The sequence below is a fragment of the Melanaphis sacchari genome, unplaced genomic scaffold, assembly GCF_002803265.2.
Source record: "Melanaphis sacchari strain LSU unplaced genomic scaffold, SCAv2.0 Contig4_pilon_pilon, whole genome shotgun sequence".
In the NCBI taxonomy this organism is placed as follows: domain Eukaryota; kingdom Metazoa; phylum Arthropoda; class Insecta; order Hemiptera; family Aphididae; genus Melanaphis; species Melanaphis sacchari.
This window is the reverse complement of record NW_020271335.1, coordinates 7,990,248-8,053,489: the sequence shown is the minus strand read 5'-3', so window position 1 is coordinate 8,053,489 and position 63,242 is coordinate 7,990,248. Positions and strand designations below refer to the sequence as shown.

Here is a 63,242-nt window from a genome sequence, read left to right as displayed (position 1 = left end):
ACGGTATGCTTCGTTCAGTTACGTATTGCTGTGGGTATAATACCTGATGTCAAAAGTGGTATATCATCATTACAATGATTCATTTATGAATTCATTGTGTATTGTACATAACGCTGTTCTCTGGATGTTTCTTTGTCACCTTGATAATGAAACCAATCGTTTTCATTATGCTGCTAAATCTAGTAAGTAATTTTTATTTTTAATTGGTTATCTTAATTATTTTATCTACAATTTATTAACAATGAAAATAGTTATTATATTAAATATATTTACTGAGATATCATCATGTATATTTGTAGGTGATTTAGACATTGATGGTTTTAAATGTCATCCAAAGAACCTATTGCCAATACAACTAAAATGTATTCTATTTTCTTATTTTTGAACACAGTAAACTTATTTTGTTGAGTTTAACATATATCTACATCAATAAATATGACATTTACTTATATTTAATAATGCTATATAACAAGGTGAGCAACTGGCAGCCCATGATCTTTTTATTTGGTCCTACTACATTTTAAATCACATTATACAATTTTAAGTTAAAATTCACATTATAAATAAATGCTAATTAAAATCCTATTTGAATGACTTTTTGCTTACTATGCTCTGACCTGCTAGACTTTTAATTTTTAATGGCCTCAGTAAAGATTTTGAGTCACTTATTCCTGCTGTATAATAACTATAAATTTTAATAATTTAATTTAAAAAATGTTTGTAACTCTGAAATTAAAATATATTTATATTTTAAATTAATATTGATATGTAGATTTAAATTATTATATATACATATAGTTGTTTTAAATACTAATATAGTTTTATTTTACAGGTTAGATGTATTGTGACAGCGATGGATACTCATGGATGAAAGAATAGATATTAACAGAAATCATAAAGGAGCAGAGTTTATGCCTAGATGGTGGTGGAATTAGAGGATTGGTGTTGATATTATTTTACTTCATATAGAAATGCCACTAAGGTTCCTATTATTCATTGTTTTGATTGTTAGCTGGCAAGTACTTGGTGAAATTTAGCTTTGGGACTTGCATGTGATAATTTGCATTGTAAAATTATTTTAGTTTATAAACTATTTTGTTTTGTTGATTGTGTAAAGTTAAAATATGATGCACAAAAATTTAATTATAGCATAAAATGAGGGAAAAACAATAATGCAATTACTAAAACCTTATGAATAAGAATTTTGTTTTTATCACATAAAAATATTTTACTTTTTTGCTTCAAAATATTACCTTTTATTATTAAACAATAAAATAATATGTATACTTTTATTCAGGATGAATAGAATAAACCACTTGTTATTATTTCTGTTAAATTTAAAGGAATACTCAATGTTCACTATATAATAATACTAATGTCATTATACATTATATTTTAGGTAAATCGTTGTACGAGTGTTTGTGCTTGTATTTTAGACTTAAGTGGCTTGTATTTCAAGACAGTAAACCTTATCAAAGTGAGGTATTGGAAAATATGTTACAAGAAACATTAGGTGCAAATACCTATTATATGAGTGATATAAAATATCCAAAGTAAGTGGTTTTTGTTGATTAAAAAGTTATTTAATGTTTTTAATATTAAAAACACCTGGTTCAAATTTTTTTAGATAAAAAAATTTGATTTAGCTAACATAAATAATTTAAACTGTTTTACTAATTCATACGTATATTGTTGTATATTCATTTTTTAATACCTCTTTGAATCTTATAGAACTTATATATGCTTAATATATACCTTTGCACAGTTTTAATATTTAAAGGCCGATCGTTTAATTATTGCAAGAAAAGTATAACACAATTTTTATGAACCGAAATATTTTTATCACGTCTGAAAAAAACATAATTTAATATTATTTTACTGAGGTCAATGTGATAGCTGTTTGGTTTTCCATGTTAAGTGGTCGTAGACGCACGCACACACTTACTGAAACTACAAAAGCAGCGGGACTCTTCTCTTTTGCGTTAGTGGTGTTAAATAACACAAAATTATGTCACTTACCCATAATTTCGCTTCCCGGATATTATGTATGTTTGTAAATTATATACTAAAATGTGTATTATATGTACATATATTATAATATTGTGTCCCTATGCTACATAAATACATAATTATTATATTTTAATGTCAATGAATACGATAGTGCTCACATTACATAATTCATAGGGTAGTTTCTCCGTTAATGCAAATTACTAGCCATGAGCTGTCTTTTTTATGTAAGTTCGATATGTGGAATCTCCTGAAATACATTTAACGCAGTCTATATTCTAGTAAAAGGCTCAAGTTCTGCTCAATATATTATTTTGAAATGTTAGGTGCAAACGCTTTTCCACTTAGTCTTTTATGATAGCTTGAAATAAAGCTGACTTTGTATAAGCATTAGACATTACAAAATCATATGCATTAAATGAAGAATAATATATATATCAAATTAAATTCTTTATCATCGATTGAAGAAACCAATTTATAATGCCTATTTCTAATAAGCAATTCACTTATTTTATTTAAGTACATGATACTTTTTCCCTTAAAGTATCTAAACTAAGTATTTCGATACCTTTATTTAGTTGCTTTAGTGTATTGTGTTCATCTATGATCTAAAGTTACTGAAATTGTAATATTATTATCTCCCTTTATTGAAAGATAATGGTTTTTAACTTCTAGTAATCTTATGATATTTTTTAATTTGGCATGATCATAACCTAATATTAGGATTAGAATCTTTTAAATACTATTAATTATCAAAGTTATTTCATATAGGATTTTTACAATTTTCACCTACTTTAGTTGTACTTTAATCTCTATCATTGCAGTTACTATTATCACTACCTATTTGATTGAGTAAACATAAATTAATAATTAATAACTAAAATTAAAAAAAAACAATTAACGATAATAATGATAATAAAATATCAAGTTCAGAATTTTGTCGGCATCGGTAGGTAAAATACACTTGGTAATTTTCAGACGTTTGAATTATTAATAATATAATTGTAATAAATACTCCTATTTATATATTATGATACTCACAGACCACAGTATTGATTATTAATATTACTATTAACTTGCCTATTGATTGGTTTCTTTGATTGATTATCTGAAAACCTTGTTCAATTTTTCTCACATTTCTAGGTGTTGTTCCCACGAAGTATTTGATTTTTTTTTTTGAAATTCTATGCTTTGAAACTACAATAGTGTGTTTTGTAGACTTATGAATGTGACTAATTAAAATTTTTCACTAATAAATTTATGTAAACAAGGTATAGTGAAGTATAATATTTAATAAATATGCGAACTGTAATAAAACAATATAAGCCTATATTGTATATTTATTATGAACGATAGAGGCGATTCCGTACATTTTTTTTGCATTTCATTTGTATGAAATATATTATATAAAATAAATAGTATCTCGTTTGGCTGTGTATATAGACGAATATGACGAAAATATCGGAAACTGCATTAATAATCGCACTAGAATATGACAAAAGTGTCTAGATTAAGACAGGATCATTTAAAATGTTCACTTTTATATGATTAATAATTCAAGTATATCAATCATTAAATATATTTTATTTTAAAACGGAAGGAAATGAAATGGACATTGCTGTCACTATAATGTTATGAATATATACGTTAATGGACCGAGATGTTCCTTTGTATGGGTATTTTATGTTGTGTCTAGTTGTTTCTATGAGATAACAAATCGTTAAAACGTTTTCTTATGTAATTAATTGTCATGTAAGGTTTCGTAGTTTAATTTATTTACTATAAAATAAATACAGCACATTTTAAGATTAAATTAATAATATACTTATTATTAAATGTGTAAGTTGTAAACTTTTTTTCGCTTCCTTCGTATATATCATTTACAGCCCTTAATATAACTATTAGATCAGAACTGTACGAGTACTTATAGTACTTCAATCTTGTTAATTTCAATAATAATTATTGAACGATATTTTTTGTTATTTATTGGACTATTATTGGATTTATTGGTTATAATTAGTGATTTAGATACCAGATAAGAGAAAATGACTGTTAAGCGTTACAGTTGTCGCACTAACATCAACGAAGTATTCGTTAGTTTATATATATTATATAGCATATAGTATTCGTCATATTATAACGAAAAATAACGAAATTAGAATTATACTTTCGAAGCGAAGCATTATCCAGCAATACATGTTGTTACTAAAATTGTAATTGAAACTCAATCAGAAACGAAATTAAAAATAGTTACAGTAGAACAAGGTAAAAGAAAAATGCCAATAAAAAAAAAAAAAAATAAAACTTCTCAACATTTATCATAAATGTAAGTGGAATGTGGAAAATTAAATTTCAAGTAATTTATCAAAATTTTGGCCTACGCTATCTCGTTATTACTAATATACAAGTAATTCATTAGTCATTAAGTCATATTTTGATATTAAGACATTTTTTTAAGAATATTAATTGCATTAAACATTTTCTTTATGTGTACATTACTAAATCCTTCACTAGTTAAATGAATTATATGGGAATTTTACTATTCTATTTTAATCGTATTGGTTTATTGGGTCAGTGGTAAGTTTTTTTGTTAATTTTAAGTGTTTCAATCATTCTGCCAAAAAGGTTTAACGTTCATTATCGTTTCATGCCATCTTACCGTTTATTAACACCGAAAAAAATTAATGACTTTAATAGCAATATAAATACATCTTAAAATATACACTTGAACCATGCTGTACTCAATAGCGGCAACCTACTTTCCCTTTTTATATTTTAAATTCTTAAATATTTTTGTCATTATAAGTAATATAAATATTACTATAACTAGGCAGATACCGATTGTAAATGCCTACTCGCCGCAAGTATTTTTTACAGTGAAACCTGTATATAACGGACAGTCACTGGACCAAAATAATTGTCCATTATAGACAGGTGTTCGTTGTAGACAGGTTTCAATGTTTTAAAAATAAAATTAATCTACAAGCATGATCCATACATTTTTTTATATTGTTTTATATATTATAATATGTATTAGGTATAATCTTCATTAATATTATATATTATACACATAATTATAAATTTAATTTTAATTATTATTTTTATATTATATACATACAATGACACATTATAAATTTATTATACATATTATATTAAGTTTACGAATAGACCAACCATCATTTGAGTATCTAAAAGAAATAATGTTCTTTTTTTGTTTTAAATTTAAAGTATTACGCGTCGTGGGAGGTGACGTTGCTAAGGAAATGATGTACAACAACTCTGACTGCAAACCGATAGAAACTGAATAAAAACTAAAAACGTTTGATACTCATAGTTATCATTTATACGTATTGTAATTTATATCTGGATATATTTCTGTTAAATTGTATTAACCTAAATTGTTGTACAAATTTCAACTTTATGAATTCAATAGGTACTCGCAATTAGCATTATCGTAATCGGCGATAATGTAATTGGTCGTAATGCGTATTTTCACTGAATGACCTAATTGCGTTCCTTATTGACGCTGTTTTGTAGTATGTATATTTGTCCGTTATGACTAAAGACTGGATTTTTATGCAGCTAAAATCTAAAAAATGTGCAATTAAAATGTTAAAAATTAAAACGTGCAAAAACATAATTTTAATTATAGATACTTCAATTATTAATTTTAATAAGTAATAAATAATAACTGACTTTAGAATATTCGATTAAAATTTATAATCATGTACATTTCCAAGTTTTTTTCTTTAAAGTTATGTCTTCTGTCACTTAATATATGTTTTGGGCATTGTTTGTAGCAGCTTAAATAGCAGGATCTTCTTTTAAATCCACATAATTTCCATTTATTGAATTGTTGTACAGTTTTAAAATTTTGTATCCGGGATTTTTATCAAATACTGATTTGAATTTTTCATATAGTATTTGTCCCTTTTCATTTTCAATTGTCTTAAGTCCATCCCTTACTGTTTCAACTACATTTATTTGATAATTTAAAATTGAATTTAATTCGTATTATATCGTTATATATATATATAATTATATTGTTAGATATAAAAGTCCAATAATTTGTAAAACAACATAATATAATAAAAATAATACAAAAATATAAAAATATTTGTACAAAAGTACATTTTTGTAAAAAAAACCTGTAACGTGCAATTTTGTGCAACATAAAACTTTCTTTAAATTAATCTACATCTCTTGATTTGGATTTGTAGCTTGTATCTATTGAATTTAGAACACGCCATAAAAAGATGCGATTGCACGGGAATCCGGTCTTTAGTTATGACATTTTCGGGTTAAATATTAGTGTCTGTGTCCGTAATAAAACGAGTCCATTATAGACAGGTCAAAATACATTGGAATGCCTATCTTTTTGCCAAGACCTGGACATTTTGTCCGTTAAGAAAGGTGTCCGTTAAGTCAGGTTTAACTGTACTATGTTTTAAAATTAAAATAAAAAAAAATTCAATGAAAATATAATACTATTATTTTTGAATATGCACACTAACATGATATTAAATACTATTGATGAAATATTTATTAAATAATATAATTTTGAGATATTAAAACTCTTTTTATATCATAATATAATTAGTATAATTATGTATTATATTATAATATAATTGTAATATTATCACAATTGATATTTCAGAAAGAAAACAATGTGGACTCGGATATGGATATCCACAATCCTAAAAATAAATATTTATCATATTTTTGATAATTAATATATGTATAGTACCGCTTAAAATATGTTTACCATAGTAGGGTCACCATCACGAAAAATATAGTTTTGATTTTGGCAATGAACTTAACATAGTTATTATAAAAATAAATAAAGTGTATTCGTTTTATTCTGTACCTATTTAAAACACGTGTCATCACAAAATGAGTGTAAGACACGCTGACATTGTTTCATCGTTTGCAAAATTATTCACTGAACTTTTTATATCTTTTAAGTAAACAAACATAATTTCCTTCATATAGGTAGCGAATTCGTATAGTTTAATAACATTTTATTTTAGAATAGAAACTATACAAACAGTTAACCAATGGTATTTCAACATAATCACTCAAAACAATTGAAGAATTTAAAACGGCATTGAAAACTAGTTTTAACTAAACAAATTATCATGATATACTAAAAATAGCAAATATAGACGTATAATTGGATTTAAAGTCTCATACCGTATAGTATAATTATAATTTTAAATAATAGGAAATCGAAATTGTATCTATAATATGATGTACAAAGTTATGATGCAAAACTTTTCCGTATTATTAAAAATAACGACATTATAGGTGATCATTAAGAATATAAATACATAGTTAATATTGTGTACCACTCCCCGTCAAATGTGTAATGACTGGCGAAACTTGACCGTGGACAGCCGCAATTCGCGTTCAGAGCTGTTTGGACACACACGCTCTTGCATAATATACGTACGGTAGTAACTTATGGTGGTGATACTTATAATTTAATTTTTATCCTTAAAAAAAACAAGGAAATATCGTGAGCATACTCGTACGTGTAGCTAAAACGGATTGTATACAACTGCTTTCCTAAAACCTACACAAACAAGAAGAACTTCAATGGCGCTGATACAAATGTCGACTGCGGTCTCGTTAACGTTGCTTTTGTGGTTATCAGTTGACCTGCGGACGATTCCGGTCTCGGAGGCTTCTCGGATATTAGCAATTGAAACGATAGCGGGAAAGAGTCACTGGAACTTCATGAGCTCGGTGCTCAGGTCACTGGTGGACGCCGGACACACCGTGACCGTTTTTACGCCATTTCCGGACGGCGACCGAGAAAACTACACGGAGGTGGATACTTCTAGCGATTTTCCGATGAAGCTCAACCTGGACGCGATGCAGGCAATCGAGGACTATGGCGACCCGTTCACGTTAGTCAAAGTTTTATCCGTCCTGACTAGGTTCTATTGCGATGTGATACACGGTAACCGGAAATTGGCCGATTTGTTAGCTTCCAGTATCCGCGACCGGTTCGATTTGCTTTTAATCGAACCACTGAGTTTCGACTGCTTTTCGTACATAGCCGATGCGCTTGGTCTGCCCGTAATTTACGTGATCCCGTCACCTATGATTACATTTACCGAACGGCTGTATACAGGTCATTTGTCTAATCCCTCTTATGTATCTAACACTTTTGCTAACTATGCCGTTCCTAGTACATTTATCCAGAGGTTTACAAACACGGCTTTGCTGACGTATGGCATGGTCAGAAACACGTACGACCGGCTAGTGTTCAGATTAATGGATGCTAGACCGTATGATCTGGTTCCAACCGTCAACCCGTCCATCATCTTTCAGAATAGTCATTATGTCACCGAGTCCCCGAGACCAGTCACTTCAAATGTTGTTTACATAGGCGGCATACACCTGAAATCCGCTAAAATCATACCGAAAGTAAGTGATTGTTAAATTGTTGTATTACTTGTATTATATTTGATATGGGTACTTAATATATTACATGTGTATGAGTGTTTGTGTGTATAATGATGTTAGATTTCGTAATTTTAATTCTTGAAACATTTTTAAGATGAAATTATTACCAATGATATCCAAATCCAATCGTATTAAAATTTTAAACACACCTAATCAAATAAATTAATATAGTTTTTTTTCCAAAACAGAATTTACACAAATTTTTCAAATTTAAAAATATATAGTGTTTCAGAATGGCATACTTTAGTATATATTTTATGGTCTGTGTCTTTTTTTTTAAAAAAACAAATATTGTTTCCTCACATCACTATTGTATACCGATAGTTACTATGATAACATTGTTTAATATTTTATACGATAAGTACCTATACACAAATCATGATCATACATTAAAAACCGTTAATTACGTTGATAATGGTATGCATATTAAATTGTGTAAATTGTGTATGTATCCATAAAAATTGTAATAATTTAAGAATTTTAACTTAGCATAGAGTTATATCATATAGATTTTAAAATTTACTTATGAAATCTGATATCCGAAAAAAAGTATTTGTGAATAAGACAAAATTTGTAAACGATATACTACACACTTCTGAAACTATAATTATAGTTTTTAATGGTTTATATTATGAATTGTGATACCAAGTTAAATAGTTGTTCGTCATAAAATTATAGTATTTAGAAAATCCTGTTTTTTTTTTTTTTTTTGAAATATTATTGTGATAGCATTTTGAATGTATATTAATGTTGTCATATTCAGCATTCAATCGCTTCCCTTATTTACTCTAAAGAACTGTACATAATTTAAAATATAATATTAAATTACACACCTGTTAAATACAAGCAAAATACTACAATTTTTATGTTTTCTTCACTTAATTAAAAATTGTGTGTGTTTAAGTTATGAGAAACATTTTATTTTTATAAATTATATCGGATACACAAAATGATAGAAAACAGAAAATGTACAATGAATAATTTAATTTACTAATAAATTAAGTTTCATTAATATTTTTGTTAAAGGACATATTAGACTTTATCGAAGACTCGCCTCACGGAGTGATTTTCTTCACATTCGGTTCCACGATTAAAGTATCATCGTTACCTGAACATATTGAAAACGCATTTAAAGAAGCGTTGGCCAACGTTCCTCAGAGAGTCTTGTGGAAATACGAAGGTGAAATGAAGGACAAACCGAAAAACGTAATGACGAAAAAATGGTTTCCTCAACGAGAAATATTATGTAAGTACTATTTTTGATACATTACCGTGTTTGTGTTCTTGGGAAAAAGTAATATATAGTTACAATATCACTTTTTACAGTGCATCCCAAAGTGAAACTGTTTATTAGTCATGGAGGTATGTCCGGAGTATACGAAGCATTGGACGGCGGAGTTCCCGTACTGGGAATACCATTGTTTTACGATCAGCCGAGAAATGTCGAACATTTGGTCCTCGCCGGAATGGCGATATCCATGGATTTTTTATCGACGACAAAAGAAAAATTGACTAATGCCATTTCAAAACTTATCAACGACGAAACGTAAGTCTCCGATGACATGCGTCACGAATAATACATCATAATATGATATCTACTATACTAGTTTTCAACGGTATTTGTCATATATTTATATATTGTGTATATTGTTTTTATAGATACTCAAAAAATGCTAAAATTGCTTCTATCCGATTCAAAGACCGACCGATGACGCCTCAAGAGTCGGTCGTTTATTGGACGGAATATGTAATTCGTCACAAAGGCGCTCCACATTTGAAATCTCACGCTCTAAATTTGACGTGGTATCAATATCTACTGTTGGACGTGTTTGTTGTAGTGTTAATTTTTGTTTTCTTAGTTACATTTTTAGTGTATAAGGTTTTTAAACGTATTCGTAAATACACTTTTAAAAACGACAAGGTTAAAACTAAGTGATAATTAATAATGATTATTATTATAACTGGAGTTTGCACTTAAATACAAATCGTGTTAAATTTATTAGATCTATACAGTGATTGACGTTTTTAATTATTATTATAATTAATTTAACTATTTTTTTTTTTTAGTTTTAATAATATAAGACGTTCCTAGCCTTGGTTATCTAAATTTTTACTTGTAATATTCATTATTTTATAAATTGTTATTACTACAAAGTTTATTATAATTATTATTTGGATTAAATAGCTTTTGTGTATTTGACGTATCATTAAGATAAATAAATATGCGTCAGAATAGAATACATTTTTTGTACTATTAAAGTGATCACGCATAGTAGAAATCGTTTTTAAAGAATATTCACTGGGCCATAAAAAACACTTTTGTTATCAAAACTTGAAACACTATACTCGTATGCTAATAATTTATATTAAATGATTGATTTATTATACATTTCATAATTAAATCATTTTATAACCTTGGTTATTTATTATATCATATTATTAATAATCTTTACACATTAGAATATTATAAAATATAGGTCCTTGGGCTGGGACCTTTAATTTTAAATCATTAAATCTGGTATATTATTACAACCGGCGTTGTTTTAACAGTGTTTATTGTATTAGTATAACCTAATACGAATCAGAAATCTTCAAAAAATGTTTTTATTCAATGTGTACGTGTCTTATTAATAACCATTAACCGTAACAATCTCAATAAATTATTTTTTAAATTAATAATTTATGTGCATATTCATATATATAATGAGGAATAATGGTACTGTCATAATATATTATATGTGTACCTATGCATTCATTTAGTAACGACCTTTCTAGTCTCCGGACCATGCCACGACATTTAATAATTTTTCATTGCGTGTCGTATGTCGTATTTAAAAATGCATATTATATTTACAGGTTATAAATTGTAAATACATTCTTTTATACTCATATTATATATATTATATTAAAGGAGTATATCGACATCAGAGGAACTCGAATCGGAATTTTTTGCACGGCATCTGCATAAACAATACAAATATATATATATATATATATATTTATAGGTAGGCAGTTATAGGCACCTATTAAATATTATACAATCGTGACACGGTTTTTTTAACATATTAGTGGATTTAATAATGCGTGAGTAAACCAGAGAATAATAATACGTAATATAAGGCGTCGAAATCTTTATGTATCAAGCCACCGCCGCTATCGTCGAAACAATCTTCGGAACTATACGAACTTTACTGATAAGTCAAACTGGCGGCGAAACCGATAAACAAATCTTTTGGCTAACCTAAGATTAAAATTAAAATTTAGAGTCACAAAAGATCTTATCAAAGAACAACTGTAAAACCTTTTCCAATGTAAATATTATCATTATTTCATTCTAATAGATGATATAACAGACACATATAAACTTCTTTAACGTTTTTGTAAATTCCTATAAAGTCATTTTGCCACCGTATTACACTTACGTTAATTCTCTGAGCTGGGCAAGTTAATGAGAATAATTAACTCAAGTTAAATTAAGAGTATCGATAAGTTAGAAGTTAACAGTTAACAAATCATAAATTTAACTCTTAATAAGTTAGAAGTTAATACGGAGAAAATATTATCTCAATTCAGTTTAAAAAAGTTAATCTACTTTTTAACAAAAAAAAACATATATTTTTGGAGAATAACTAGAACTGCCCCCACGTGGTATTCTCTGAGTTTCGATAAATGGTTCTAATATTGTTTGTAAAATGTTTTTGGAGAATTTCCGTAAATGTAATGTAGTAGTAGCGAAATGCTTTTTGGGGAATTTATTGTTTCATTTTTCAGGGGAGTTTGCATTTGCACATATAATATTGCTGTATTCGTTAAAATCGTCTTAGGTTCGGTGCGTACGGGTAAATAGGTATTTACTTTCAATAGTTTTAAATTTACAGAGTGAACATTTCCAGTTGCAATGACGATAAGGTGGAAACGATATAATTTATTTTATTTAATAAAACTTAGGTTCAGTCTTCACGTCCGTTCAAGTTATAAAATACATTTTAAATTGAATTTAATACGCTTAATAATAATGACTTTTTGTTTGTAATTATCATAAAACATTTTATCTGGCTAGTATTATTTAAATTAAAATATGTTTTTAAAAAGTTATTACAGTGATTGACCCTTTTAATTATTATTTATGGAGAAAGGAAGTATCTTACGAGCGAATACAATTGTTTTTAAATATAATTTAAAATTATTGATACAAAGCTTTACACTCAACAACTTAATTTTTTTGATTAAAAAGTTTAATTTGAATTTTTTTTTTTATAATTGTATGTATAAATAAAAAATATACAAGGCTCCCTCACTAGAAAACAATTCGCTCATCTTGTATGAATACGCCACTAATTACTATACTAAAGTAAATATTCACTTACGTTACTCGAGTGTAAATGATGTAACTGTCAATATGAACTGAGTGCATTTCAATATTTTAAGTCAAAAGACATTAAGTGTTTGCTTATTATGTAACTTTAATTTTAAATCAATATAACAAGTATTATAATTCCTAGTAAATAATATTTATATACATTATATTATATTGATATAGTATACTTGATTTATCGTCATAAATAAAAGTATTTTAAATGTAAAACTGAAGTTTCTCTAATTAAGAACTGAGTTTGAATTAGTAAATTATTTTGTGAGCTACCGTATATCAGCAACAATATCAATAATCGAGCAAAGTTTAAAATTGTGTTTTTTCCTTTAATAAATACATAATTGATTTTGTATTACTAAATTATGTTGTTTTAATGTTCATTACTGTGTTATATGTATTTAGCGTAATTAATTGCATTTTGTATGAAAAAAAAAATGATTTATGTTTTTTTTTTTTTTTAAATCAGCATAAAATTATCTAATAAGTCTTATAAAAAAACCTATCCTAATATTTAATTTTTAAATAAAATTATGTTTTAAATGTTTAATTTGTTAGGTTATGATATATAGTAGCAATATCATCTTTTTTCTAATATGGACAATTAAATTTGCTCACATAATTTGCTAAAATTAAGAACAAAAGTTAAGCAAATAGAGGTAGTTAATACTTCAATGACCTATTTCTCGCGCCTAAAAGTTTGAAAATATACATAACTTTTTTGTGAAAGAATAAAATTGAACTTGTCAAATCCTTTTTAATAAAACGGGCTCCAAACGTAAAAACCTATAAAGTGGTCAATATCGTTTTGAAAAAAACGTGCTTAATTAATATACTCTGGTACGGAAAATTATTGTTTAATATTATGTTAATCAAACTACGTAAGTACGACGAATTAAAGTTGGCATTTATAAGTTACCTACCTATTATAATGTAATTCAATATTCATTTAATAAAAAATTAAAATTAAATTAAAAACACCGGAACAACATTGTAATATACGAGTTGTAATGAATAAGCTTATAAATCTAATAAATATGTAAAATATATAACTATATGTACCAATTTATATCATATATATATATTTTTTTTTTATTTTTTATTTTATTTAAAACATACGATCTGTAATTATTTATTTAGAATGATTATTTGGGAGGGTATACCAAAAAAAAAAAAAAATTATAGTTTAATATTATTATATGATTATTTTTTATTAATAATAATATATACCTAAAATATACATGTTTATAAAAAAATTAATTCATAGGATATTATCATTACAGATTGTTATCTATTCGGTAGATACCAAAACATTCAATGATATAAACAACAAATAACTAAGATAATTTTTATTTGACGTGTCACTATTGCAGTTTATGTGTATCTTAATAATACGGTGAATACAAGTATCTTCCTTTTAAATTCTTTTATCGTAATACCTAGTTCTTATTAAAAAGTTACACACATTATATATTTTATCGTCAATTAACGTATATTTTAGTGTATATAAATATTATATATTTATTTTATTTTTATTTTACATGGCATCGTTAAACGACAAAAACATAACATAATTCTGTGCATTCGATTGTAAAAAAAATGTAATGCTACTGTTAGATATAATATCGATTGATTTGATTGGCGATTTTATTTCAATATTGCATTTGACACAAAACTCCGATCGGGCGTAACTTATGGTTGCGTGTTTGTGTTTCGTGTTCCCTCTAGGCTGGAATACCCAATTATTGAAGTACAGCTGTATTTATTATATGAAAAAAAAAAACCACGAAACTTCGTTGACGACCGTGAGCTATTCGTACCGTATTACGTAATTACAGTAATATCATTATATGACTTTGTAAAATATGACTAACATATTATTATTATTACATTTACATTATAATATAATATTATTCCATTATGATATCTTTGCGGTGGTATAATCATATATATTATTTACATCATAAAAATACGACTACTGAACATCTAAGGTCGTATGTATAGATTGATACCTATATATACTTAAAAGGTCATTAGTGTGGGGAGTGTGATGAGAGTGTGGAGAAGTTGACGAATTTACAGGTTGAATAATATTAGCATTAATAAATGGATAAAGAATGTCGAAATAGTGTATGAACATTGTCTTGAATATCAAAAATAACGTGTAAAAATTTCAAGCCTTAATATTAAAGGATTTATTTTATTTTTATTTTTTTATTTACTTATAAATTCTGCGAAAATAATTCTGAATTTGTCATCTAACCTTATATATGGGCTTAACTGGTGTCTATTATAATATACAATAGATAAATCAATGAAATATAGAATAAATATTAAGTTTATTTTCTATATAGATAGATCATTTTAATAATATTAAACATATTTTAATAAACCATTCAAAATAAATGAATAAATTTTATTTTTAATTAAAATATTTTTGAGAAATTAATTCATTACCTAAATGAATTTTACTAAAAAGTTAACACAATGAAAGTTAAACAATCACAAAATAATAAATACTATTTGCTAATTAGGCTAATTTTTTAAAGGGAAAATGTGTCCTTAAATTTACCACGACCTATGTACAGGATATTCATATTTAATATTCATACATTGAAATTTACGATTACTGGGTATTATAAATAAATAATTTATTTATATTTAAATTTAAAGGCTGTGCATTTAAACAGGTAACAAAAAATACTTAAAATACACATTAATAATACTATTAAATTATTAGAATGTACTCTATAATATTCTATAATGTGAGTGTTTTTAATTATTTATACAATTTAAAATATTACCAAAATATTTATGTTTAGGTAAGATAATCAAATAATAAAAGTAAATAGTATTTAATACTTAAATATTTATCATACTATGTTTTGAATAAATTTAACAACATGTAAATTCATGAATAACATAGCTTAAGAGTTTAAATGTACGAAAAAGTTTTTTTACACTGCTTAGATACCTCTTTATTTTTAATGAACCGCCGAGAAGTAGCTTCTGAAATGTTGGAAATGTTGAACTGTTTTTCATCAGCATTACATGATGATTTCCTAATTTTATAAATATCTATTACTTTATTTATTGAGTTATATGATCACGAATTTCTTGTTTTTCTTCTCTACATTCTCATAATTTTAATATTAATAAGTTAATTGTTGTAAAAAATTTATATTTTTATATGATAATTAATGAAACATCTGTGATGTAAGTCGAAGATGTCGTCAACTTATCCATGTCATCTATTGCTTCACACAATTGTTTACAATCTATTGAGTAATTATACTTAAGGTATTCGTAATTTTTTACAGTAAATGTGTAACATAAATTTTATCGAAACTTGAATTATATAAAAAACTTTGATACGATATTTAATTCTTATTATAATAAGCTCGATATTGAAAAATAAGATGTTCTTGCATCATTTATATAATTGGTAATAATATCGATTGATATTGTAATTTGTTTAAAATATAATCAATTCATCATCTTACTCGATCCGTGAATTTACTATATACTCTTTACGATATATAACATAACATAACATAACATAACATAACATAACATAACATAACATAACATAACATAACATAACATAAATTATTAATTAATATAGTAGTGCAATAACATGTAACATAATAATTATTAGCATTATACAATATACATGATACATTAATGTTATATTAGATTTATTTATTCTCAGCATTATAAGGTATTTAATTTATTAATTTTCTATGTTTAAATACATTAATATATTTGTAGGATCGCAACAAAAAAAAAAAAAAAAAAAAAAGAAAAAAAAAAGATAATATGTACAAATAATTTAAAAAAATAAATATTAAATTATATTATCCTTATTAAATATTAGTTTATTAAAAAAAAAACTTGTTATTCTGGATAGGCCGGAAAATACAGAAATTAATGTATTTTAAGATCAATAAAAAAAAACTTGTTACATTAAAAAATAGTGTAATCTACATAAAAATATAATCATCAATTACTTACAAAAGATTGTTTTTATGTCATTTAGAAAATCTTTGAATATTGAATCATTTGATTGTTACATAGATCTTTATCATTATTTCTTGTAACTGTTTTTCAAACAAAGGGGAAGTGGTATTGACTCATATACAACATTTTTGTTTTATTATACATTCAATGTACTGGGTAAGGTCTCTAGGCCTCAGTTTGTAGGTCTATACAATTTACACTTTTTTATTGACAAATCTAAGTTGATTCAAGGTCGTGTAGATTTTTGGTTTATAACTGTGGATGGTGGTCCACAGTTCTACTACTTGTACTCTCATAGCTGCAAGCGAAATGGTTTACTTATTAATTTATTATACGTATTCACGTGATTATACGATAATCCACTGTAGATTGTCAAAAATAAGTTATATATTATAAACATTTGGGTAGATCGTTTACGAAACCACTAGGTGCGCATAATTTATACAACGCAGGCGTACCTATATGTTTTAAAAACTAAATCAATAACAGCACCAAATGACTGCTATTTCGATAAATCATTATGAACTATAATTAATTTAAAATAAATACATTTTGAAAAAGTTTTAATGCAATAAAAGAACCAAATTAAAATTACTTTTTGCGATGTTTTTAACAAATGTATATATCATGAGTATTTTTACGATAATATGACATGTCTGATGTAACGTATTTTGAACGTTATGTAGTAGATATCTACTATTATGATGTTACGAGTAATTTATTAAATAACAAAAGTCCTGTTTCATTAGTTTGGTCGATGAAGTAATATGTAACGTTGTAACGATGGCACTCGTTGAATCTATTTCTACGACTGTCTTAATACATATGTGCATTTTAAAATTCGAAATCATTTTAGTACAAAAATAAGTTTTTCAATTTCGTTTATTCGATTGAACGGACTAAATTCAAGAACTTAGACTTTTAATACAAAGAATAAAAATTAATTTGTTTTATACTCGACGTCTGAACGCAGTCTCAAAGGTCTATTTTATATTGGTTACCTATGTATATATATTATATATAATGTGTTTTTTTTCGAGTAAATAGTTTTATGGGCAATTACATGAGTGCGGCTCAATAGATCGGAAATCGAATTGGTTGTATTCAGGCGAGGAATCAATATTATACATTGCTACAAAGTTAATATTGTTTTACAATACGATATCGGAGTAAATAATGATTGCTACCAACACTAATGTAATATTATAATAATCGCATTAAATATATGATCTTCGGTTTAGCCCGTGGTTATTTTACTTCCATCCTTTAGTTGGTTTACTCTCCGTTAAATATCCCCAATAAATTTTCAACCCCAGAAAAAAATGTCAAGAAATTTTCCTATAAAATATATATTTGATCCCAGATAACATTTCTCTAGTAAATATTTCAAGTAAAAATTCAATATAATATTATTCTCTCTATATTATATAATATATTTAGTGATAGATTTTTAATGTGGAGTAAATAATAATATTTACTAGGAATAATTTAACGTTGATGGGAGGGGATTAAAATATCAGTAGAGTAAATATTCGCGTTTACACTGGTATCGAATTCATCGATCGACCGCTGTGTTTTGTTAGTCATGTCTACAAGCGCGCACGCGTGCTCGCGAATATGTGTATGGTTTATATTATTTATTAACCAATGCTAGTCTTGATGTAAGTTCGTTTATTCGATTGATCCATCGAAAAGGAATTCTCGCAAAATATAAATCTCTACACGATTTGACTGTTGTAAAATTACGGTCGTACAGTGAGTGTTTTGCGGTTTTTTGTATTATATTTTATCGAACGCAAAAGAAAATTTGTATTCAAAAATAGAATAAATTTTATTTTTTATATATTTTTATTTCATTAGATCAAGTAAACAAAAAATCGAGAAAAAATACGTCTAACAAAAAAAATCTGTTGTTCGTGCCGTGTTGGCCTAAGTAGTGTTCGCACCTTTTAACTTGTCTCCGGAGTTTTTTCTCATTTATATTTATTTCGCGCCATGATGGATTGAGTTATTTTGAACGCTTGCCATTTGTTGAACACTGAAATAACCGTTGTGTAAACGCTTCTAGAAATATTTTTAATGATGTACTCCATTAATAAAATCCTATTGAACGTAAAACTGCCAAGTATTTTAGCGATAAAAAAAAAAAAAATTCATAGTTGATTTATTAATTATATAATATTTGCAAGTATACATAATTAAGTAAAGCGGAAATTATTGATTATCTTAACAATTAAAACTTGACAGTCATTAAACTTATAAATTGTATAGTTTGGAAAACATTAATTTAATTATTTAAAGTTAAATTTAGGTGCGAGATTATTTTCTGTGTGCATAGTTGGATGAGGATATTAACTATATTTGTAAATTGTGCTTCTTACAACTTTAATAAATTAAAAAATATTTATATGTTTTCAATCCTTAGCCCTTATACCAAGTATTAATTTTATTAATTTTAATAATTTAAAATGTAAACCAAATGAATGGTGTTGCATGATTTTTTTAAGATAACATTAATAATTATTATAAAACCCTATATCACCTTGGTATTATAAGTACTATTGATGCACATAAATAATTTCAAATAATTTAATTTTTGTAAATTTAAACTATATTAGGTTGCAGATATTTCTAAATTAAGATTCCATAATATGCTTCTACAATATATAAATTGAATACAAAATAAAGAATATAATTGTCTTTATTAAAAACAATAATGTAGTAGGTAGGTACCCCCTACGTCAGGGGTCGATTTCGATCGTGTAATAAATAATCGGATAAATTACTATATTGTATTCTATATTTAATATATATATATATATATATATATATCATTATTATAAAAAAACAATAAATAATAATTATTCTTTAGATTTTTTTTTTCTCATCAAACAAATCGTCTTGAATCTATCGATTATTAGAGACTTGAAATTTCGAATGTAGCTCACTTAATGAAATAGGTTGGTGACCCCTGCCCTACATTATTGAAAGCTTCATTGATCTAACCCGAATCATGAATATTATTATTATTTATGACGGTTTGATTAGAAACAAAGTACTTTGTAGTTTTTACACGATACATGTGTTCGTAATTACAATTTAAAATCTATAATATAAATTATTTATTAAAAATAATATACAGTTTACCTTCTGTAACTTAGAGTTTGAGAAAAAGAAAAAATCAAGTTATTAATAATGTCGATTTATCAAAAATCATTCAAGTGTAATAATGTTTGAAGGAGAACTTTTATCCTTAAGATACTATCGAGAATTTCGAAACATCAAAGTCCGAGTTACCAAAAGTCCGTCTATAACATATTAATGGCGTATTGCAGTGTTCTGATTTTTCCGTACAAAGGAGTAATAGCATATAATAATCCGGAAACTGATTAGTTCTTAGAATCACTGTGTAAACACATATTATTTCACAAAGGGCGCCAATATGACAACAATTTTCCACAATCGATAAATAACTATTACATAAATATAGTACGTACCTATTGTTTTTCAAAATAATGTTTCATTTTATAATGTAGGGAGTCGGTGAGCTATTATTTTTGGCATCAACCACCATTATTATATTATGTGTGTACGTTTGTATTTTATAAAAGCAATAAAGATTTGGAAACCAGTGAAATCGTTGCAAAACATACGTAATAATGTAATAGAAAATGGTTAAACCGCGACTTACCTGTTGCATTTGTAGTATAAACATCTTGTATACGCTCTCCGTGTATCTTTAGTGATATTTTGTTCTTAGATTCAATGCTATTGGTCACGATTACGATGTAGTAACTATGATTAAAATTTATATGAAATTACGTTGACGTCTGTTAAAAAGTAATATGAATAATAATAATAAATCAATACAGTGGAAGCAAAAATGTAGTTATTCTTCTATGGTATACGTGTTACGTATTTCAACTTCTCGTGATTATTATTGTAAATCAATGATGTATATTATGTATATTATATTATACTTGATTTTTTTTTTTACAAAACTCGGTGCTAATAAAATTGTTACTCGCGTACACCATCAAAACTTTAACCATGGTTTTGACCTAAATTGTTCAACCCTCGGTGTTTTACCTTTGGCCGTAATGTCGAGAAAAATCCATTCAGAAATTCGGCTCCGCCTCGTCTTCGACGCACGCAATGCCGTCACACGAAATGAGATACATTATATATTATATTAAATGGAGAGAGAGAGGTATGCACACGGTTATTTCATCGTAAACTACAATAAATATTTATCGAATAAACTTTGTAGGATACGTTCAATTCATGGTTAACATTATTTGTTTCAGTGTTAATTTTCTGAAAATAGTTAAATATTTAACTTGACGTTAAGAATAATAATGTTGTACGAAGTATTTATATACAAGGAAGTACTTTTAACGTTATTTCGAAAAGTATTAACAGTTTTTAAATAAATGTATATTACATAATCTAAAGTCATTAAAAACAACGTTGTTGAAAAAATGTATATGTTACTTTTTTTTTATCTTTATAATTCTTTTAAAATTTCAATTTTTTTCATTCAATAAGGTACTCGTATATCTTTGAAAAATAAATATTTAATTTGGAATGTCAATGTATAAATATTAAATTCGTAACGATTAGTTATTAATTATTTTAAAGTTGATATAAATGGAGTATATTAAATGTTTACTGCTTATCAGTTATTATTAGTATAGTTATAACTAATAACCACTTGTTATAAATTCAATATTATGTAATAAAATTCTAACAAGTTAGATTAGGTAAATATGCATGCTGTTCGGAAAATTTTTTTTAATTGTTTTATATTGACTTTGAACTATGGTTTTTTAGAAAAAGTATACCCAGAAACGTTAATACTTTTGAATAAAAAAAAATATTTACTTTTCAAAGGATCGTTTTGTGTAAAAGTTAATATAAAATATTCAAAAATACCTACTCTTTATCAATATTTTAATATTTATCACAAATAAAACAAAATGAAAATAAACAAATATAAAAATTATAGAAATTTGAGGAAAGGACAAAAAGTGTTTTGAAAAACATTTTTAATTACAAAACGACAATACATTCAAATATTTTAATAAGTCCAACACATAATTTATCATCTACATATAATATACATGTATGTCGTTTATATTTGTATAGAATGTTTAAAATAGTATAATATATAATATAAATAATTTTTTTTTTTTTTTTTTTATTGTAATATAATATCATCTACATAATAATAAGTGTTTTTAAATGGAAATAGTTTCATCAGTAAGATATGCTCAACTGGGATATGTCATGTTACTTAAATTATTATAATATAATATTAATTATCTATAATAGTAGTTAATGATTAATAATGATAATAATAATAATAATAATAATAATAATAATTAACAATTCACGCGAAAAGCACGTTACAAGTTGAATACAAACACTCGACGTTCGTTTATCTGTATTTGGTCAGTGGAGGAAGGCAGTATTATGACTGGATATTGTATCATACGGGGTTATTTGGGTAGTGGTTAGGAAGGGGTGAAAATTCGATGTTCACGGTGACGTTATATTATTACATCGTATACGTATGTACAAGGCACCCCGTTTAATAATTGATCATCGCGTGTTTACTCTCGGTATCGTCGTTAGAAAATGCGCCCAAACGACCTCGAGCGAGTATTTTTTTTCCAAAAAGATATACGCCATTGGACGCGGTATTACATTCGCGCACGAGCAGTCGTCACGCGTCCGGTGCCCATTGGTGTGGTATGAAATGGGCGACGAGTGGCATCACCACCAACATCATCAGCAGTGTCATGTCCAGAGACTTAGGTGGCGATGCCGGGTTGCAACCGTCCGCATCATCGCAACTCTGCAAACAGCCGTCGACATATCTAAAAAAAAAAAAAGTATATAAATTATAACGTTTCTAAATACTCGCTTAAAGCCCTAAATACATATGCAATTAAAATGAATAATAAAACACGACTGTCAGAAGGTACAATTACAACAACAATTTACTGATCGCAATGCGTAAACACAGCAATGGTGGATTTTACGGGTCTTGTTAGCAAACGTAGACAGTCCTGCCTATATATTATTCTAAAACTCGCCTTTATCACAGTGAAAAGATTTTGTAAAAGGTAGCCGATATATCAAGACTCAGTGTGATTTTGCCAGTCTATAATTTTAATTTTAAATCCAAGGCTGTGCATGTTAATGATATTTTTAACTGAGTTGAGTTGATTAAAAAAAGTTTAAAGTGAATTGTAAGCTATATATATATATATTTTTTTTTTTATTCGGTTAAATTAATATAGTTATATAAAAACCAATAAAATGTACTGGCTGAGGTTGAGTTATTTATATATATATATAAATGACCAATATATAGTTGAAAATAAATTTCCGTGTGGTATTCGAGAGTAGCAAAAAAATATAAATTTAAAAATTCTGTTTTTAATTTCCTTTTATATATCATCAATAATTATTTTATTATACAGTTTTTTTTAAATTAATAAACGTAACATGGATTTGATTGAAAATAATTTATCATTTATTAGATTGTTGCCAGTAAAATAAAAAGTTTAATTAATACAAATTAAATGAAAAATGTTAAAAATTAACTTACATTTTTAACTAGTTTATACTTAGTACCTACTGTAGAAATTAAATCAGCCAATGAAATTATAGTATTCAGTTTAGTATACACTTAATATATTAAATATATAAAATCGTTAAACAATATTATTTTTATAATATATATTCATTTGGGATTTGTTGACGATTAATGCTGATGACTTGAGCACTATATAAATAATATTTACAGAACGTTTCGTAACGCTTAGTATCAATATTATATTTTTTATTAAAACGACAAGGCATTCAGATTATGATATATTGTTCGTACTAATCACATTGATTAATTAATGTTACCATATTTTATTATATTCCTTGGTCTATTCATACAAACAACGGATATCCACAGAGTACGCTTTATCGATTCCTGTCGATTATACGAATTCGTTGTTTTTATGTAAAATACATTGTGAAAATTGAAAATGTGCATATTTTCAGGTTAATCTTAATTAATCCAGACTATTAAAAATATACGCAGGTGGAATAACTTATAATACTATGGTGTACTATCAAGTGCATAGGAAAAAACAGAGATTTACAAAGTAGTCAGAAATGTGTAAAAAATTAAATTTTAATATACATATACCTCCTAATCACACCTCTTTGTCACTTTATTTGAAATTATAAGAAAAACGATGTTCTATGAGTTTATTAATTTTATATTAAATAAAACAATAGGTACAAGTTTTTATTTGTACGAGTATGTATACTATACCTACAGTCGACATCTAAATGTTGATAGACTTTGATGTTGTTACAATACAGTAAATTTCGATTTGCGGATGACGTAACAAATAATAATAACATCAAAATGAGAACAAAATATAAAAATATTACCGTACAATAAGACTGTCGAGAAAAAATATAAAAATATGCCTCGCCTTTGATCGTAATACCATAATGTAATATGCAACAACAAAACACCGCCTATGGTATTGAAACGAGCAAACGAATTCGACTACCTGAATTGTAAGAAATAAGGAAATCGAGTTGTCTAACGAGTATCACGGTGGTTGGTGACGCACAAAAGAAAAAATAAGTAAAATAAACCAGAGAAAATGCGCACTCCGTGCAAGAAGAAAAATGTATTAAGTAGCACTTGCTTAAGAGTAGAGGAAAATCGATTGAAAACCTATGTCTTCATTTGATCAGAGTGAAACTGCATGAAAATAGAAAATAAAATGTGAATAATTTCATGATTTTAAACGATATAAATGCGCAAAATTAACTGGACACAGAATAAGTCAAATAAACGTAATCACGACTAATGTATGAATACTTAATGAAAGTTAGTAATTAAACTTTTGAAATATTTATATAAACTAACTCTGCGTAAATCGGTTATCTCTAGTATTAATTTCCTAATTTATGTAATTTATTTTTCAAATAAATGTACATTGCGCGTTATTTAATGAATTTTAAACAATATTTCACTCAAATTTGAAAAAAAAAAATAACCGACACCAACACATCTAAATTTAGTGCTCTTGTATAAAACGGTCTGTGAAGTAATTTTTATTTTATAGTAATATTATATTTACGAAGCGATTCATCTAACTTAATAAGCTATATTTTTTCTTTTTAATCAGTTTTTAAATAAAATATGAATTGATGTTCTTTGTTAATCGCTCTGTATATTTGATGACCTTACTTGTCATCAAAATAGAATCCTCCGCAATGCGACATCCGAATAATTTCTGTGTCTGTGGTCAAGGTTCCGCTATCCAATGCACATCCTCTAACCGTAACGTGCTGTCCGGTATTTTCTAAAAAAAAAAAGTTTATAAAATTTTACTTTAATATGGCGAGTATTTAGGACAAAACCACCATTAAAATGAAAAGTTTATGATTTCGTGGAAGACCTATACAAAGTTTAAAGTGAATAAAAGACTTTAGTGAAAATGACGATAGAAAGCGATTAGAAAAAACATCAAGATAGTTTGTTATTTGATTTAACTTAATACAATTTATATTAACCGCAACACTGTCGTAAATCTTAATGTGGTAATTATATTGAAATAATATTGTGAAAATTATTGTTTGTAAAGTATAAGAACATTAATAGTAAAAATATGATGATCTTGAATCGAAGTATCTGCTATTAGCTCAATTAAATAATAATTTAACAACACTATTTATGAAAATATATTTCGATGGAAATTAGTGATTACTAAAAAAATTGTAAAATGCAATATGCAATTTAAGGTGCTCTTGTATTCTATACTCGGCCTGTTTCGAACTGTCAAATAATATACGTAACTCAAAAATGACGAGTTGTGGACTACAGTTTATAATAGATAATTATACGAGGTAAGTTATTGTACCTCCTCTCAAAAAAAAATTACCATTAAAAATACCATATTTCATCATTTATTATCATTATTAATATTGTATACAATAAATTTAAGATAAATTAATAAAATCTTAAAAATGTATCAATATTCTAAGTAAATTGTAAACATTGTATAAAAAATTATTTACTGTGAATTAAATTTTATTAAAATAATATTTAATTTTAACGTTAAAAATAGAAAAAAATGTAAATAATGTTTGTATGTTATATAAAAATATAAAATAATCATATATTGGGTACATTTTTGATTCATATTTTTTTGTTTAATCCATTCGTGTTATTTCATTCAATGACAATTAATCGTACTTGTTTTTATTTTTTCAATTTAGGTTTATTGACATAATTTTGATATTTAATTTGTGTTTTGAATTGTATTTCGGTCAATATGTCAATTGTCAATAACTTTAAAACTATTTAGATGAGTTATTTTGAATTTGCTGTTAAATTTACCGTGAAACAACTCACAACCATTTATAGTCAAAGAAAGAGAAGATTAACTCTCTGCTCACATTTCAGAAAAGAAATAACTATATCTAATATTAAATAATTTTTTTTTAAATGTAATAGAAAATGTTGTCTATTTTATTGTCTTTCGGTTTGATAGCTATTAGATTGTCAGTGAAACAATCCAAGACTTCTGATGAAGGTAGATAAAGAAGACCAAATAAATGATTTAACGCTTTTTCAATTATTTCAGAATCTTTGTCTCTGATTTTTGACGCAATTTCCACTAACTTAATTTTTAAACATTTACCCAATGTATGATTTTTATACATTTTTATATAGACGTATATCTTGATGAAATTTAATTTACAGTTAATGACTTATTATATAATTTTTATAATTTACTTAGAATATAATATTAAAAAAAAAAAACTACAACATATTTTTAGCCACAACTCTTTTGAGACGGACTTAAATCTGTATGGGAGGGAAAAAGGTGCGTCGCAAAAAACCGAAGCCGTTTGGGAATTTACCTGTTTGTAAAACCTTTTACAACGGGAGTCGTTAGAAAATAAGCGAACAATGGATGGGAGCTGTTCGGGATGCGCCGATAATATCATATCATCATATCTTGAGATTATACGGAGAAAAAAATAGAACACCATTATTATGGCGTGTAAGTAAAAAATACTCACTGTAGTAACCGGTGAGCTTGATGCACGCTGTAGCCGGAAACAAACCGTTGCGGCCTTTCCGCCCACCCATGCACGGTGATTCTAAAAGTCCCGAGCTGAAATTGTTGTGGAACGGGTCGTCGCACGCACGGTTTTGCCATTCCAATGAAACGCACTTAAAACAATCGATACCGGCGTCTAAAAACGATAGAAATGCGTGTCAATTAAACATCGTCGTCATCATAATAATAACAACAAGAATAGAATTTGTGTTGTGGTTGCTGCGTCTGTACATACTACCCGTGTGTGTTATCGTGTGGTCGTCGTTGACATAATAGGTATTTGAAAGGAATGCTACGATGACGTTATGAGGTACCTGATCCATCTTATAATTTATCCGTGTAACGTGCTTACACAACGATGTCTTCTATAAATTAATAACGGCACATAAACGTTTATTTACCAATAAGTGGAGTAGAACACTTCCGAGAGAATGACCTATATTTTATCCTTTTTCATTAAATAAAATTATCTAACGAATATAATATAACTAGCTGTTGTCCTTGTGCATTTGGTATTAATGGTTAGTGGTTACCCATTAAACTGACACTTCTTGTGTGATTCAAAGTTTGTTGAATTCGTTATTCAATACTTGTCGTTCGTATAGACGACACGGCGTTTCTTTTAAACCTTTGTGTGCATATTTTAATATTTGATGATTATTAATTAAGTTATAGAATCAGAATTAGACTTAAAATATTCTTTACTTGAATAACCCAAAATCACTCAGTAAAAAATGAACTAACACCGCGTGTTACATCGTTGTAGCTAGTTTTTAGTGTACCTATTAGTTCACTAGTAAATAATTAATTTTCTTAGTACATTTTTGTAATCATTATTTTAATATTAACTGAAAAATTTAAAGTTTATATAACATTGAAAATTAACTTAGCTGTATTAAGCTCAACTTCATCAGGGAAAAAGTTGTACCAAAAGTTTTCTTTTTATTAAATTAAAAAATATTTTTTCTGGACGCCATTAATATATTTTTATTTTATCACTCATTATTTTGTGGACGAAAGTTGAGATCATACAATGATACTTATAATTAGTTTCGTAGTGTGTCATTCTATATAAAAAAAATCACATAACGATCGGATGTTTGGTTTCTGAGGTCATTGGTATCTTATATTCATAAATGTATCTTTTTTTACATTATATATCATATAGATAGATGTAATGTATTTTACTAGAGTATACTATGGAAAATGTAAAACACATTAACTTTTTTGTCAGAAAAAATAATAAATATATATAATACTATGATATTATATAAAATAAATAATAATAATAATAATGATAATAATATGACATTATTTGAAAAATATTCCTTCAAATTTGGTAGTAAAATATTTAAATAACTAGATGCCAAAATTACGATTTCCTGAAGTATACATTTTGCTAAATTGCTTATTACCTATTTATTATATTATAATAAATGTATGTACCTGTATATTGCGTAGACACATATTCCTCCTTAAAAGTATACTAAACGTCCATAAATTAATTATTTAAAGCCGTTCAACGTTGGCAAGAATTACTTGGACTTTAATCTTAATAAAAGAACACATTTTTACCGTATAAATAGATAAAATGTAATCTTACAACGTCGTATTTACTTTTTTATATTAATAAAAAAGTTGTTATTATTTAAAAAAATTTGTTTTTACGTTTTTCAAACTTGAATAACATTTTTGTATAAGCTTGATATTGAAGAAATAAAAAACGATATAGCACATTAAAAGTTTTGTCCGTGACAAAAATTTAGTTTTTACTTATAACTGTAGCTTCATTGGTTCGTTACTACGCTGAAAAACGTTGAGCTATATAATTTCGTTATTTCACTATAACTACCAAATGTATACAGACATAATAATCTTTTATACCTCAGTAACTTAGAATTAGAATTTAATAATTTAACAATGATATACAAATTTAATTAAAATGCCCTATAATAGCTCAATAGCTTCGTAAAAAATGAAAATGTCACACCTTTTAAGAAAAAACAAGACGAGTGAACAAAATTATACAAATATACTACATAACGATAGTCGAACTTTTTTTTATAAAAATGAATATTTTTATATTTAGTACCATTAGCTAGTTGTTTTTTTGGATTAATTTGTCATTTTCAGAAACAAACATTTATCATATCGTAACAGGAATAACGGCTCCCCAATAATAAAAATAATATTACTTCCTAAGTGGGTGAAAAACATTTTTTTGTACGTTTAGTGAATATATGATTTACCCACCAATGTCAAAGATGGAATATAATTCAATAACCCTTTTTTTTTTTACAAAATATTGCAAAAAATGCATTTGTATAGGAAACCATTATTGTATAGGTACCCTTTCACACCCTTTTTGGTATGTAAAATATATCATTTCACTAATACGTATTCAATGATGCTATACAGATAAATATGATATATTTTTTATTTTTTTTTGTATAAAATTTGATACAGCGATACCGTATATGAATATCGTATCATATAATATTATATATATATGTCGCATGAATATTAAAAAAAAAAAAGTAAAAGTTAAGCTTATATTTGTGCATAGCTGGTATGTTAATGTTCTGTACACAATATATTTTTGTTATATTATGTACGCCTACTTACCTTCAGGTACTCTATTAGAATATAACGAGGTTAAATATAAAGATAAATCCTGTTTTTTATATAGCTTGGAAGTAAAACTTTTTTTATATTATTAAACATCAAACGTTTCTCGGCTGCCAGCTATTTATTACAGTTATCGACTTATCGTTGTATAATATAAAGAAAACTTGCAGACATTTTATTAGTTATTTTTTTTCTATACTAATAATTATTAATACAACTCGACTGCGGATGAGTTTAAAAATTGTTATTAATAACTTTGCACTTATGTACCAAGATAAAAATTCATCAATAGATTCACCATTGTACTATGTAACTATTGTATATTTATAAATATATATTTATATATGAAGGTGTCGTGTAAATACAACGTGGTAAATTGGTCGTAGTAAGTTGGGCGCCGGTGTAATATCGTCGCGCGTCGTTTCGGCGAGTGACGATACATGCCTATGTACAATATTATTATTAATAACAACAGTTCAAATAATTAAATATAATAATTAATAATATATTATTAATACCTAATTTAAATAAAATACGTATAGCTTATTGATATGTATAAAATATAATTTAAATACAATTTTGTTTAATTATAAAAATAATTTATTATAGTTTTAAATTGTAAATATATAAATTAAATTTTGCCACAGATGGCCAACGTAAAAATATAAGCAAATGAAGTTCTAAATTATAATTGCAACTGGAAATTAACAGCTATAATCTCAAGTAAATAATTTGGAATATTAGTAGTGTTTGGATCAAATGTTGAGGTTAATTTTTGAATACGAATTGCAGAATCTTTATATTTTTTCTTTTTAGGTAATGATATTCCAGAAAGTAACTATTTGACTTTAAAAAAGTTTATAATATTTTATTTTTTCAATGCACTGATAAAAATCCAATTAGATAGATTAACTGAATTTAACAACGAATTGAAATAATTATGCTAGCATGAGTACTCAGCTGAGATGTTTTCGCTACTTTCTTCAAATCATTCATATATTCTCTTCTTTTTAATTTAGCTATGTTAAATACATGGTCTGTATGCTCAATAAATTTAATCGCAGTTTCATCTTGTGTGTGAACACGACCACGACAGCTAAATTATTTATGTAATAATTACTTTTTTAAATTATTTTATCGTCGCCGTATTTTTCTTTTTCGTACACATAATTATCGTAAATCAATAACTTATGATTTCGTTGGCTCAAAATAAAATTTAAAGACATTTTGTTTCAAAAACTGTTGTATAAATATTAAATAATTAAAATACACGGCAATTTATAATTGTATAAACAGGGTACGAATTGTAAATTCGTAACAAGCGTTGGACGATAGACTGACGGTGAAATACAAAGTTCAAATGTGAACATAACACATCATAGGGTTTTTATCGACAAATCATCTAATCGCGAGCCTATCATTTTACCTATAATCAAGATACTGTAATATGGACGATGATAAATTATCATTGATAATATAAAACGACACGATCTAATGTAAAATGACTATATGACGCGTGACGATATTACACTGCGACCAATTCACCGCGCCCAACTTACTGCGACCAAATTATATGGAATCATAGGATATAAATATAAACTATAGTAGTGAAGGTAGCATGTTTTATTGAAAAAGAACATACACGAAAAATGTATAATGCATACGAAACAATATTAACTTTCATTAGAATAATTTTATGCAAATATTACTATAATAATATGATGCCATTACTTGAATTAATATTTGTTTTCAATGTTTTAAAATTGATACTTGCAATGCTTAACTCCGAATTTTAAAATTGTTTTTATCTCAGTAAACGCTATTATTTTTATCCAAAAATCGTGTACATACTCATATTTCATTGCTGACGTTTAACCAATAACTATACATTATTTGTTATGATATATTACGATGTATTATTATTTACAATCGGTATACAATTTATGCATTTAATTTTATACGAACAACGAAAATTGCCTTTCGTTCATAAATAAGTTCTACAAAGTTATTTCATTATACCCATTAACAAATTTAATGTTTATAAACATATAAGTTGCTATAATATTATATTTTACGTGGATTAAAGTTGATCTCGGTCCTGTATACCCAACAAACCGTTAGGTACTATACAGATAATGTAAAATAAATACACATTTACGATAGTTTTGAACACCGTAATGTTACATTATGCAAGCATATTGTTATTGTTTTTTAATAAAAATTTGCTTGATTTTTGTGAATAATAATATAACATATTATATCATGAGCTAAGTATTATGTACTTAAGTAAAAAATTATACCACCATACAGAAAAAGTACAATTTAAAAAATATATTATTAATCACATTTACATTTTTTTTTTTTTAACAATGTTGAATACCAATTATAGCAAAATGTAGTAGGTACCTACATTTTTGAAAACTTAATATATTTCGAGTTTAATAAGTTTAATAATGTAACTTTTATAAAAGTTATACAATTAAATAAATATTTATACACAATGGATATTGGATATGGATTATAGTGTAAATAAAGCTCTCGGACTGAGTAGGAAAACCTTTCTCTCTACTAACCCCCAAATACACTTCTGATATAGTATAATATATTTCCTGTACGAGTCACTATTCCAAAAACGAGTATAATAATGTTGAACATGCCAATATGCTTAATAAAATCATACTTACATATTTAATAAGAACGTACGAATATATAACATACAATAATTTTAATATACAATAATAATTATTAGCCTACTTCGAAGTCTACCCGTCAGCTAAACGTTACACCTACTTTATTTTTAAATTATTTTGATAGTCGAAGTTTAATTGGTGGCAAATATATGGTCATATCTTTCAGAATAAACTTTTTCACTGGAGAATTCACACTGCAAACGAACGTCGACCGTTTTGTTTATCCCTTTGCTATCTAAAGTTCTTATCCCAAATAAATCGTATGCATTTATTTTCGTCCCGTTACTAATATCCGACCATCGAAACGTTTTTTTTTAAGATTGAACACTTGGTATACATAATTTAATAAGATTTACAACTTGCATCATGCGTACGGATAATGTAAATAAATTTCAACCAATTGCCGTTTAAAATGTAACAAATACAATATAAACAAGCATATATGAATAAAAAACGATAAAAATTTAATACCAGTGATTGGAAAAAAAAATAAAACACAAACTTTTAAAAAGCTATTATTGTGTTGTAAGTATTAATGTATTTTCTTTTCTGCTTGGTTTTTAACTGAATTGACTGATTTGTTGTAACGTTTATCTCATACGAAGTGATTTGTACCATATCGTACAAATAACTCGCTAACAACAAGGAACCCCGTAGATATATTATTTGCTTTGTATCATTTATCGTTTTCAGTGTAATATATTTTATTTTATTTTGTACGTCGTTTTAACAATAATAAATACCTACCAAATTTTATTTACGTTATACTCAGTAGTGACGTACTTGAAGGAAAATATCGATGAATGGAACGCATATGGTTCTTTTTAAGTATTATTATTGTACCTATAGGATATGATAATATAATTCATTATTCAATTAAATAGTATAGAAATGTATTATTCCGTTAAAATAAAAATATCTAATAATTTGATTAATGTCGGTTGTCAAACAAGAGCCATCCAAACCTGAACTTGTAAAAACATTAAATTTTAACTCTACTGCAGTAGTCCGTTTTAAATACCTTCTTAATTTTATCGCTTCTGCAGCAGGTGTGACGTGTTCAGATCATGCCAACATTTATATCAACGTAAAAAAAGTGTTAAATCACCGCTCCCGATGTCGTCATTGCAGAAGATCAGTGGACAGGTATAGTGAAATTTGGTTTTCTATTTTTGGAACACGTATGTAATAATATCGGGCGTTAAAAAAAAAAATAAGTAGCGAAATGTACATTTAAATAGTAAAAAGAAAAAGAAATGCCCACAGTTATAGTTGTCAGACAAGGGTTAAGGTTTTGGCAACAATTGCGATTACGTACTGGCATGAGAGCAAGTGACGGGATCGAGTACAACGTCGTTCTGTTAACTGCTCGTTCGAAAACAAATGTTATAGATAATATGTTTTTACTATAACGTATTGTTTGATAGATCATTTCGATAGAAATATGATAACGTATATGTCGTATACGCACATAATTATTTATGGTATTCGTTAAAATAATTATTCATTTTTTAAACGAGTGGATTATGTGGTCCGTGCAAAACATTACACATTAACAAATTAAATATTTACCTGCTACGACGGCAAACAAAATTAAATATTAGTATAAAAAAAAAAAAAAAAAAAAAAAAAAAAAGGGATAACGGTAAAATACATTAATATGACTTAATACTATGACGAGCGATGTCACAGTTAAATCATACTACAGTTATTCTCTATTTTTTATACGCCAGGGAATATCAGTAGCATTAAAACTTACAACTCTGAACAAATAACGACACACGACTCAAAAACACCTTAAGTCTTAGAAAATAATAATCCATTTGCGGTGAAACAACATATTATTTTTTAAATAGTATTTTATTTTGATTTGGATGATAATCGACATACGCCAATCGAACATTTTTCTAATAAGAATAACGCGACATCTCAGAAGTGACACTATTCCCTAGCTACTGAATTAAATAATAAACGTATGAATACATTGGGACACACGATTATAGACCGTAAATCCCTCAACCCCATATATAGGTACTATATACGTACTTTAACGCGCTGATAGTAGAACAATAATGAAAAAATTGCGTTTTTCGCATCAGATGGTGCGAAATCGTTATCAAGGTATTTAATATCATACGGCACAAGCAACGGCGTGGACGGTCGAAGGAGAAGGATAACGACCTACGTGCAGTGAAAACTCCTGTAGGGGCAGGTTATACAGGTATACGCGTGCGTCCGTCTATATAAAATATCGCGTATGATTTGAGTTTTATGAAATTCTATAAGCCGTGTCCGCAATACATAAAAATGTGTGTGTGATAAATCATTGGCGCGCGACGACACGAAAAAATAACATAAATAATATCACGACGGGAGCAATACAACTGTTTGACCTATGATTAAGTGTACATGTGTGTGTGTGTGTGTGTGTGTGTGTGTGTTCGTATAGAATATAATAAGTATATTATAGTATGGATGGCTTACTAGCGTCGGCTATGCAGGACAGGGTGCAGATGAGAGCGGTGACAAATGACGTGATGCTGTTGGCCGAGAGCATTTCATAATAATAATAATAATAAAAATATTGTTGTCTCCGTGAGATCGCTAAATGGATGTGTAAATCGTATTATCGTATAACGTCGAATATTGCGTTATTACTGTTGTTGTTGTTGTTGTTGTTATTTTAATATCGCGGTGCGCGTGTGACGAGGAAAGACGGCGGCGCTCGTGCGACCACTGTGCCCGGCGGCGGCGAAAACGGTACTGAAGACGGCGGCGGCGACGACGACGGATTTCGCGTGTGCGTTCAAAGGCACGGCGCGTGCGACTGTGCGTTATACCGTAACGCCGGCGCGGCGATTTCGGCGTAGGCAGGTACACCGCCACGCGAAACCGCCGCGTCGCGCCACTCACGCCACTGCCCGCGCGCCGCCACTGGCTGCCTTTCGCGCGTATAAAACCAAACGGGCCTTTGCGTGCGGTTTGCATATCGCGCATTATAATGACGTGTGCGAGCGCGACCGTACACCGACTCCGTGTAAACTACATGCACGAGCGTAGTGTGCGAGTGTTTTTGTGTACGCTCGCGGGACTCAACAGTTAATAAGTAAAACGCACACGCCATGTGCGCCCGCAAACGCCACCGCCGCCGCCGCCACCGCCGCCGTCAGTGATCAATAAAAACCTGACGCGGTGACGGCTACGGCGGCGACGACGACGGTGGCGGTTTACGTGTGTTATCTATTTTATCGTTTGTCCGGTCGCACACACACACACACACACACACACACACACACATATATATATATACATACCTACGTATATTATGTACAATACACGTACGTCAAATAAATATAATAAATTTACGACGGTGTGTGTGTGTGTGTGTGAGCGTGTGCGTACTGTAAAGCGGGTTAGGTTTCGACGACCTTTGTGCACCGCAACGACCGGAGCGTAGGTATATACTTAATCGCTGTCCGCTGCCCATAATGTGCCATAATATAATATGTATAATGAACGCCTCCGCCGTACGCGGTTTGAGTTGAACGGTACGCTGGTCACGGCGACAATCGGCTCTTTTACGCTTCCGTGCGCGCCACCAGACGAATATAGAGAGACGGAAACGGATTTTATTCTATAATAATTGTTCTGTGTATAATCGATCCGATGGAAATAATCGACACGACGTATTATTATTATTTATTGTATACAAGCGCGCGGTAAAACGTTTTTCAAAAAGTATCGTTTTGTGTAGTAGTACAAAACATTTTCAAGTACTTGTGTAAACGGTTTTCTAGAAAAATCGAAAACAAACGAATTGTAGGTATAATACAGTAGGTATACGTAGGTATATATATATACGACTATGTATATGGAATTTTTATTCGCTTTCTTTTATTTTAGAAATAAACTCACGAATTTCCACACGTCTGGGTTGTTCGACATAAATCTCAGCTTAACCGTGTGGCTTTCGCGAAAAAAATAAAACGAAATGAGTTCGTATTTAGATACACGTCTCTCGTGTAGTCGTGTGCGATATTAAAACTAACAGCAGCGCAGGTGAATTACGGTGCACGTACAATACGTCTATATATATATATATAATCATTTATAAAGATCGTCTCAGAGGTGCCGTTGTACAGGTATTTCAGACGGCCGACTCCCTATACACAAACGTCTGTTTTGCGTCAGGTTATATTGCTATAATCCCTTCCTCTCGGAATAACCGGTTCCGTCCTTTAATACCGGAACAACGCGCTTATGTATAAAAGATTACGTGCGGCATGATAGAAACTCGTAAGACGATTATCAAACCTATCTGCCGTGGATAAAAGTTTGTTGGGAGTGCGACTGATATGAACGATTTGAGAAACCAAAAAAGGTCAGACAAGACACTATGTAATATATATATATTATAAAAATAAATATCATATCGTCTCCTTAAACCCACGTCGACAGAACCCATGTCGTTAGTGTGGCGTGTCATGATTTTAAAATATTCAAAAACGACGATACAATAATAATATGTATAGGTCAACGTCTGTCACGCACGTGAAACTCTCCTAACGATTTTGAGTTTAGTCAAAAGTATACGCTTTATTTATAGACTCTGTAGACATTTGTTCAAAACTAACGGTTTTCAGTAAACGGTTGTTCCTTGCAAAATTTGCTAACTGTAAAAAACATTGATAAACGACCTCCTCTAAATACCGAATCGATTATGTATATATCATTATATAATATTACACGGAGGACTAAGCAAAACTTTTTGAATATCTCGCTCCTTCTGCTACGCCATTTGTTACTGTATACTTATTATAATTGTACATTGAAAAATATAGTAATTAAACTTTTAAAAATCGTAATTCTTTTTCATTCCTTGTTTACATAACATTCGTTTTTTATATATTTTTCTTATAATTTATTTATTATTATTATTATTATTACGAAATCGATTGCGTATTAAAATAAATATAAAGTTTTACGAGCCCCCAATAATTTTGACGTAGTAAACTACGAAGAATCCTATTTACAGCTACGTGTACATTATTCTAATGGTCTCACAAAATGTATGTACATACATATAATATTATATAGTATAGTTAATCATCATTTTCGATGTCTCTGTAAAAAACCGCATTCCCGCTCGAAATAAATTACGTTCCGAGGCTTCTGCCTATACAAAATTCGCACAATGGCCCCAACATGCATAATGTAACTGCGCTATTGTATTTTTGCGCATATGTCGTCGCCTATACATGGTATTGTATAAATTATAATGCATATACATACCCATTGCACAGATGTTGTCGTGTATTGATATGATATCCTAATAATAATGTTAAAATAGCTGTGATTGCAATGTTGTACCGATTTATTTGAAAAATTATGATTTACGTCGACCGCGAACATAATATTACGACGTATATTAAAGTATAGGACGGGCCACCGTACTTTGCCGCATACTCCCGTTAGACAAAGACGGGAGAACGTGATAGCCTATCCTGTATTCAAAGGACGAGAGGATATAATATATATATGAATGTATGTGATTTTTGCGTGCGCGTAGGACGGAACAATAAATCGCGAGTTGTATAGTTGTAAGAAATGTTTTCCGAATAGATGTGTTTTGTACAAACACGCGTATATTATTGCAGTCATGTTAGCATAGGCTTTAAGCAACGCGTGTGTACGCATAGTATATATAAATAATATGTCTAACGATATATATTATTATGTTGTATAAAAACAGACGAGCAAAGATAAACAGCTAAAACGCGAATATTTTAAATTGTATTCGTAATGTGTATACAGCTCGGAAATTTGGGATTATTAAATTTGCGTTTTTGCAGCATGTCTAATCATACATAGATATACATACAGTAAGTAAATATCATGCTGTATTATAATTAATTTTATAGTGGTGTACATCTATGTGAGTGAGCGGCTCTCGCTTTCTACTTCGACAACGTTTGTGCACCACTGCCATACGGTTACGGCATAAATGATAATATACTATTTGGAATTTCGATATTTATCTCACCATACCTACCTAAGCAAATCATTTAAAAAAATCAAAAAAAATAATATTGTATTAAAACTAACCTAAGTACTGACGGATCTCCTGAAGTCGTATAAGAACGTGTTTTAAAGCTTTTGGTTTTGCGTATTCCGTTAGATAACCTTGTCATCCATTTTCCTATGAAAACTATATACATTATCTAAAAAAATGTATGTAAAAAGAGGAAACATTTTTTATTTTATAAAAATCAAACGACATTTTTAACTAAGCTTACACGATACACATAAAAACCATAAACAATATCCCATGATATCAATGATGAGCGATTGGCTTTGAAAAAAGCCTATCTATATTGATGAATTTAAAATTTCAAACCAAATCAAAAATTAACAAATAGTATGTAAAAAAGCTATATTATGACTTATACTTCATTTTTTTTCTAAAACGAAATAAACTTAAGAATTTTGACATGTCTAGAGCAAGACGTGTTTACAAAAGTTTTGAGTGACGTGTGTGAAGTTAAACATATGCTTAATATATTACTATGTAAAACCAACGCGATAAGCTATAATAGCAGCTGAAATGCAAATCCGTTTTAGTTATTTTAAGATGTATCACAATGTGTAAAAAGTGACACTCCAATATAGCGTGGCAATAGGGTTATCACGTTTGGATTTGGAATACATAAACCACCTTTAATACAATTGTTTGATCTATGTTATCAATTATAGTTGGTTTCTATGCATATAGTTAGCAATTTAAAAACTTAAAAATTTAATAAAAAAAAAATTTAAATATTGTATAGCTTATAACTTTACAAGACGTGTGCTTGTTATATAATAATTATATTATTTTGTAAAAAATAAATTCGTTGTATATCGTGCCGGCGTGCTAATACTATTTACAATCATCGACATATTTAGCCTATTCAGATTAACCCACAAAGTATGTTGGAGCATTTAAATTTTTACCAAGACTACTTTAAATAACTGTAGATTGATATTTTTAATTTTTAAGTTCCTTAGAACCTTAGAACTAAGTTGTGACCAAAGTTTACTAAATAGAAAGTCTAACTTCACACTAGTTCTTCTCTACACATTGTCCAAATTACACCGTAAGTTATAAAGGTTAATTTATAAGTTTGTTAGCTGATTGTTAGTACTTGAAAGTTTCTTGGTACTTTATTATTTTTTCATTAATTTTTCCCTACAACTTGAATATTAGATAAGGTAGCGCCATTCCAAAAATAATTGCTCCTATTCAAAACTGACATTCCTTATAATATTTTATTAATTCACCAGTGATTTTAAATAATAATAAAAAAAAAATAAAAATAAAAATAAAAATGAAAAAAACAAGATAGTTAAATAAAATTAATATTAAATAAATACAATATATGTAAAAACAATTTATCGGTGTTCACTTTTTTCTAAAATGCTAAAACACAAACGAAAAACAAAACAATTTTTTTTCATTTAATACAAATTTGCTTGAAACTTCATAAAAAAAGTGAAGTTAATTTAATATATGTACTTATCGTACAGTATTACAATACTTTTCATTGTTTTAACTAGCTACTTTATACAGGGAATACCTAAATTTAATTACCATAGGATTCTGAACTGGTAGTAACTGAAACATCATGTCTTTGTAAATAGTTTTGGTGAATATTTAATATGCCGTTAAAATTAATAACTTTTTCCTTTAATTTTTAATTTTTGAATAGATTTAATAAAAATGGATAAAAATACAATAGATACAGTAAAAAATAATGAATGGCTAATTGAATAATAATAGTTAGAAATCAGTTATTAATTATATTTTATCATCGATTTTCTATACGTCATAGTGTCATGTTGTATTAATTTTTTTAACCGACAAAAGCTTTTTTTTTTTTAAAAAAAAGTTTATTGAGAAAAAATACTAAGTAAACGTCAAACTCGTCAATCATCAATGTCATCGGTTTATATATCAACTTTCATGTTTTTAATCAACTTGATTAAATCGTTTTTAATAGAATTTTACTTGAGTGTGTACATACATGAATTTTCTCTAATATTATTTTAATATTATTATTATAGAGTTTGTACTAATTTAATAATTTATAATACTTTTGCTCCATCAGTAATGAACTTAATGGTTTTAAAATTCATAGATATAGGTACTATTATTTATAGCTTATTAGAAATTTAAAATATTTTAATAAGTCTTTACAGCAATTTAAAAATATTTATATTAACTATGGGCTAAAATTATATTATTTATGATTTATGATTATATATATATATATATTATACATTGTTCGTAAATGTAGTTATGTGCACGAAAATCATTCAACCGACGAATTTATTCAAGTATCTGTAGAAATAGCCAATAAGTTTGATAATATCCTTTAATATAAGTTTTGTAGAATGATAAGTAAATAATATATAGATAACTTTTTTTAAATTGTGGAGGCACTAATAATACTTTTTACAACTTAAATACTTTTTGAAATAAATAGTAAATAGATTATTGCTAAAATAATAACCTTTTATAAAAATTTCTTAGTATTTACTGCATTTCCGTTAAATATTAGTAATAATTTTCGTTCCTTGAATCTTTTAAATTAAGTAATAAGAAAATACATATAAGTATAGTTATAAAATAATGAAAAATTTTAAATTTAGAAATAACTCAATACGTATGTAATAAAACCATTTTCATTCATTTTCCAAGGTTCTAAACATAATACAAATTTAGATATTTAGAATGAAACTCTATTTAAAACATAAACTAAATTTTTTAAACATATTTTACAAAAAATAGACGCGAACAATTATTATTTTTAATAACTTCCATTTAATTTCCTAAATACTATCATATCACTATAGCTTAAACTCTAAATTAAATTGGATAAAGTTTAGGTAGTCCAATATATGGTATTAACATCAACATTTGCGATTTATTAGGTTGAAAACTTGAAACGAGTAATAATATATTTTTAGAGCTTGTTTATAAGAAACTTATCTTAACTTTATGACCGAAACTTTTTCAGAGAGTCTTGCAACAGAATAGTTAAAGATATATCCAACCGTACTTTAAAAATAAACTTTTGATATGAGTTTATGAAAAACTTTGATTTAGAACTAATATTTGAATATAAATATTCAAATTAAAGAACAGGTATATTACGTCACATTTATGAATACAATTTTAAACATTGATTGTAATTCAAACATTTTTTCTTTTTTTTTTTAATGACCACAGCTGAATTTCAAATAAAAGATTATTTATAAAGAGATTTTTACTATCAAAAATTACATTAAAAGACCTTAGAATTAAATGGGATACCATAATAATATATAATACATTTGCTTAATTCTAGTCATAAATAATTATATATATATATATATATTTAATAATTCTCAACAATACGAGTATGCAACATTAATTTGATTGAATTGTTATTATACGTGTTGGTATATGTTTTGCATCTAAATTTTACAAATAAACACTACGTTTATTGATATAGAAATTGTTTAACTATAGATTTTTATGATTAGTAAATAGTTTTTGTTATTACAATATATTGTTTAATAAGTTAAAATTTTACATAATATAAAACATAATAGAAATTTAAAATATTTATGTATATGTTTAAATATTATTACTATATTTTTCTATTATGTGATACTAATATATAATTTACTTATTAACTACACAAATTTATGAAATTAAAAACAATTTATAATCCAACTTTTGAAGTCCACTGGGCATAAACCATTATTTGCCCATTATTGTTTGAGAACCCCTAATTTGAAAGGTTATTCAACTATGTTTTGAAGTTTCATTTGACTTTAACATTCTAGATAAAATTTAAATTATATATCTCACATTTCTAATTTTCCTGAAGTAACTTTTTGAACATAAATTAATATTGATCACATAATAATGACTTGTTGGGCACTTTCAATATTGAAAATATTTTCAATACCTAGAATTGCCACACGTTTTAAATAAATTTTACGTAGAAATATTATTAACTGCTTATATTCTGATCTTTAAATGTATTTAATTTTTTAATCCTTATCGAAAAATAATGACGAGTATGACTTTTGAAAATAATTCTAAAATTTTTGAAAAGTATAATAATGCCTTGAGCGAACTCGAAAATAATTAATTATTTTTGAGCAGAACTTGTACGTTGTGGTATGATTTATAATACACGTCAGTAGTTAGGAATAATAAATTAAATTTAGTACACTACATGACACATAACTCAATATACTTGCAGAATAAAATTAATACATTTAAAATATTAACGTCGTTATTGACACATTAATTGTAAAATGGATTCAAAATAAACTCTTAATCATCGTGCTTAGGTAAATCTAAAATAGGTAATATTTTCTTAAACGATTCATAAATAATAATAATTCCAAAATTCCTTATAGCAATAACAAAGTATACATTCTAAGAACAAGTTCTTAGAAACAGTATTTTATTTTAATATCAAACAGTTGATATTTAAAAAAATATATTTTACACTTATTAAACTTAACTTGGTTTTGTTTTCATAAGTGATGGTACACTGTTCTGTAAACAGGGCATATAAAAAATTGCTAATCTAAAACAACAAAATTGTTTTACAACAATTCAAATTATTTTTGTATTAAGAAAATAACAGTTTAAACATTTTATTTTTCTTCCTAGATTGTGACTTAAAAATTTTTTTAATTGTATTCTCATAATTTCTTGTGGAGGTCATGTAATTTTAAATAACGATTTAATATGACTAAGACATTTAATGATACTGTTAATGTAGGGTGATCATACGTCCTGTTTTATACAGGATTGTCCTTTATTTCAACTTCATGTCTTTTTGTCCAAATAATCTTGTTTTAGGATGCTTTTTGTCCCGTATTAATCCCGTTTTTAGCCTTACTGTTATAATTCATAACTTTTGAAATTGATTTAAAAAAAAAAATCGTTTTTTTACGGTATTTTTGTATGACATTATTGAATAGAATAATATAAGAATCTATACTTTTCAGTATTATTTTTTGATTCTGGGTTTTACCATAATTATTTCTAAGTATAAACTGTATACCTACATATAATAGTATTATATTTACCAACCATCGCGACTGGCCGCAACCTGTTCCTTATAAAATATTTATTATAATTATTATTTTATTATTTATAAATAAATATTTTATTATTCTAAGTATAGCCCAATTACAATAACTCCATGTTGAATACAAGCGTCGTCACACACATTTTGAAATTAGAAAATTCTCGGTATGCTATAATCAGATTTTAGACTGATAGGAAAAACAGTATGAGTAAAGCAATGTCATGTTTTGATAATTGTAAAATCAAAAACTCAAAGGTTTATTTAAATTCTGAAATATTCCCCTACGAACATTTTCAAAGCGATATTACTAAGAACAAGATGGCTACATAACCACACATATATCGAGTTCCAGGAATCCTACTATGGTCGTGATAATCTTACTCCTCTATCGACTCGATCAGACTTAAAAAAAAAACTATAGCCGATTATAGTTGTGGATATGACTATATGAGCATACAGAACGAAAATGTAAATACATCAACTGTTGATCTAAGGATTGAGATTGAGACCGAAGAAGCATTTCAGCCTCCACTTCGGCATATTGCTTAATATTACATGACCAAATTATAATTTATAATCCATTTAATGGCGAAGTAAGAAAAATGTAAATATTTATTGTAAAACTTAATATTATTTTTGTCCTATTTTTTATTTTTTTAAATATGGCCACCCTATAGTTAATGTAATAAATTATTGTAACAAAATATAAAATATTGTCAAAAATAAATGAATGTAATTATTATACAGAGGATTAAAAAAGAAAAATATGAATAAAAAAAATAATTAGCCGTCAACTAGAAAAGCAACCCTCTATAGTACTCCCAACTAAATACAGTTATGTACACTGCTTATCTGTGTGTTCAACATTAATTTTATGTTCGAAATAAAATGCTTGCGTTTTCCAATAAGAAAACGATATTATTCAAAAAATGTAATAAAATGTACGTGGTTCGAGATAACTGTCTTTTTGCGAAAAATGCGCTGTTCAAATAGTTTTTTTCGACAGTTGAGTAATCACTTTTCATTTCCACGTCCGCGATGGACGATAACATGGGTAACCATCGTACAAAGTTGGATTTAGTGCACAATATAAATTTTCACGATTTGCATTTTATATCTTTGTTAGTTGTGTACTTCATTTTGTCTACTTATTTATTTAGCTCGTCATCTATTCATATAGTACTGATTATAGCTAATTATTTTATTAGGTAAACATCTATTTTCATGAAAAATCTTAATGTTTAAAGAAATATTTTTGATGATTTAAAATAATTATTTAGAAAAAATAAACATTTTTTTTAGCTTTTCTGTTATATTTTTAAAAAATTTTTATTTTACAATGAGAGCATATATTTTTAATTTCATAATAATCTGAAGTAAAATATTTTAAAATTAATATTCTTAATTTTTTTTATTTAAAAGCGTAATCACAATTTTATTTATACATTAATGTTTGTGCTATTTATACTTTATATGTATAATGATTTAAAATAACAGAAAATAACGAATTATATAGGAAATATCAAAAAAATATTCATATTTAAAAATTTAATTTTAAATGAATAATTAATTTATAATTTTTAATTTATAAGTATTTATTGTTTAGATGAGTGTGAATATTCCACTTTAGTAGATCCAATCTATTTATAAAAACTATAAATAAGTACTGAAAATATAACTGTTTCAAATTTATGAAATTAAATTCTCTCAACAAATATTCTGCATTAGAATATGAAATTAAAAATGTATGTAGTCAGCACAGACATTATACTAGTATAAAGTCTACGGTAGTCAGTCAGACAGTCAAAAAAAAAATAACAATTAAATATAGTTAAAAAAATTTTTTTTCAAAAATGTTGTTTTGTTTCGGCTTAATGTATTTAAAAGTAAAAAAATTCGAAAAATATTACATATTGTCTAGAAAACGAATATTTACCTTTATAAAAACCACATCATACTAAATTTATATGCATAAACTTAACGTATAGGTACACGCTTGTTTTGCATATCAAGTGGCTGTATAATATTTGGTATACAGACAAAATAAACATAACGCTGATTCTATATTTATGTAAGCGTAATAGAATGCACAATGTTTTTTATTTAAGTGTCTATTCAGGCAGTATAGCAAAAAAATTACAAAAATACAAAGCAGCCATATATTCATAATATCATACCAATCTGTTATTTATTTTATTTCATTAACGATTCATCATGATGATTTTTTTTTTGAAATTCTGAAAATTATTTCAACTCACTATAATAATTTATTACAGTATGAAATTTACCGTTTATGATAACTTATACTGAAATAAATAATGATATTATTCAATATGAATATTGATAACATATTTTTTTTTATTACAAAAAGTTCCTAACTAAATTAATGTTAATAAATTTTAGATATATTATATACGCTATAGTTTACTTATATAATAATGATTAATATATTCGCATAACGTATAACTTTTAAATTTAGAAGTCTAATATTTAAAAAACTTTGATCAAATATTTAAATTATTTTCATTACAAAGTACGTGTCAATTAACTAAACCACTGAAAATATTATGACTGTTGACATATTTTTATAGAGATCCCACATATTGTTCTAAGAAGTAACTTACACGATTCCATGTAAAACTTTATAAAAATCTATATTTGTCTTAATTTTTTGTTTATTTTATAATATACGAAATTCTAGATTTGCCATAAAAACTTATTTTATTAAAAATGTGTAAAATTATAATCTTATAATATTATATAAAATATGAATCGTTGCCAAAAGAAGAGCCATTTCAATAAAAGCCGTATGACTATAACGAAAATATTAACATTTTTTTTTTTATTTTAAATTTAAAAGAGTTACTTAGTTGCGTACTTTATTCACGGTTAATTTTTTTTCTAAAGATTCTCGTGATAGTATATAGGTAATACTGCAGCGAAATTTGAAAAATGATATCCGTCTAAAATACAATCTGTGTTCAGCAGTTGATAATCTATCCAAGTACGGTATGAAACATTTTGCGAGCAATTTTACTATCTAAAAAAAAAAAAAATGTGTCAGTCTGGTGAAAAAAGTTTTCATATTGTTGAATTTTCCCAGCAATATTACTACATAATATGATAAGGAGATTGAGCGACGGTCACACAAGCTCACGTATGAATCGTAGTGTAATGCTAATATTATGTACCTGACAAAAGATGTTTTTATGTCGTTTCAATTGAAATACACATTGTATAGAATGAATGAAATATTTTATATATTTTATAAATTTGAGAAATATTCGTCAATTCACCATGTTATATATATATAACTCTTACGTGTACTTTACTTTACATTAGTTTGTGGCTTAAGTTAAATATTGGAATTGACTTGTCAAATAATATAAAATTTAATATTTATCAATCCGAGAGTGACATTCCAGAAAATTAGTTTCACACGAGATACATTATTATATAATACGTATGTTCGTATATAATCAAAGGCAACAAATGATAGACTTTTCATAATCTTGAATTTGACAGTTCTCGGTGATACAATTGCGTTTTATACATCAACTATATGATAAATATTAAAAAATAGTATATGTTATATTATTAATCGTAAAATGGATAAAAATAAAATATAAATTATTTTTTCTTGTCATTATTATGCGGTAAAGTATTGACAATATTTCATATTTCAAAAATATGTTTTATATTTACAAATTAATATTATAGATAAACAGAATCAGTGACGAGGACTTATCTTCATTTAGAAGCACGTCATAGTGGTTATTAGAAATTCGCATGTTCGAATAGACAATAGCGCATATTACCTTTTTATTTTATAGAACGAAAACTGTTCAATTCAGAATTTAGATGCTACTTTATATAAAACCTTGTTTAATCATTTATATTCATATTAACAATAACGGGAAAAATAAAAGAAAAAAAGCTATAAGTTAAATAGTAAAATAATTCATTTTTTTGAAACCACATAACTAGGCATTTATTCATAACCATTAAAAAAAAAAAAAATAAATAAAAAAAAATGAGAAAAAACTTTAAAATTTTAAATCGTTTAAGTTTATTTTCATTAAAATTGATTACAATTTTATTATTTAAAAAAATACTATTAACTTGGTTAGTTTTGGGTATTAATATATATTATGTTATAATAATATAATCATAACACTATCAAATTTAAAATGATACATAGAATATGTAATAAAGCAAAAATTAATTATAATATTTATGGATTAGTTTCTGTCACTTTTATTGCATAGCATATATAATGTACGAGTACGCAAATGTTATGATCAAAAATATTCAATTAGGTTTTGTAATTTTAATTATTCTAGAAAATGAAATAATATAAAATAAACCAATTTAGATATACGTAAAATATTTAAAATTAAATTTAAGGATATACTTAGTATTTTTTTCTTTATATTAGTACATAATATCCTTTACAATGCAGTATTCTCAATATTATTAAAAAAAAAAAAAAAAAAAATCAACTTAATTGTATTAAAACCCTTGTGCAAGTTTAATTATTTTGTTTTTCGGTATATTTGTTAATTATTATTATATATTATAAAGAAACACTGTAAAGTTTAAATTCAAATATTATTTTTTAAACATCGACATTGTGTTTAACTTTTTTTTATTCTGTAATGGAAATAACTTATTATTATTTTAATGTTAAAATTATAAATATGTAAATAAACTATTATCATGATTTATTATTAATTAGTTTTAAGTTTTAACTCGACAAGTTGTTAAATATTTGTTTATAATATTAATTTTATTAATTTTTATTTTATTTCTGTATTTTGGTATAAAACTAAAAAATTATATTTCTTATCTTTAATATTATCAAAATTAATAAAAAAAAAATATATATAAACTACATGTATAATTTATGGAGATGATTCTAAATAGAATACATTTTTTCTTTAAACAATCATTATATGATATATTTTATAAAGATGCAATAATAAATAAAAGAAAAGTATACCTAGTGTATAAAAGTTTCCTAGGAATTGTCTAAATTTTTAACAGGACAAGCGGCTGATAAATTTTTTGGTTGTTATAAATTCATAAAATATATTTACAAAGTTTAATGTACAACACGATTTTCATGGCATCAAATACAGTGCATTAATCCATCACAAAAAAATGATCAAGTACAGAGAGTATACCCATTTTTGTAAAAAAAAAATATTTTTGTTGATAAATGTTATAAGATAAGTAAAAGTTATAAGTAACTACATCATACATTAAAAAAAAAAAATTAAATATAACTGAATATAATCGAAAATATATTAATATATTTCTATATTCCTCATATCACCGTTTGGATTATCATTTATCACGAAAACGTAATATTATAGGTTAGTGCTTTTAAAAATACGAAGTGAAATATTGAATTAAATTATCAAAAGCATTTATTATTATAGTATGATTGATGACAGCATGTTATAAAAACCCGGTACATGAATATTAAATTAAACAATTAAAATGAAATATAGACATTATTTAATAATTATAATTTACATTATACATTTATATTGTATTTAGAAGTACATGTATATTTTATACTTGAAACTCTTAAACTACTGTATACTTACGTCATAAGAGACTTAAAATAAGATTTAAGCCCTTAAAAACGTATAAATATAAAGTATAATGAAATATGCTTAAAAACAAATCAATTGACAAATCTTAACTCAAGTTTGAATTCCGAAGAAGTAGAATGTCAAGCGTATAAGAAAAAGTGTTCAGAAAAATAATTTGGAAAATATCAAATTTTTGATTCTGAGTAATGAATTTAATGGCAAAAATCGAAAAATATAAGATTATAATAATAATAATAGTGTCATAATACATTTTATTGTTGAAGATGCTTTAACTAGTTAAAATTAATAACTGATTAATTATGTTTTTTGTTTAATCACGATGTATATAATAATTGTAAATACAAATAAACAAGTAAAATATATTCCTATTTAATAATTTAGTTGCCGTGCAAATATCAATCGTATTACAGCAAGTATGCATTAAAAAGGAAAAAAAGATTAACATTTTTTTAAAAAATTTAAATTTGCAAAATAATTATTATATGCGACCCATGTAATAACTTAAAAAAATACTTTTAACTAACTGTGCTAGTATTTGTTTATTATATTTTAACTTTTAGGGTTAAATATATTGATAGTAAACTTATAAATTATAACATAATGTTTCTTAATATTTACTTAGTTGATCAATTTTAATTTTTGTTTTTTATTAACTAACTCACTCGAGTATAATATAGATATTTGTATTGGTGTTTTACAATGATATTTTTTTCTGTTTACCTACAATATTTCAACGATTAGGTATTATGAGAGGAGTGCTCCAAATGTTCAACGTAACTCATTTATATGGTTTGGAAATTTGATTCGAGTAGCTGGTGCTTTGTAGAGGTATAATAAAATAAAACAGCGTCAAAACTTACTCTAAGCTCATATGAGGGACAAAACAATGCCGACAACTGTCGAAAAGTCTCGGCGAAATTCCATCTAACGCGTGCTTTTAATACTGTACTCCGCTCAGAATTTCTATACCGAATGTGACGAATCCAAAGATATACATGTGTCAAGTAATTGGGTACTGGGCCGGAATGTGATAAACAATAATGACATACACATCTGAAAATACAATTATCGTCAACCTAACTGACGTGATAACAATTTGTTAAAACTTGCCATGATTCACAGCGAGCTATCGATATCGTTTTGCGTAAATCTAAAACCATTGATATTCACCTGAAACGCATAGATAAAAAAGCTATACAATATTACAGTATAATATAATACGTATAACCGAGTATAATACCGCCGTTGATTATAAATTATAATTAACGGTAATACGTATTGAACGCCAAGGATATTGTATAATATATGTATGGCGGCGAGCATAATATTGTATAATATTATTGGTGTACCAATATGCGTAGGTACCTTCAGTATCGGATTTAACCACTGAGTCTCTGTAAGTACAATAAAAATTGCAGACATTTTAGGTATATAAATAAATAATTTTATTTTATATTTTGATATGGACTTTTATTATTTTTGAAGCCAATTAAACTATATTTAAGTATTAAAATTATAAGAACTAGGTAAATAAGTAAAAGTTATATATTATTGATATTTTTCTCAAATAATATAAACTATAAATATGAAATAAAAATATAGTATTAATACATGACCCCATGTACCTAATATATATATGTATGTATGTATGTATGGTACAAAAAAAAAGAAATAATTTTTGATCAAATACATTTTTTTATTAAACATCGTGTTTTATTCTCAATTTATTTATTTATTTATTTATTTATTTTTTTTTTTTTTGACAACAATCAATCATATTTAAAATTCAGATTTATTTCATTTAAAAACAAGATATTTACTATAGAATCTTTATAATCATTAATTATCCAATATGCAGTATAATCACTAATTAAACCAACGAACGTGTCTTTGATTTTTTTTTTCATATTTTGATAAATGGTCTGATAACTCTAGTTCTTTTAACGTTTTATTGCTACTACTTTGAATAACATTTGAACAATCTACGATTTGTATATTTTGGGTAGTGCCAATGTCTGTACAAATTATATTTTCACTTTCACTTTTTTTTTTTTTAATAAAAGAATGAACTAATTGTTTTTAATTTTAATTAATTTAATTTTTCTTTTTTTTTCTTCTAAAATTTTTTTATACCGACTTCCACTAGACGTTTACGGCTATCACTCATCTTCAAAATAATAGCAAAACAATTTTTTTAAATATATAACTATATGAGCGAATAAAAATTGTACCATTAACGACGACCAAATAAAATAAATACGAAACACTTCAAACATTCACTAGTATACGTATATCCAAAGCCAGTCGTGTATACTAAACGAAAAACAAAATACAGATTAATACGATGATGTTGTTAATAAATTAACACGATATAATATAATAAGAACAAAATAAAATACGTATACGTCAACAGTCAAAATTTCATGACTGTCCAAGCTAAAAATAATATTATTTCATTGGGTGGTTATAAAAAAAATATTCAAAATGGATCCACGTGGAGTAAAATTGAAATAATATATAATAATAATATTTTAATAATGATATAAACCCTAATAAGTTGATTATCTTCACCTTTATTACGAAAATATAGTATAAGTATGACAAAAATACCGCAATTCTGGACGGTGGCGGCAGGGGTTGTGTTGATGATACTGGAAAGGCCCCTATAATTTTTACTTATAATTTTATTTTAAAAACCCGATGGATAGGTAATGGCCGTGTTTCAATTTCTGACAATTTAACAAATTTGCAAGGTTAGTTTCATATAATATGTCTCCAAACTTCCAAAAATTTGTGAAAGGAAAAAACCATTATGGCGCCAATTTACGCCCCTGAAAAACCTGAAATATTACCGTTGTAAGTACATGCTCACTTTGTTTAATGAAAAATAAACCTTACACGTTTGTCGTTAATCTAAGAAGAAAAATACTCCCCGAAAGTAACCTATTACACAAAAATTGTGCATCTATAATATTATAATAAAATTATAATGTATAAAAAAACTGAGCATTAGAAAGTAATTTAAAGTTTTTAGAAATTTCGTTTTAATTTCACTCCGTCAAGTGATCACAAATTAAACATCAATTAGATATTTATAATTGTGTGTACATACGTAAAATAAAAATTATGATATAAGTGTAATTCGATTGACTTTCATAATATTTATGGAGGGATAATATTATTATTATTTAAGAGTTTAATTCTATGAGATCGTAAAATTGTTGTGTGATGTATCATTGATTGCTTACTGTAGCCAAACATTTCTAAAAATTTTAAGCTACTTAAAGTAGTTTAAATGTTTAATGTTAATCTTTCATTAAAATACATTTTCACGTTATGTTTGCGAAAAAAAATATTACTGGATTCTAGTTTTATTTTTTAAAATTGATAAACCACTTCAAAAAATAATATACAATTAACAAATTATTTTAGATTTTCCTAAATATTTATATGATAAAATTTCTGTAATATATATTTTGAACTGAATTGATGTTTATATAGTTAAATCAGTCGTCACAGATACTACTTTCATATTACTATCAAAAACAACGTAAAACTTAAAAATAATAATAGATGATTACAATTGAGAGATCAGAGCATCAACTAAATAGGTTGACGTGCCCTTGTCGGAAAGACTAAACAATCTAAATGTCGTGAAATAACTGATGGAGTTTCATCTTAAACTTATGAAATAATATTTTTATATAACAAAATTACATCATATCAAAGGTATTTATGAGCAAACTTTGCACATAAGTCATAGTAACAATGTTTCTACCTTTACATTGTATGAAATATACGCAGAATAATTATATAATTATTACATCTAATTAAATTTAAATAATCATTATCTACGAATATTGAGATATAGTAATAATAGAGTTTTAGAGTTATAGTATAATATTGCGTTATTTCAACTATATTTTTTATAAAATACAATGTAATAACAGTAGTATGCGTGTGTTTTTAATTAAAAATGGAAAAAAAACATAACCACTTATAATTCATTTTTAATACTACCTCAACAAAGAATAATAATATATAATAACTAACACAACAATGAAAATTACGATTACTCAAAATAAATAAGTGTCTTCAAATAATTAAAGTAAACGTCAAGCAAAAATACTGTTTACATAAAATAATAACATGAACGGTATTTACATGAAAAAGTTCAGTTTATGTTTGTAATTAATATAATAATACAATGTAAAGTGAAAATATTAATAATTAAAAGGGTACAAGTGTGCAGTGGCGAATTTAAGGAAAATTGCACTGTCTGCAAACATTATAAAGCGTCCAATAAAATAATTACTCAGGGTTAGAACAACATTTAAATTTTTTAATAGATATTTTAATTGTATATGAAATAAGTTATGAAATTATTCGTATCTGTTTATTAAACTTGCAGTAAAAAATGTGATATAATTTACGTGGTTATATTGTATACAAAATATTTATGTTGAAATAGATCTTATTGAAAACAATATTCAAAAATGTACAAAAAAGATGTATTTATACTACTTGGTTGTAAAGCCAAGTTTACTCTTTCTACGTTGTGAATTATCAATAATATTTATAATCATAGACACTTTATACAACAAAAGTATAATAATCAATACTTGAATCGCAAATTGTTAATACGTATACTAGCTGGTACCCGGTTTGAAATTGAAGCGGTATAAATTAGTTGTAGTAGTGGTCCAATATGCCATGATCTTCTTCTCGACAGCCTAACAGTCTATTAACGATTTGCGCTGCTACTAATAACTCTCTCTATTTTGCTCTGTTGTTGTCTAGTCTGTTATTGATACGCGTCTATCTATCAGTTTCACTTTCTACAAAATCCTTCCATCTTGTTCTTTGTATACCAAATTAATGTTTTCAAGACATATCAATCATCATGATCTATAAAATATAATATTTATAGCATTTTCATTTTATTACTCGTTAGTAATCGATATTATTATGATTTAATTGTAGGTACTCGTATAATGTCATAATATATTACTCTTATATGCTCTAAACGAAATAATCTGGTATTGCCTTTTTTTAAAAAGCCTATGTGTATAATAATATTTAGTCGATTAATATATATTTAGATTTATTATTTTGTTATTCAATACATAATCTTAAGAATATAAATGGTAACATAAAATATAGCTTGTTTTCTTTTTATAACTTCGTTAATCCACCACAAAATGTTCAACTGATATATTAATATAGTAGAAGGATTAAAGGATATAATATTTTTGTATACATTAAAATATTTAATATGATATCGTGTTTTTTGAACTTCGTGACTTTGATAGTTTAGTGTAATATCCATGCTATACGTCTAAATATACAATTTCCGACACGTGACGTGTCTAAAGTATACCCGCAACTACAGATATACACTATGTTCGATACTAAAATTGACTAAAGACATGACACCCGTAAAAAAGTATTGTAAAGCCCTTTAAAACTTAAATTTAAAAATCCGCATTAAATCTAAACTGCAAACAAGAAGTGACATATAAATAAAACCATTACTAGAATGAGATATCGATTAACCTTTTAGAATTTAATTTAATAACAGCAAGTAATTCAATAACTATACAATTTTTATGTATAATATTATGATACGTAATCATTTTATTCGATTTTAATATATTTTGGTTCTTGGATTATAAAATGAATTAATTTAAATGTAAATTTTAATATAATTGAAATTCATAGTGCCTGACTGGGGGAGATGATTGTGACAGATTCGTTACCAAAGCCTTATATTTTCCGACCTAACGTCGTCAATTTAATTTGGACACATTAATTTAGACCAATGGTATCCTTCATGTTTTCACATTATTAGTTTTAATAAACTAATAACTATTGTTATTATACCAGTTGCCATGACGACATTAAGTTAATATAATTTTATATACAGTGAAAAAATATATAAAATTAATATACTATATAATATACCCATATTTTGTTATTATACATTTAGAATATTGATATGATCTTTGAACGAAACTTTTATACTTCATATTGATACCTAAATTTAAATATTTAATTAATCATGGAGGTATGTAATTACTAATTATACATAAAACGTTTCATAAAATTAGCTCGTTTTCTCTTAAAAATACTTTTAAGTATAATATTATACATGTTGCGTGTGATAAAAATTAATATAATTAATCTCAACTAATTAAACAATGTCGCAAAATTATTTATGAAATAAAATAGTGAAACTTAACGAATTTTCTTGTTTAGCTAAATACATAATATATCGCTAAAATGGTAAATATATAAATTTTTTATAAAAATAGCTCAATTTAGTTAATATCTAAGTGAAGATATTCAAAAATTAATAATTTTAAAATAATTATTTAATAATGAAACCTTAATATGATACATGTATACTTTCGATAAAAAAAAAAATTTAGAATTTGAAAATATATTAAGTATAATATTTGTTTGATATTACAATACAATTATTTATTTGAATTATAATATGAAAAAAAAAATAGTTTTTTTTTCAGAATTCGTCTATCACCTATAACATTACACTAAAATATGAATTATGAAATCATAGTTACACCGTTGATATTATTCAAAGATGCTTCTATACTTCTATAGAATAAAATTCATTTTATTTTGAGGGTTGAATTTTTAATGTATAAAAAAATACATTATGCTATGTGTTTTTATTATTGTATTACTTTATAAATTCTAAAATAAAAATATCAATATGATTTATAACTCATAGGTGTTATAATATAATTAAATATTATAAATTATAACAATATTTTACTATACACAAGAGAAAAACAATTATTTAATTCCCGGTAATACATTAAGCATGTATAAAAAGTATAATATATATTCGTCACAAACAATGTTCACTTCATGAACTGAAATGGTCTAACTACTTTAATTGCGTAACACTATACACTTTATTGTAACATCATACAGCGTATCATTTCAAGTTGACATTTCAGTTGATATTAAAAAGAATACTCGAACAAGGTGTAGCTAAATAGCCTATCTTATGCGCCGTGTTACCGTTATTATTGATAATATGTACCTATTATAAAAATAAATTAAAAAATAATATCTCTTTGATACACACCGCTTACTGGTAAAATAGGCCAGTTGTCTGTACAAACATCTAAAGGATTAAGAGCAAAAATCCTGTTGAAAGAGTGAATATCTAAATTTAGTGGTAAAGCATTTTATCGTACAAGATGTTAGTTAGATACTCTAGGTAAGGTTAGAAACATAAAATTTTATAATTTGATTGAAAAATCTTAGCATTTGGCTTATTAATATAACTGTAAGTTACTTTTTTATTTTTGCATAGATAAAAATTATTAATTACTAGGCATCAAGATTATTTGTTTTATCATTACAATCTAAAATTACAACAAAATCGACTTTAATACTAATATTAAATTGATCATTGAGTGCCCAAAAACTGTTTTCGTGCTTAAAATATAATCAAAATATACCTAGATAAGATAAAAAATACTTCATTGACTAAATAATAAATAAAGGATAATCAAATTTATCTAAATAAAAAAAACATTAATTTAAAATTTGTATTTGTAAAATAGTATATATGCTTTAGAATCTAGATATATATCTGATAAATAGTCCATGTTGGAATCTCAAAGAATACAGTAAATATAGAAATTATTAAATGCTTTTAAAGCGAATTATTTCTTCAAAATAATATTTTTCTTAAGATTGAACTTCTAAATTTCAAAATCCAACATTAAAGGCAACAATAATAATAATTAATAATACGTCACAATTATTATTGCCTAAATCATAGAAAAAAATTGAAATAATTATATATGGTCATTGATTATAAAAATATGTATATCGCTATAAAATTGTTGTTATTTTGAATGAAAATTCCATAATAACTATTCAATTTTAATCTCATTATAAATACAAAAAAAAAAAAATTACTAAAATAAGATTATAATAAAATAGAATAAATGGGCTATACAAGCAATAGCTTAGGAAATTAACACTATTTGAAAATTCATCACTTGAAAGTATTCTAGCTAGATAATAATTTTATTTAAATATTTAAACAAGAAGATACATACTGCAGATACTTTATCTAAAAAAAATGCATGTACAACACTGATACCAGATATATTTTGTATACCTATCGATGTTTATTATTCCTTCGCGAATCGTGATAATAAATAGATTTGCAAAATGCAACAAAATACTTATAAGCTATAGTTATCCTAAAAATTCAATACCTACCGATTTGTTGACAGTAATATATTTATGTAATTATTTTTTTATCTGACTACCTTTCAAAGCAATTTTCTTCATATTTACCTATTTATACCTATCATATAATGTACTATATAATAATAATAATAATATAACAATATACACGCCGAGTGTATTAAATATTTTTACCAAAGTCTGAGAGAAAACTAAAAACAGATTATGATTTATATACCTAAACTATGATAAATAATATAATATTCACTTGAAAAATCTATTAGATTAATATATACGCATAAAAATATTTAATACTTGTTTTGTTTTTTTTATTTTTTAGCATTGTTGAAAATTGTAAATTAACTACATACAACAATAGTGAGTATATATAATCTTCAATATACATGCAACGTTGGTATCAAAAATTTCACTAGGGATTTGATATCGGAGGATCAATAACCCTCTCGGGACCACGAGCGAGATCGTAACAATTCGGTGCCGGTCTCCTTTCTTCCTTATTAGATTGCACGCGCGTACGGAGCCCCCGAGCACGAATATGTTTCTGAGTTTGGGCATTCAGCGACGCCATTACCACAATAATAGTCAAGAGAGAAAACAATTCACATTTCTGGCGGATTCGACGTGACTCTAATATCATATCATCGTATATTGCATATACATGTATGCTGTATGAACATTACATTATATATGTATATATACCTTTATATATATTATGTTTAAATGCGAGTGACTCATAAGATCTATAATAGATAGGTATACTATATATAACTTTACTGTTATTTTAACGTAGACACGCATTACTCGGAGATTGTTTATTTTGAGAATAAAATTTACATGGCTTATACCTAAAACAAAATAAAAAGGTTAAAAAGATTTTATGGGTGGTTCGAAGTAGTTCTTCAGCTCTTGTGCATATAATATTATTATGTGCTCGTGTTATAATTCTTTTATTGCGAATCGACTGGCATGTGTCATAGGAAATGGTTAAAAGGAATTTAAAAAAAAGATATTTTTATTAATTTTTTATTGCATTTGAAAAAAAAAGTAATCAAATAACTAAAACATTTTAGAACTTTTGTATTAATATCGTTATTTAGAATTAAGCTTTTGGATTTTTCATATTAAACGTTTAACAAAAGTCTACGGTCTAATATCAATAGTTTTATATAAATAAATCATCGATAATATTAAAAATTTAAGTTATGTTAGGTATTTTTAATTGAAAAAGATAAGAGTTACAACCAAAATACGTGGGAAACTTATATCTAATAGCGAACAGTTTAAAATAAATCATATGGAAAATTATCTTCACTTAACTAATATAAATGAAAAAAATTAGTTTAATTTTAGAATACACGATTATAAAACAAAAATTTAAGTAACTACAATACTGATCAAAATTTGATATGATAAATTATAGACAATACTCCATGTATAAGTATTTTATTATGCTCCTATTTTTTTGTTGTAATTATTTAATATAATACTACCTATTTGCGTTTTTTTAGATGATTCAATTGTACCCACTATATACTGATTAATTTTAATTACGTCCCAACTTTGTTTGTTTTGAATTACTTCAATAAATTTTCATTTTTGTTGAATGACATGATCTTGGTAAATTATTAAAGCTTCTGTATGCATCTCTTCAGCGTAATTATTTATTCTCAGTAAACCAAGTATAATATAGTAAACGTTTAAAGACTATTTATCATAAACAATGGAGAGTTTTCTTATATTAATATATGGTTCTCATTGTGTAAGAATATATATAATATGATACCATTAATTGTAATGTCAGGAGCCATTAAACAATTCAAAATGTAATGACAATTATTAGTACTGTTTTTTTTTTAATGCAATTTATGGATAATTACTACTATTTTATACTATAATAAATAGAAAAAAATTCAAAAATACTTATTTTATTATGTAATATCGTCATGTCTGTAAAATTAAAAAAAAAAAAATTAATATTTACTAAATTTTGAATGAATAAGTATTTAGTAAAAATCTATATTAGTATAAAAACAATTTTGGATTAACAATAATTTTTGTTAATATATGAAGACAAATCAGTAAATATGATATTTGTATCAATTTAATAGTACACTAATAGTAACAATATATTATGTATTATTGTTGCAATTATTCTGATAATGATATTGTTAATTTGAGAATTTGTAAGTTATTTTTATTTTTGTAAAAATTTGAAATCCTTATTGTTAGCATAACTTATTATCGTTATTTATTATTATCGTATTATTAAAATGGATATTAAAAATACATAGTTAGAAGACATCATGCAGTTACCAATTATCGAAAAAAATAGATCTTTTTTTTTTATATATAATTTTTATTAATTAAAGTTTTACTGACGTGAGTCATCCTAACTTATTGTTATTAAGTTACATTTTAAAATAGATCTAATTATAGTTTTTTACAGATGATATCGACTCTAATTATTATGGAAAGAATTTTTCACGTAGGTATATTGCATGCGGCAATCCACGACGATACACATATTATTTGACTGTACATAATAAATTCTTATATAGACAACTTAATATTTTATAAGTACATATCTACTACCAACATATGAATATATCAAATGTGTATCACCCATGTTGTCATTTTACTAGGTTCAATGAAACGAAATAAAATATATGCTTTTAATAATCGATAGCGTATGGTTAGCTATAATATAGTTATAGTATAATGCGACAATATATAGGTTTAAAGTCAGAACCGAATCGAAAATAGCGTAGAATGGTTATTTTTATTTTTTTTTGAAATATATTGTACAATACTAACTCTAACACGATATTAAAGTTACTACGTCACTTTTTTTTATATGCTTAAGATTATATAGGTATATATAGTCATATATATTTTAGTCTATATATATATATTATATATAGTTACTTTTTACTGTAGGTAGCCTCCGTCGTCTTTCGCTTTCTTTACAAATAAAACCTTAATGCACTCTTTGAGAAAATAATACAGAAGCTGTCAAAAATAGATTAAAAAAATAAAGTGCAAAGCCTGATTCATATATATGTATATATATTATGCAACAAATAGTTACATTTTTTATTAGTGCACTTTCGTTAATATATGAAGTTTGAAGGGGACGAAACAGATAATGTAAAAAATAAAAACGGTAACAAAAATTTAATACTATAGTCTTAACGTTTTTCAAAAAACACCTCGTATTGATCGACTGAAAAAAATTATGAATCTAGATAGGAATTAATTAAAAAACGAAAATAAGCATAAATAAGAGGTATCAGAGAATATCGTTGATTTATAAAATATAATTAACTAAAAACTGTGATAGATAATAAATCATGTACTATGAAAAAAAAAGATCAATTTACAAACTTAATATGCAAAGAAATAAAACAACATTAAACCAATTATTAAGAAATCTAGGCTTAAAAAATAAAAAAATAAAGTGGCATTCTTATATATTAAAGTTTCAAATCCAGACAAATTCCTATAGAAGATGAAAATCGCTTGATACTATCAACCAAGGAATAATAATAATAAAAAGATGGTAACAGTATTGCGAGAAATTTTCGGCATCAGATAACATGAAGACGATAAACTAAAGAGAAAATAAGACGGATTTTAACCACCTTACTACGAAATGAAATTGAGATGACTATCAAAAAATTACACTACCACAAAGCTGCTAGTTCAGATTAAAATACAACCGAAATAATAAAAGCAACTGCAAAAAAGGGTGTTTATATTATAATTTATACAATTTGTTCCAAGATATGGACCACAAACGAAAGTGAATTATTCAAAAAAATGACAGTCCATAAACATAAAAATATATAAAAAGGGAAACAAAGAGAACTACAACAACTATCGTACTATAGCTCTAATCTCTCATACAAGAAAGAGTAAAAACATGTATACTTGCACAAATTTCCCAAGAACAAGCAGGATGTGTACCTATACCGATAAGATGAACAAAAAAACAGTTCATAAACATCCGTCAGATAATAGAAAAACGCTATGTATATAACATTACAGATATTCACTGCTTTTTATAATTTATATTATAATATTAAAGCTTTTGACATCGTTAAATGGAATCTTCTATGGTTCATCTAAAAATAAATTAGTGACCCAGTGCACCTAATAGCAATAATAAAAATGGTATATACCAATAACCAAGTGTATATTTACGTTCAGTCCGATCTTTCTAACAATCATCAAATAGAAGAAGTCGAAGACAGGACTACATATTATCACCATTACTTTTTAACATAATAATGGATAATGAATAGTGAGAAAAGCTACACAAAAATGGAATGGAGTAATGTACTTTGGTGGTAAGAACATTTCTAATTTGAAATACGCTGATTCATGGAGCTCTTAGTAAAATTAAAATTATCAATTCAATTTAAAAATATTAATAATATTAATGCATGTGAGTGTTGTAGGTTTTCAAACACAAGTATGTCTAAACCTTCGATATTAGTGACTCACAATAATTTTCCACTAGCAATCATTGGGCAGTTGATGAAAATGTTACGTATATTTTATTTTACTTAAACCATGTTTACATATTTGTTTTAATTACACAACAATATGTAAACTATAATTAAATATACTATATAATTCAATAGGTTTAACTAGTAAATAATCAACAATCCCAGGGACTACACCACTAAACAAGATCTGTTAGATAATCTTTTTGGGAAGTTTGGATTGCTTTTATTCGGTATTAATCTAACTTTAGATGAACAAGTTATCAAAGAAGCAGGTAAATAAGTTATAATATTTTTAATGTTCTGTTAAAAATTGTTTTTACCCGAAAAAGTAAACCAATGTATTAAAAAAAATAAAATCAATAATACCTATAAAATAATATATAGATATAGTGTGTATTTTAAATTATCATAAAGAGTTCTGTATCATAACTTCAATTAATAATATTTAATGATTTTGTAAATAAAAATTATTTAAAAGAATAGAAAATTTTCTCTGCTGTATATCTAGTAGGTGTCGAGTGTAACACATCATTGTGTAGGTCACTGAAAAGGGTGTGTTAATTTGAATTGAATAATAAATAATAATTGTATACAATTCTAAATGAAAACAGTATATCTCTGTCAGTCTAAATTCTATATATTTTTTTAAAGATATTTTGTTTTATAATAATTATATTGTAATAAGTAATTTATTTGTTTTCTTTATAAGTAATACAATATGTTGAATTATTCTTTATTAAAAATATCTCATACATTAACTAGTAATCAATAGAATATATTTTTTTATATAAAATTGCTTGCTAATTTTAATTTATATTTTATAAAAAATAAAACTGTGATTAGGATTTTTAATATTTTTTAATTTCTGTAAAAACAACTTATTAATAACTTTGTATTAAATTTCCAAGACTTTTAACTGATAAACAAATATTTTATTGCACATATTATTTCAAAAAATAAATAAATAAATAAATAAATAAAAAGTTGAAAATTTTAAATATCTTTAAATGACACAAAATTATTTATAATATTTTCAAAATTATATCATATCTATTAAATACTATTATAAAGATTTATTAAATTGATCAGTAAGCAATTCATTTTAAATTACAACTATAAAATAAAACAATTTTTTCGAAATATATTTTTACATAAATATTCCTATTTTTCTTTTGTTATTTTTATTTTCGCCAACTATTTTTAAAAGTACAGCACTACTATGGAGCTTTTACTTTTTAACCCTAGAGTACCAATTATATCCTAAAACTATTATTAAAATTGAAAATTTAAGTATTTTTACTTTGCTACAAAAGGTTAGTGACAAATGCAAAAAATTAAACACACACCAATTAAAAATCA

At 26.1% G+C, this 63,242-nt stretch overlaps 2 protein-coding genes and 1 pseudogene across 2 annotated transcripts; 2 read left to right on the top strand and 1 right to left on the bottom strand.

Annotated features, from left to right (window-relative positions):
• The first annotated feature begins 7,375 nt into the window (after window positions 1–7,375).
• On the top strand, window positions 7,376–10,491 carry LOC112599169 (UDP-glucuronosyltransferase 2B7-like). The gene is made up of 4 exons (XM_025345963.1): window positions 7,376–8,442; window positions 9,508–9,727; window positions 9,808–10,027; window positions 10,141–10,491. The coding sequence occupies exons 1-4, from the start codon at window positions 7,606–7,608 to the stop codon at window positions 10,415–10,417; spliced, it is 1,554 nt and encodes a 517-aa protein (XP_025201748.1). The 5' UTR covers window positions 7,376–7,605; the 3' UTR covers window positions 10,418–10,491.
• Window positions 10,492–22,093: 11,602 nt separating this feature from the next.
• LOC112598933 lies at window positions 22,094–35,191 on the bottom strand. Its single transcript, XM_025345601.1, has 4 exons — window positions 34,833–35,191; window positions 26,990–27,166; window positions 25,149–25,263; window positions 22,094–22,752 (listed from the first exon to the last, which is right to left on the bottom strand). The coding sequence occupies exons 1-4, from the start codon at window positions 34,903–34,905 to the stop codon at window positions 22,599–22,601; spliced, it is 519 nt and encodes a 172-aa protein (XP_025201386.1). The 5' UTR covers window positions 34,906–35,191; the 3' UTR covers window positions 22,094–22,598.
• Window positions 35,192–61,848: 26,657 nt separating this feature from the next.
• Window positions 61,849–63,242, top strand: part of LOC112599000 — a 2,926-nt pseudogene continuing 1,532 nt past the window's right edge.

Coding starts and splice junctions, on each gene's coding strand:
- LOC112599169 (XM_025345963.1), top strand. CDS start 7,606: ATGGCGCTGATACAAATGTCGACTGCGGTCTCGTTAACGTTGCTTTTG. Junction 8,443..9,507: donor CCGCTAAAATCATACCGAAA/GTAAGTGATTGT, acceptor TTTTTGTTAAAG/GACATATTAGACTTTATCGA. Junction 10,028..10,140: donor AAACTTATCAACGACGAAAC/GTAAGTCTCCGA, acceptor TTGTTTTTATAG/ATACTCAAAAAATGCTAAAA.
- LOC112598933 (XM_025345601.1), bottom strand. CDS start 34,905: ATGCTCTCGGCCAACAGCATCACGTCATTTGTCACCGCTCTCATCTGC. Junction 27,167..34,832: donor GTCCTGCATAGCCGACGCTA/GTAAGCCATCCA, acceptor TATCGTTTTTAG/ACGCCGGTATCGATTGTTTT. Junction 25,264..26,989: donor CAAGCTCACCGGTTACTACA/GTGAGTATTTTT, acceptor TTTTTTTTTTAG/AAAATACCGGACAGCACGTT.